The following is a 72,089-nucleotide window of genomic DNA, read 5'->3' as shown; positions in this document are numbered from 1 at the left end:
GAAATTGAACAAATATCTTCGTTCAAATACCTTGGAGTATGGATCACAAAAGATACTGATCAGATAAAAGAAATAAGATGCCGCATTGAAATTGCACGGTCAACTTTTAATAGAATAAGAAAACTTTTTTTGTAATCGCGATATCAATATATCGCTCCGAATAAGAATGCCTCGATGTTATATTTTCTCTACCCTTTTGTATGGGGTTGAAGCTAGGACACTTAAAAAATCCAACATTAGAAACGGAAGCATTCGAAACGTATTTTGAAAATATGATGGATGGATCGCAGAACAAACGAACAAGTTCTCGAACAACTAGGAAAACAATGCGAAGTTTTAAATTTCATAAAAATCAGGAAATTGGAATACTTGGGGCACATCATGAGAGGTGACAAATACGAACTACTAAGGAATATAATGCAGGGTAAAATCAAAGGCAGAAGAAGCGTAGGAAGACGTAAAATCTCGTGGCTACGCAATCTCCGTGAATGGTTTGGATGCGGTTCAATTGAACTATTCAGGCGCGTAACCAACAAAATTATATTTGCCAGAATGATTTTCAATCTCCGATAGGAGCAAAACTTGAAGAAGAAGAAGAAGAAGGCCCATTCAACTTAAGTCAACTAGAATTCTCTCCCAGACTTTTCCATTTTTATTTTACATTTTATTACACTGACTTTCGATGGGTAAATATTTTAAACCAAAATTGAAAAACAAAATTTTCTGTATTTTTAGGCGTACCAAGGCTATAGAGAAGGTCTTGAAGACAACGGATTAGTCGTTCTACAGACCTTTATGGGCTTCGCCACTGCCTTGGGCTGTGTAGGATTCGGTTTTGTTATAATAAAACCAAGTACGCAATGTCTTATATCAAGACAGTATTTATGTCAAGCAGCTATGGTAGGAATGGGTAAGTAAATACTACATACAAAGTATACTATGTATCTCTAAGTAATCGATACCATTGTTTTATACTAAACAATAGTTTTTCCTACAATTTCCTTTGTTTTGTAGAAAACACATCCGCTAGCATAGATTAAAATTTGTTTTCATAAATTATAGACAATGTAAACAAATATGCCTCGTGGTTGTTTATTTTATATATCAATCAGAATTTTCTTTATTTATATTCCTTAACGGAGACTAATTCCTTTGTTACATTTCTTTATAAGTCTTCTGTGTATCAATTTTAATTCCCTTTACATATATATATCTTGACTAGTCGTCCTTATGTCTTTCCCCTTTTTTAAGAATTAGGTACTTGACGGGCAAAAGAAATGATTTTTTGGAATAAAAAACAACGTTCACAAACCGGAAATTATTTCAGCCAAGTTTTAACTGTTTATATGATGCGTTCAGAACCATAGTGGATCATGTTCATAATACATAAGTCAGAGATATTTAGAGTTAAAGTTAACAAGCTCTCCACTATTACATAATACACCAAAGAACCGAATCTAAGTGAAAACCTCGTATGTAATGTTTAGTTTAAATAATTAAACTATACTAAATACTATTAAACTATATTAAATAAATAACCTTTTTGGAAATAATTGAAAGTTTTCACCAAATCTTTTAGATTTGGTGGAAAAAATGGATTAAAAAGCGAAGTATAACAAAACTGGAATTTTAGTTACAAAAAATAATAACAAATAAAAAACTTATTACAACAATGTTCAATAATACTCTCACACCTTAAATGGCATTAGTTTTAATCATCATAGACCAGTTCGTCTATGTCGTCTTCTTCACCCTGTTGCTGGATTCGTCAACGGGTTCCTGTGTTGATGCAGAGATTTTTAAAATGATAGTGTGTGACTGGTAGCTGATATGGAAGGAGAGCAGCATGTCATTTTTTTTGCTTCTGTCACGATTCTAGGTGTCTAGTACAGATGACTTTGATTACCAATGAATTTTGAGACATTTTTTTTTCGCCATAAAAAACGGAAAATCTTCATTCAGCGTAGGTTTCCACTTCATAACCCAAGGATCTTCTCTCTTGTACCTCATTCATCTCATTTCTAACCACTTCACATGTGCTCCATAACTATCTTTTTTTCTATTTACAAGCACAACTTCTATGTTCTTTGTCGACACAATGTCGGTCCTTTTCATGTTGGTTACTTCTAAAGGCACTGTCAAATTTGAAGATATTATTACATTAATCCGGTCATTTGGTCCATAGATGTGAGAAGATTTTCTGGCAGCCTTTTCAATATCCCCAAAATATCGGTCGTTTGGCAAAAAGGAGTGGCCAGATACAAGAAACTTGTGATCTATCGTTCTTATGTTTATGTAAGGATCTTGAACAAGATTTAGTAACGTGGCAGCCACTTTAAAATTTCTGTTTTGTCCTGCACATGAATCTGAATAGAGAATTACATGGTTATGATTTTTGGCATGTTTTCTCAGATGCATGGTCAATATTAAAGATATTTCCTGAGATCCTCTACCACCATCTGTTTCGTCCCACATATACATAAAGCCGTTGTTTTTGTTGAAGGAATGAATTTCTAGGTTATAGACATACATATTTCTTCTGTAATATGCAATGAATGTAGACAATTTCGGGTATGGCAGTGGTTTTGGATGTTAAAAGTAACAACATAGTGTTCATCTGATGCGTCATCACTGTACGATTTTAGTACATCTCGAGCTTGTTTTACTTTTGCTAGGTGAACATTTTGCTCAACAATAAGTGAATTGGATGTCTTAAGTTCAGTTGCTGCAGCTTTTTTTTATAACAGTTGATCAAATTTGGCTACTTACGATTCTGCAGACGAGTGTTGTTCTGGAGGTATATACTTATCAGATGATGATGCAGATAAATTACTAATGTCGTCATTTGAAGTCATTTTTTATTATAAACGATCACGATAAATACAATGAGCATAATCTGACTAGTCAACTGGACTTGATCCACTCTGTCCCGAAATAATATGACACATTGTTCAGAGACATAGTAAACTAACACAATCTGTTTATTATTGCAGTAACTTTGGACTTGGTTTGTTATAGCACCGAAAAGATTTTTATTTGTAGAACATAGATACACAGCTAACTTAATTTTCGTAAAAAGTGGACTTAATCCACTGTGGTTCTGAAGGCCTCATATCCTTTTTTTTTAATCTGCCCGCCATCATCATCATCATCAGTGGTGCTACAGCTCTAGTTGAGCCTTGACCTTTCCCAGTCTATTTCGCCAGTCGTTTCTGTTCATCGCCAACCGTTGCCAATTTGCCGCGCCGATTTTCCTTGCGTCCTCGTCCACACCGTCCCTCCATCTCAGTCGTGGTCTGCCTCTACTCCTATTTCCCACTGGGACCGATAATAGAGTTCGTCTGGGTGGGTAATTTTCATTTGCTCTTGACACATGTCCAGCCCATCTAAGCCTACCTATTTTTATGAAGGATATTACATCTCTGCCATTTACTATTTTTTTATACTTCTCGTACAATTCGAAATTATATCGCCTTCTTCAAATACCATTCTTACAGAATACGCCCATTATTTTTCTTAGTATCCTCCTTTCGAAGACGAGCAGAAGATTTGCGTCTGTTTTGGAGATGGTCCATGTTTCTGACCCATATGTCAGCACTGGTAGAATGAGTGTTCTATATATTATTAGTTTGGTTTTCTGGCTTAAATCTTTGTTTTTTAGCTGCTTGCTTAGTCCAAAATAACATTTGTTTGCTAGCAGTACCCTCCGTTTTACCTCTTCAGATGTGTCATTATCGTTTGTTATGAGAGAACCCAAATATGTAAACTTATTTACTACCTCAAAATTATATTGGTCTATACTGAAGTTTTCTTCGGCGTTTCTAGCTCTATCTCTGTTATTTGGAATAGATGCTAACATTTTGGTTTTTTCCTCGTTTATTTTAAGGCCCATATTTTGTGCGGCTGTCAAGAAGGTGGAAGTCATCTCTTTAAGTCCTCGTGTAGTACGTGCAATCAAATCAAGACTGCCCGCCATCAGGATTTCTATCTATCGTTTATCGGTCGATTTACTATATACGTGAATCCATCGCCAGTTCTTGTTCAACTTCCGAATTTGTCAATTAGTGATTTAAAACGGGGTGTCAAAGTCTAACTTAACTTCCACAACTTCTGTTTAATTAGATCACGATTAGATATGAGGTATTAGGTATTAGCTATAATAGCAGTAATAAGAAAGAAAAGGGGATAGAGCAGATAAAGAGAAACAGGGTATAATTTTTTTTTTCTTACCTCAGACGAGGTATGACTTATCTATGGCAATTAAAGTGAGAACTCTGTAACAAACCCCGCTTCTTCTTCTTCTTTTTTCTTTCTTCGCTCTACAACTCTTGGCCGCGTTTATTATTTTCCTCCACTCTTGTCGGTCTTGTGTAGCAATCTCTCATTGTTGCACCCCAATCTAAAATTAATCGTTACTGCATATTTTCATAGTAACGATGGTAACTGTGAAGCAAAAGTTCGAAGACGTATTGGTATGGCAAAAAATGCGATGAGTCGCCTAAAGTTTGAAAAGACAGATCTATCTCTCAAATATCAAGATGAACCTGGTGAATGCCCTTGTATGCTCAATATTTCTATACGCGGCAGCGATTTGAACTCTTCGCAGACGTGAGCGCCAAAAAATTGATGCCTTTGAGATGTGGGGCCTGAGAAGAATGTTGCGCACACCTTGGATAGCTCATAGGACAAACGTTTCCATGCTAAACAAACTAGAGATGAAAATAAGGATGTAAACAATATGTCTAAAACATATTCTGCAATTTTTCATTCACATAGAGGTAACGACAGTTTCTAGAGATTAATTGTTTTCCGGAAGTGGAAACTCATTCTGCGAAGCTCTTAGAGCAGTTCAATATAAAAATCAATGGAGAAAAATTGTTAGAAATATTGGAAGAAATCACGATCCTCAGTAATGGGAAAACGACCAGAAAGAGAGAGCATATTTTCATCTTTTTCTTGGGCGACCAACTGTCCGTCTGCCATCGGACCTTTCCCAGAAGGTTGTATCTTATCTGATTTGCCTTAATGTATCGTACTATATTTTCGTCACCATAGAGTGATTTGAGTTTCTGGTTAAGTCTTTGCCTCCATTTTCCTATCATCTCGTCTCTAGAAGGTCCAAATATCCTCTGGAGGATCTTCCGTTCTAAGACTAATAATTTTATTGTTTCACTAAACCTGCAGTTGCCAAGTAGTCCAGTATTGTAGAAGAAAGCCGTCAACTTTATTATGTGAAGTTTGATCACGTTTTATGGCTATGAAGATTGACGTGATCCAATTTTGGTCTATAGAAATGGATATACCAAGTCTTGTATGATCATAATTAGTTTCCATCGCCTAAAATGTGATCCCTTGTTCTCTTGGATATTCCAGATATTGTCCGTTTGACGTTTTATTCTCCTGCATGGATTCCCCTTAGGTCTCTTGTAACATTATTGCCATTTAACTGCCAAAAACTAGCACGATGGAGGTACTAAGATATACAATACAGCATGTTTAATTCGTTCTTGGAATACTTGTCAACCTTAACATGTACTCCTTTATCGGCGGCTAGCTTGGAGTACAGCGCTACTATAGTCCTATATTTTGTTTACCAAGACACTTTAATGTCACCTTGAGATCCCTTTTTGTATCCTTGACAACATCCTGTAATGTTATCAGGGCCAACAGGTTTCTGCTCTTTGCCAACTGTATAGCATGTAGTATTTCTATCTTTAGCATTTCTGGTCCTTCGTATTTACCTAATGTCTGTTGTTCTTATGGTTTGATGTCATTAAACAGGTCATTTATGTACGTATTCCAAGTTGTCCAAATTTCTTATTCACTTATCTTTATTTCTATGTTGAGTCTACAATTATATGAGGAGGTTTTTTATGATAGAAAAGCTATTTCTCTGCTTTTTTTAAACAAATTCGATGTGTCGTGTTTTCATTCTAACTCTCCCATTTTAATGCATTTATCCTCCACCCACTTTTCGTTGTCTTTTGAGGTCTTCATCTTTTGTTTTAATTATTTCTGTTTTTTCTTTCCGCCCTGTTGTCGTCTTTGCTGCATAAACTCAAGAATTTCATTGGTCTTCCATTGTTGTTTTTTTTTGTTTAATTCTTTTTAGTATGTTTTGTATTATTAGTAGATATATTATCTTTAAACATTTTTTATATTTTTATACTATTATTTTTATGTACTGTTTGCTGTATATTTACATCTGCTTTTTTGATATCCTCTGTTTTATGTATTTTTTGTATTTTGGGACATTTTAGAAATTTTTTTGACCTTACTTTGATGTCAGCTATTAGAGGATCGTGGTCTAAACCAATAGAATTTTTAGATCAGAGAAAAAAAACAAAGAAAATCTTCAAGAACATAAGAGAAGACATATAATCTTCAGAAGAAAGATAAGAACGGCCAAAGAGAAACAAAAAACAGAACAATGTGAAGAAATAGAGGAGTATCAGAGTCGACATGATTACTTCAGTGTCCATCGAAATGTGAAGGAAATAGTTGGAAAGTTCCGAAAACGCAACAGCGAAAAAATAACAGATGATGAAGGTAATCTTGCCATAACCAAAGGAGATAAAAAGAAAGTATGGAAAGAATACTTGTCGAAACTTTTCCACGACCTTAGAACAATACAAGAACCCACCATTGAAGAAAATTCAAGTCCTGAAACCCTACCAGAAGCAAGAACGGCAGCCGTCAAACAAATGAAGGATGGAAAGACACCGGGACTTGATGAAATTTTTGCAAAACTGCTAAAGCTATTAGATGCAGAACAAATAAAAATAATAACTGAAATATTTAATGATATATATAAGACATGCAGTAGTGCAGAACTTTTTAGAGTGGCAGTCAACAGAGTCCGCATAGCCATGATGATTTCCAACCTTCAATACAAGATGGAACTTAAAGAAGAATAAGGTAAGAAAAATACCAGTAGAGTAGCTTAAATTGAACATACAAGAAGGCTTTCAATAAAGTCAGGCATTAACAAATGATGGAAATGCTGAAAAGGACAGGGATTGACGGAAGAGACCATAAAATAATAGCTAGCCTGTGTTGGAATCAATCAGCGGTGCTCCAAATAGATGGAGAATATACAGATCAGGTCAAAATCTTAAGAGGAGTGAGATAGGGGTACATAATTTCACTACCGATATTCAATCTGTACTAGGAGCACATTTTAAAAGAGGCTCTAAAAGATAGTGATGACGGAATCTCAATAAATGGAGTCAAGCTCAATAACCTGCGGTATTCAGATGATACAATAGTATTCCAATGTGAACCAAATGAGAATTGAACGTGTCTCACAGTACAACTACTTAAGAACTATAATCAATGACCCGTGGGACAATATCCAAGAGATTAAAATATCGCATCGAACAGGCAAAAAGTGCAATCTTGACTATGAGCTCTGTGTTCAAGAGTCATGACCTCACTCTAGAAACAAAAATAAGGCTTCTTAAATGTTACGTGTAATTTGCTTCTGTACGGAGTAAAAACATGGACATTAAAGGCGGAAACCCTATCAAAACTTCAGGCTTTTGAGGTATGGTTATACAGAAGGATCCTGAAGATACCATGCATAGACAAAGTCACCAATGAAGAAGTTCTACGGATGATAAACACAACCGCCGATTTGGTCAACATTGTGAAAGTCCGTAGGCTGCAGTACTTGGGACATATATTAAATAATCAAGACAGATATGAGCTACTCCAATGCATTTTACACGGAAAAATTGAAGGAAAAAGGGCCCCAGGACAAAGAAGAATATCCTGGCTTGATAACCTAAGAGCATGATATAGATAGACCTCAATACAGCTATTCCTTATAGCAACCAACAAAGTCATCATAGCCAGAATCATCGCCAACGTTTGGAATGGACAGGCAGCCTAATAAGAAATCTAAACCAATATGTACACTTACTAGGATATGTTGTTATTCTGTTGACATTTTTTTGAATCTCTTGTTTACTAGAACATAATCTATCGGATTTCTAATTATGTGATATAAAGCCTTCTCTTATGTATTGGATCAATACTATTCTTTAACGTACAGGTTTAAAATTTCGATAGGATATGTAAAGATTTATGGTTACTTGAAGGACAGCTTGGATTGGAATAAAATATCTGCGCCTAAAAGAATTGGGACACAATAATGAATTGCATTACCACTTTCATGTAGAGAGCAGTGTTGCCCAAAATCGGTCTTGGTCTTGCAGTCTTGGTCTTGTTCTTGCGTTTTTGCAAGACCAAGACCAAGACCAAGACCGCCTAATTTTAGCAAGACCAAGACTGACCGTGCAAGATTTAAGCAAGAACAAGACTAAGCTTGCAAGACTCTTGCGTCTTGCAGTTAGGACTGAGTGTGGTTTTAGCAAGTATAATAGTTCGGGTATATGCTTAAAGACTCTATGAGACGCAAAAAAATATGTAATAAAAATTTGAAAAACTGGACTTATGCGCATTACAAACAATAACATAAACATACATACCAAATCAAAATATTCATTAAAAAAACACATTTGACACGTGCTCAGAGGTCATAATTACACTGTAAAAATAAAATATTTTGTACATTCTTTTCCAGAAGGCGACTTCTTCTCTCTGAAACTAATTGTCCATATTTTGAGAATAGCCGCCCTTTAATCATAAGATAATATTCTGGCATTGCGATGCCGACAGTAATATCGTACCGATATTTTTTTAAATATGTCACCCTAGCTAATAAAAAATATAATTGTTACCGACACCCACTTAATAATTCAATTTTTTTCCCATTATAATTTAGTCAGTAGGAACCTAAATAAACAAATCTTATCGGCCTTAGACTATAAATTGTTTCTGCTGAGTGTGCGATGAGATTTAAACCATTTAACCATTCGGTTAAACAAAATTTGCTGAAAGGGCGTGGCTAATATTCAAAAGTACCGAGACAAATTAATAACAGATAAGATAATGTTAGTAATGAAGTATTTAGAATAACGAAGTAACGATATATAATTCTCGGTTTGTTATTAGATACTTAGGGTATTGGATAGTAACGAACACAAAGTAACGATAATAGTAGTATGTTACTTTTTCGACATCACTTAACTTTATTCCCAATTGAGCTTTCCATTGAGTCTGTGGGTACACATATGCGAGCCAAACGGTATACGTACCGTACGCGTACAGATCCTTGAAAAATATTCAACATCGTACTGATCGCATACTTATCTCGATCCATGGAAAGCGACAAACCAACAAAGAACACACATGTGCGAAATGATTCATTTTATTTATAATTTGGGTACTGATTTATGTTTCTGTTTTTGCTTGTTTAACAAAAATAAAAATATGTACAAAAATCAGTTTACTGTTTTCTCACGTATCTCTATGAAGGAACACGTCATTCACACAATGTCGATTTGATGAGACAATAAAAATGTTCGCTGCGTCTAGTAAGCGCCGTCCAAACTGAAAGACGAGCTTCCTTTGAAGTCGTGGAATAAACCGCAACAATTTGGTTCGAGACGAGTCACGACGAAACAGTACGCAAGCGGTTTTTTCTGCCGTACACATTAACGAATATAGCGTTCGCATACCGTATGCATACCGTTTGGCTCGTATATGTGCACCGACCTTAATGTAATAATTGTTTTTCATCTAATCCTTGTTGTTCCTGGAGTGACAAGTTTACAATTTGACATGAGGGACAAAAATTCAAATAGTTCTAGTTCGAGTAGTGAGCGTTAGAGTTATATATCTAAAAGACCTAAAAGTAAATTTGATGAGTTTTTCGAAATAATTCATGCATCCCAAATTGCTTTGTGTAAATTTTGCCTACATAAGAAGATTGAAATGAGAATGGTCAACAGAAACACGTCAGATTTAAGGAAGCATCTAATATCTTTTCACAAAAAGGAATTACAAATATTTCTTCCCGAAAAACCAAAATTCGGTGGAGATATCACAAGCTTTTTAATAACCTCTAGAAAAGGTGGACATATAAAAAAATATAGTCATTACCTTATTACCAATTACATATATTATGTACCTACTACTTTATTTTGGTAAATTAATGTATTTATTAAGTAGGATCTCCTTAATTTAAAATAACTTCGTTTGATTACCATTGCTTTTTTAACTATTCTTTATTTTTTCAAGTTAGTTTTTTATATAAAAGTAGAGACAAGATTGGTAAAAACATTTATTTTGCTTTAATAAGTGGATTATAGTTTGTTATCTTATCACCTAAAAAATCTGTGCCCTTGATACATGTATGTGGATTTTTTGCCCATCATGTCCATCAATTCCTTTCTAGCCAGATAATGTTCTTTAAAATACAGGCATGCTTATGTCGGTAATTTGTTTTTTTTTTTTTTTTAACCATGTTTTAGCACATGTAAGCTTAGTAAATGCAAACATTTATTAAGAAACAGATTGACTTCCGTTGGGCCTGGTAGATAGCTGAGTTAGTTAGAGCATAGGCACGGATCGCTTAGATCGTTGCTTCAAACCCCACCCGGTGTCAGTTGTTTAGACATTTATTAATTTGGTTAGTCTTTATTATGGCTATGGTAATTCAAGCTTAAAATGTACTTACTCTGTTACGTTGTTCTAAGATCTAAAGTAACGTTTAATAAATAGCAATAGGCTAATTAATGGGTAACTGCAAGACTTGCAAGACTCTTGCTGCAAGACCAAGACCAAGACCAAGACCGGGAGCGCAATACCAAGACCAAGACCCAGACCAGGTGTATTGGCGCAAGACCAAGACCAAGACTGTCTAAGTCTCGTCTTGTTCTTGCATTTGGGCAACACTAGTAGAGAGTATCCATCCGCTACCCTCTACCTTAAGTGTACAAAGTTTTATTAAGCATAAAATAAAAACAATATAGAAAAAATCAAGAATTAATCAAAATCCCAATTATTTTCCTTATTCAAAACCATATGAGAGTCCGCAGAAGAAGAATATATTGTTAATTTATTTGTTTTAGGTATCTCACTCCTGGCCCTTAGCGCAGTTCAGGGTTACCACGGTTACGTTCTTTTCGTTTGGCTCTACGGAATCTGCTTGGGAGGATACAACTATGCCTTAAAGATGTTTACCCTGGAAAGAATCAAGGGGAGACATTTTACCAAAGCCTGGAGTTTTATTCAGGGCGCTAAATCGATACCTGTTCTAGTAGGCATCCCTATTACGGGATACATCAACCTGACATATCCCCGTGCGGGGTATTACTTTAGTTTTGTTACGACTATTATTGGTAAGTAAGATTTATTTTTGCCAAATGGAAAGTCAGAGTTCATGCTAAAACTTAGTATACTATAGCCTGTTCACAATTTGTTGATAGCTCACTACAAGTTTAACCCTAATTAGAAAACTGAAATACAGAGAGGATAGGTAATACGATATAATAGTAAAAACCAACCTAAAACTGACGGTTTAAGATGTTTTCGACTAACCCACCTTATATCTGAAGGAATACAATACCTTATAATCCTATTACGGGGGTATTTTGAATGGTTAGAGATGAACGACCAGTGTCGTAGAGTATATGATTGAAACATTAATTTGAACTAAATAAATATATTTTTTAAATTGTACTTGTGTAAATTGTATTTTTTAATAAAACTTATTTATTTTATTCAAAAATAAAAAGTTCCTTGCCATTTGAAAAAAAAAAAATTTATTTAAAAGATACATTTATTTAATTAAGGAAAAGGGCGCCAAATGCCGCTTGGCAAAATTTCCAATGTGTTTTAAATGTATCCATTATTTTCGAATCGGGAGAAAACTAATAAATATTTTTGAAAAATTTAAACGCAGAATGAAAGATTACATTATTACTCAGGGCAGAAAGTCCCTGAAAACTTCTACAATGTTTATTTTAATATGTTATGTAACATGGGTGAAAATAAAAGAGAATATATAGTATAATTTTTAATTGAAAATATTGCATGCAAAAGTAACTTTTTCTAATTATTCTAATAAATTCTAACTATTCTAATAAATATTTCATTCTGCCTTTAAATTTTTCAAAAATGCTTTTTAGTTTTCTCAGGATTTGAAAAAAAAATTGATACATTTAAAACGCATTGAACATTTTGACAGGAGACATTTTGCGCCTTTCCCCTTTAATACCTTACGATTATAACTACTATTACTTACCCTATATAATTACGATTAGAAAACTATTCAAATTCAAAATAAATAGAATCAACTTCGGAATCCGAGTCGTCTTGAGGGTTAATAATTAGCGGTTGTATCTCTACGGTCGCATCAATTATGTTATCAAGATCCCACATTTTTTGTTCCTCTTCTATTACATGTCTTACTGCATCTTTCCAGTTTTGTTTTGTAATATGTTGTAAAGACTCGTATAACAATTCACGTACAGCTTGTATTTTATATGACGTAATTTTTCTATCCACATAACTTTTCATTTGTGCCCAAATGAGTTCAATTGGATTTATTTCGCAGTGGTAGGGTGGAAGTCTAAAGACTGTGATGTTTCGCCTTTCCGCCATTTTGTCAACTACGTATTTCTTGAACTTAGATTTGTGTTGCTGGGCAATTTTTAAAAGTTCTGCTTTTACCATTCCATCTTCGTAAGGCAGATACTTATTCCACAGCCAGTCAAGAATATCCTGTTTCTGCCACGCAGTCGTTGGAAGTCTTTCTACTAGTCGTGAATGATAAGGTTCATTATCTAATACTATAATTGAATTTGGTGTTATGTGTTTAATCACATGCTCAAAATACTCTTCGAAAACATCAGCTGTCACCTCCTCGTGATAGTCTTTTGTGTTTTTAAACTGAAATTCCAACAAACCATGCTTAAAAAATCCCTTTTCACTGCCAATGTGAGAAAATTAATCTACTGCCTTTACCAGAAGGTGGGCAGATACCAGTAGACCAACCTTCCATAAAGGCTTGCCTGGAGCTTAATATATTTTTATCTGACCAAATTTTTTTTAGAGTATGACCTGAGTTTACCCACGTTTCAGCCTGGTAGAAGATTGGCCTTCCTTCAGCCCGATATTTTCGTATGGATCTTAGATAATTTCTTCTCCAACATATTATCTTCTCCCGGTCAATCAAAAGTGATTTTTGGTTTGATTTCTCCCACCGGAAATTTAATTCTTTTAAAACTTGCCACAATTTAGTTCGTCCGATATGAGGCAAATCCGGGTCGTCTCTAACTTCTTGTAAAATTTTGTTTAGGTTTGGTATTTCTTTTTTGAAAAAAAAAATCCATGAATTTTCCTTCGAATACCATTTTTGGCAAATTCATCAATTTCAATAGGCTTTTTCACTCTCTTTGAGTGTTCGTTTGTGTTTGGGTTAGATATACCGTGTTTTTTTCTTTCTGATAGGAACCTATATATAGTTGACTCTCCTACGCTAGTCATGTTGGCACAACTTTCGACTATGTTGCGAACAGTGTTTGTGGTATTCTGAGAAACCAGAGCATCGTGAACATTCAGGACAATAGTCTTCTCTCTTGGTAAATAGACAGACTTACTGACTGTACGCAACAGTACCGTTGTAAAACTTGATGATGAAGCCATCACAAACAATCCAACAAAACGAGCACGAGCGAAAGGTATGTATATGTTCGTAGGTATATGGAATAAAAAATTACTCACGCACTGCATATAATTCGCAAAAGAAATATTCAAGTCGCTAATTACTGCCGTAGACGCGGAAACACCGATGAGCCGTAAATTACATGCGATCAAGAACGTACTAAACAAAAAAAATTGTTTTCGTTCGTAATAACTTCACCCTTTCAAGTTAAGTTTCGGATATAATTATATTATTAAAAATCTGGGGAATTCCATCCTAATTATCTTGCAACGAATAGTACCTTCGGATATGAATTCCAGGTTTTCTAGTAAAGTAATTAAACACGAAGATTAATATTGAAATATCCAAAGAGATAAGGTATTCTTATTTACAAAATTGTTAATGGTTAAATTCTTATTTTTATTAATATAATATAATAATCAACATTAGTCGTGAAAGTTTTAATTGTTTTTTGCTAAATATATAAGTATTAAAATATTATCAATATTATATATAACAGTATTAAAACATTATATTGTTATTTAATGAATAAACACCTCACGTTAGGAACGCCTATGATTTACGACCGTTTTATGAGTTTGAGGCACATTTCGTGCTCTTAACAATATTTGATATATTTGTTTATATTTGTTAAGAGATACTTTTTTATCTTGTGTAAGCTTTCTCACGGCCGCACTTGGTAGTTAGAGCCTCTTTTGTGAGAACAAAATACACCAAATCCATTCTGGACAAAGAGTGAAGTTGACGTTTGGATAGGAAAGGCTCTAAGTTAACGCTTAAATATCCTTTGTATCCAAAAAATACTACTAATAATTTTAACTACGAAAAAATATATATTTAAAATATTTAATACATTTTGTACACTTTTTACTATTAAATAAACTTTGCGCTCTAATCATATATTCTAAATGTTTCAGGCGCCAGTTTAATGTTCCTGGTCGGCACCCGAAAAGAACACCAACCCATAGTAAACAGCAATTCGAACAATTGCAACCTAAACGCTTGCACCATCGCCAACCTCAATGAATGCATATGTACCTTAGGCCCCTACAACCCTATTTACACTCCAGACGTAAACCCGTACAACTTCTACCGTCACGGAAGTAACCACTACGAGCGAATATTTCCTAGTTGCTCCGACCATTGCGACAAATCGCCGTTTCATAGGCACTCGTTCCGGTACCGAAGAGAGCCGCACATCCAGTACCTGCCGAAGAGCTTGAGTTACGCGGCCAACATCAACCATTCCCCTTATTACAACCCCAATATGTGTAATAAGCAAGAGTGCATTCGGTATGCTTCGCTTCCTAGAGTGAAAAAGGGTACGCTCAGACCCAGTAAAAGCGTGCCAGAGGGCCTGGCTAGGTGGGAATATTGTAGAGCTTATAGGAGGCCAATTATTAGAAATATTCAAGTGATAGAACAAATTACCACTTCGGTGTAAATAGTATTTAAGACGATAATTCCTTTTCGACCATATTTGAATTATATTTTGACTTATTCTTTGCTTTATGTATTCTTTGCAGCCGCTGTCAACAAAAACGTTCTCTCGGTATTGGCATTTATTACTAACTCAAGTCATAGGTTTAATCGAAAAAAAAAAATAAAAACCAAGGAAACTCGATCAAAATGATTGACTTACTTACTTACTTACTAGCCAACGCCCACCCTTGGCGTGTTAGCCATTTGGTGGCGCGCTGACCAGTATAGACCAGCCGTTTCTCAGAGGCGATCTTCATCCTCTTCGGGTGGGTCTGTTTTCAGGGCTGGGCACTCTGGAAGGTGAGCAGCATCCATCTGGGGCTGATCACATAGTGGAAAGTTGTCATTTTCGCGGACGCCGATGCGATGTAGATGGGAGGCCAGGTAGTCATGCCCCGTAGTTGTTCTGAATACGGCTACACTAATGGGTCTCGGCAAGTTGCGAGGGATTGGTGACTCTATTAGGTGAGTCCAAGATTTTCCAACACCGGCTTGTATCTGCTGCTCTTTTATCTTCGCTTTGATTCCTCTTCTAATGGTGGACTTTGCTGATGTGTACGATTGGAAGCTAGGGGGCTGTGGAAGAGTAGTGCCTTCTTTTACAAGTTCATCCGCCGCTTCCTTTCCTTCAACACCGACATGACTAGGGATCCATTGTAGAGTAATCAGCCACCCTTTTTCCATCAAGATCGATAGTTGGACGCGGCAAGATATTGTTTTGGCACAGTCGGTGTATCGATTTGTCGACAGGGCGAGGATTGCGGCTTGGCAGTCGATGAAGAAGGCAACTTTTTGGGGGTGTTGGAAATTCTCAAGATTTTTTGCAGCTTCGTGTATAGCAGCAATTTGAGATATGAGAGGGGCACCCACAGCTATAGAGCCTGTGAAGAACGTTGAGACATATCCTGCTCCTGTTCTTCCCGAGTCCGGCATCGAGGATCCATCGCAGTAGATGTGGAGCCACTCATGTGCTGGGTACTTGGTGTGTATCGTCTCTAGGGCGGCTTTCCTTAGGGCAATGTATAACGATAAGTGCTTCGGGTCGTTATGGTTTTTAAGCAGTAATTCTGTGTTTGGTAGACAGCGGGCCAGTGTGGTTTGCGCTGGGAAAGGGACGGCTTCCGACAGGACAATGTGGTATTTTTCCATGATTTGGTTTGCTACTGTAAGCGGAGTGGTTTGTGTTTTAAGACGTGAGGCTGCTTGTCTATATTCGTCCCATTTTTGTGGAAGTATTCGTCTTTGCCTTTCCCAGAAGGTTAACGCGTGTTGCTCTCTGCGGCATTGTATTGGTTCAATACCGGTCTGGGCTTCCATTGATGTAATCGGTGTTGATTTTGGAGCACCGGTGATGACGCGAAGGGCAGTGTTCTGGGCGACTATTGTAGCTTCACTCCCATATTCTAATATCGGCCGGACATAGGTTTTGTATGTTGCTACCAGGACATCTTGCGTGGCGCCCCACTTTGTTGCTGTGAGACGTTTGAGCAGTCGTCATCTCTTTGTGGCTTTCTCTGCAATGTCGTCGATTTGAGGTTTCCACGTCATTTTCTTATCTATGTACACCCCCAAGTATTTTATTACGTCCTGTCTTTCCAGATCAACTCCTTTATACGTCAGCTTGACAGCAGTCTGTTTTGTTGAAAGGCTAAGTACTTGATGTACTGGTTGTATTGGTTTTGGTTGTACTGACTGTTAGGCAGAATATTGTTTTTCAGACATAATTAATGTGACCATCTTCGTGTATTCTATTAAGTCAACTCTTAAAATTTCTATGACAGAATTGTTAATATTGTTGTAGATGAATTCTCCTTACATGTACACGTAAAAAATAAAGATCCAACATTAGCTGTAGTACCATACGATGGCGTTGCACCTGTAGTTCCTATACATGCGAGTCTTTATTTATTTTCAACTCTGGTATTACCTGTTGCTCTGTTGTTTTGTACCTTAAACCTCAAACGCTCAAAGACATCTTGTTGCTTTAGTAACGATATTTGCGCTGTCAGCATTTGTAACATTTGTCACTGTCTGATTATAATTTAAAAAGTCAATAATCCTTTATAGTCACTAATAGTTAGGCAATCCATATTACCTGCATAGGAGTTTCAACTTCAAAACGATGGTAGAATATGGCTTGCGTAAACCGAAAGATTCATCGCAGTCCTAGAAGGAAAGTTCAGACTTCACTTCTGCTTCACTTCGATGCTGACAGTCAAACTAGGATAACGCGTTAATTTTGTAACTAAAGGTTTTTCAAGAATTTATTTCAGTTTAAAAAGATATGTTCAGTTTGGAGAATATTTATTTTATTCATATTTATTAGAAGGGAAGTATGTATTTTGATTTGGTTTTTTTCTTGGTGAAATCCATAAGTCACCCGGTAAGACCAAATTTTAATATTTAATAAGCAACCAGTTTGCAATTTCCTTTATAAAATCTATACAATAGCCAAACAATAAAATGTTTTATTAATATCGTTTTTTCCTCTTATTTTCATAAATTAATTAAAGCAACCATTACAGCAATATAATAAACTTTGTGAAATAACCTTAATACTTTCCTGGCGCCCACAATTTTCTTTTTAGTTCGTTCTTTATTTCAGTACTCTTTTCTTGTTCACTTATTCTTAATTCTATCAGTTTGTCATATTCATTTCCAGGTAACTGTCTTTTAGAGGCATGCAAATTGATCGATTCTTTCCTGAGTTTAATTGGTCCTCCTCTGCCATAGCCTGCTAGCCAAGCTGCTCACAATGTTGGGTTGTGAGCACATCTCTTTTATTTTCGTTACATTGGCTACTGCATCCGCCAACCTCCTATCCTTGTTAAATTTGTGCTTACCACACAAGCCACCTTTACAATTTTTGTTATATTGGCGTCCAACGTAGGGAGCCCCTTACACATTCCATGCTTCCTATCGAGGACAACTCAGAGATATTTGATATCTTTTAAGAATTGTGAGAATGATTGTATTGTTTAGTTCTTGGTTACAAGTTAAATTGTTAATTCACTCGTATTTATGAATCAAATAAGTTTCATTTTATAAGAATTTTACAAAAAGTGTAAGAGAATTTTACAATCTCTTACTATGTATTAAAACAAAAACAGGAATGTTTATCCAAGTCATTATAAACTTAACTTAATCATGCGTTACACAGTTACTCAGACTTACGAATAGTTCTGTTATATTTTTTAAACTTTGCAGCGGTTCAAATCTTTATAGATACATTATCAAGTTGGTCTTCTTCTTCAAGTGCCATCTCCGCGGCGAAGGTCGGCAATCATCATAGCTATTCGAACTTTTGAGACGGCTGCTTTGAAAATTTCATTTGATGTACATCCGTACCACTCTCTCAGGTTGCGCAGCCATGACATTCTACGCCTCCCTATGCTTCTCTTTCCTTGGATCTTTCCCTGCATGATCAGTTGGAGCAAGGTGTATTTCTCTCCACGTGTAATATGTCCAAGATATACCAATTTTTTTGTTTTTATTGAATTTAAAATTTCCATTTCTTTGTTCATCCTTCTCAGAACCTCTTTGTTTGTGACGTGTTCTGTCCATGATATTTTCAGAATTCTTCTGTACACCCACAGCTCAAATGATTCCGGTTTTTTCATTGATGTAGCATTCAAGGTCCAAGATTCCATTCCATAAAATAAGGTCGAAAAAACATAGCACCTCGCCAACCTAACTCTTAGTTCCATTTTTAAATCCCTGGTACATAGAACTCTTCTCATTTTGTTGAAATTTGCTCTAGCCTTTTCTATTCTTATTTTTATCTCCTGATTGTAATCATTTGTGGAGTTAATCATTGTTCCCAGGTATGCATATTTGTTCACTTGTTCGACGTTGGTTTCGTTTATTAGAAGATTCTCGTTATTTCTTGGAGTTTTCGATATTCTCATAAATTTCGTCTTCTTGACATTCATTGTTAGACCATACTCTTTTCCATACTGTGATATTCTGGTCACCAGTCTCTGAAGATCTTCAATGTTTTCGGCTAAAATCACAGTGTCGTCCGCATATCTAATGTTGTTAATGGGAACTCCATTTACCTTTATTCCAGCTGTTTCACCCTCAAGAGCTTTTTTCAGGACCTCTTCGGAGTGGGCGTTGAAAAGAATTGGCGACAATACGCATCCCTGTCTTACTCCACATCTAATTTTAATTTCTTCTGACAGCTGTTCGTTAACACGTACTTTTGCTCGCTGTTGGTAGAGTTGGTAGACCTCCTAAATGACAATTGATAACTATTAGACATGATTTTGTACATATTATTTGGTCTTAAACTAGATTTTCCTCGATTTCTCGGAATTTTCTCAAAAGAAATTAAGTACATTTGTCATTACTAAATAATTTCAGAGTTCTTCATTACAACCTTTTGTTAGATAGATGTATAACTATTTAATGTCGAAAGAACAAGAACTCCATGGGACGATTTTATACAAAAGATTTTAAACCAATTTATAAATTTTTTGACCTGAGCTGTTTTAAATCATAAATGTTGACGCAAAGAATAAGTTTAAGTTGATTCCTCAATATTAGGTGCTATTAGTTCTAGTCATTAGTGTAAAAATTTTAAAATGTCAAATTTTTAAATAAGAGTTTGTAAAAAATGCGAAAATATGTAGATAGATATATCTAGATTATCTGTTTAAAGATATCCAAATATGTGTGCCAAATTTTAGATATTACCGAAAAATCAGAAAACTGTGTTAGGCACCAATAACTTATTAGATTTTTTGTATTCTTTTCAATTTATTCTATTTAATTATTGTATTTTTTTAGTACAACCGAGAAGATATGGAAAGGGTAGTCCCATTGTAAAATAGCTTCGTTATATTATCAAATTCTTGAACTTCAAAGAGTCAATTGTAAATGCAGAAATGTTACAAATTTTTTACATCTACTGCTTTTACGATGTTGTGTTGATACTATAGGGTAAAAGCACCAGTTATCAGCTTCTTAAGGAGAGCACGTCAATATATCTATGAAATATTTTGACACTGGGCTATTGTGACTATTTTTGACATCATGGAATTTTATTATTATTTCTGGATGTTGCACAATTTTATTATGTTATTCTTTCACGTCTCAAAGTATTTCACATGTGTTCTTTTGTAAATGTGCAAATGAACCAGGTATTGGCCACACTATTCCAGTTATTGACACGATATGTATTAGTGATTGGCCATCATTTTTTAAAGTAATATTTTACCACTCGTAATTTAAGATAGGTAGGTACCTATTTGGGTAATCAAGAATTTTGTAATGCATGTGGACACAAAAAAAACAGCATCTCAAAGTAATTTGCGAACATATACTTGATCTGTGTCCCCATAGAATCTAGTTATGCAAGTTACGTGATATGTTCTATTTTCTAATTTTCGTTTGGGTACAATTTTTTTCTCAGGGCTTGGTGATTTAGTGTGGGCAAGAAATATTTTTGGAGCTAATCTTAAATCTGCTTCTGGTGTAGGGAATACTTGAAAATATTAATATTATTTTGGTTATTTACAGAGCTTGATAACTTTGTGTGAAAATGAAATTCTGGTGTAGGAACTTTAACAAATTCAGGTAGTGGAGGGTCAAAATCCTCAATATTGTTCCTTCTACTTTCGTGGTGTAGAGGTGTTAACACTTTTAATGCTTTTTTTGACTTTTCTTGATATTTTGCAATAAGAAACTGAACTTTTATACCTTCTTTTAGTTTTGTTGAGATCATTTGTATGGGTTGTCTACTTTCCTCTTCAGACTTATTTAAAGTTTTAGCTATTTTTTTTTATTTTTTTATTATCCGAGCTTTTATTTTAATTTTAGTTTTTGTTCATAATTTGTTTTTTCTTTCTTTTGAGTTTTCTCTGTTCTTTTCTATGCACCTCGTCTATTTTTTGTCATTTTTTTTTTCTATATTTCTTTTATCTGATCAAGTTAAAACAAATTAAAGCTTTTGAGTTTGCTTCTTGCCTTTTCGTGCTTGAGTATCTGGCTTTACTAAGTAAGTCACAATAGATTTATTTTTAGTATTTACAGGTATATTTTCAGGAATTTTTAGGGTTGTTTCGGGTTTTTTAAAATAGATCTTCGTTAACCGTTTTCGTCACACTTGATTCAACTTGATTTGTATGGTCTTCTATTAATAGCATGTTGAAAATTTCATCATTCCCGGGTGCTATCAAGGTTGCGTTCACGATTTCATCTATGTTTACAATTTTAGTATTATCTATTATTCTTACTTATTATTTTATACTTATTACTCTATACTTATTTCCAAAACTTTGGCTTCTTCGTCTAAAACATTTTCTTGTTCATGGTTTGGAGAAATTTCTACTTACGACTATTCTGCAAATACTGAAAAGATTTGTTTCAATATTTGGTAATTATCAGATTGACTTTAACAATTTTTTTTTTGATATAGCTGTTTAATTTTGTCATTGCCAACTATTTCACAAAATTATTTATAAGAAATTGTTGTATTTGGATCAATAAGTGTTGGCAAATGTTTGTGCTCATCCAGATTACCTTTAATTTCAAATTCTTTCCCAACATATTTTGAATAGTAAAGTGCAGACAAATTCCAAGGGAATATACCACATGCCCTAAACCCACTTCGGATAACATTTGGATTTAACATATCTATAGCAAATTTTAAAACTGCAGCAAACTGTACCTTTAACACTTTTTGGGGGTTGTCTCTCCTAAACTGAAGGAAAGTGTTGTTTCAAAAAGTTTTTAGAGGATAAAACGCAGCCAAATCCACTGGTTGCATTAATTTCCTGGCATTAGGATATAAAGCTACTAAAATAATTTTCAAATATCTACAAAGTTGACTTGTCTGTACGGTTAAATGGGTTTTATGCCAACAAAAAGTATAACCGGGCGTGTAATATTATTTTGATCTAAATAAGGGTTCAATATATTTCCAATGTAGTCATAAAAGTTTTTGTATATATATAACGAGTTTATTACAGCTGCCGCCATTTCTCGCAACCTAGCTTACAACGCTTGCGATCGTTCCTGTCATAGATAGGGGTCACTTGTAGACCCCTATCTTCCATTGCACCTTTTACTTCTTGTCTCCACGATCTTATTGGTCTTCCCTTTTTCCTGCGGTTGGTGGGGATCCACTGTAATATTCTCTTTGGCCATCGTTGATCATTCATCCTTTCTACATGGCCATACCATTTCAGCCTTTTGCATTCTATAGTTTCCAGGACGTCAATGTCTATGCCCATACGCTCTCTGATTTCAGTATTCCTTACTTTATCTCTTCTAGTGAGTTGGCAACATCTTCTCCAATAATTCATTTCCATTGCTTTTATTTTGGATGCGTCATTTTTATTTATTACCTAAAGCTCTGAACCATATGTAGCAATGCTTTCTATGATACTTTTGTATATCCTAATTTTTGTGTTTCGGGTGATGTGGTTATTCTAAAGTATACTATTCAGTTGACGTAATGCTGAATTTCCTTGACCAATTCTAGTAGCTATTTCTTTTGTATTCCGACCATTGTTTGTAATGTTTACACCGAGATATTTATAGCTATCAGTATTTTGAATTTGTTTGCTTCCTAGTTCTAAGTGCTTTCCTTCACCTCCCACTACTACGTACTCTGTTTTTGATGGATTAATTGATAAGCCCCACTTAGTATATTCTTCATCTATTTTTCGTAACATGTAGTGGATATCATCTTGATCTTCTTCAAGTATTACTTGGTCATCAGCAAAATGCAAGTTGTACAGTGTATGGTCTCCAATTTTAACACCCATAGGTTCACATTTTCTTTTCCAAATATCCAAAACCCTCTCCAAATAAATCTTAAAGAGTGTAGGTGCAATGCAGCAGCCTTGGCGAAGTCCTTTGGTCACTTTTATCTTTTTTGTCACTTTTTGTCCAATCTTTATTACACTCGTCATATCATCGTACAACTTACCGCATTAGTGTAAATCGGTGGAATATTCTTGTCTTCTAGCACCTGCCATACCAAAAGTTTTTGTTCTGAAGTCAAATATTTCCTACTGCAGTAAATGTGGACATAACTACTAAGTTAACCTTTGGGTTATGTTCAATTTCATAGACATTCCTGGAACCCTTCATAGCCAGAACCTTTTTATCTTTGGGACATAAATAAAAGCATGTTTCGTCACCATTGAAAATCCTTGTTGGGTCTTGAAGAACATCTTCAATTTCTTTTTTATCTAGATAAGATTTCTTCCTCTGAAGTCCTTAGGAAAATGTTGGGATTGCGCTTTAAAAATGCAGATAGCCATGTTCTACCTAGTCTATTTCCAACAAATGGATTCACTCTTTAAAAATGTTTTAACGGAATCCTTAATGTTGTTAACATGAACAGAAAATCCTCTATTTTGACAATGAAAAATCTAGAGTTTAAATTGTTCCTCTTCATTCATCGAAAAAAAAAAATGGATCTGGTCCATGCGTAATCTTCTTGTGAAATTTTTTACTTTTACAGTAACTTATGGTGGCTCTGGGAATATTAAAATTTCTTGAAGCTTCTTGCACACTTATACCATTTTGAATTAACTCCAACGCTTTTTGAACATCGTTTTAGGAATATTTTTTTATAAGTGTTTTCAGTTTTAAATTGTTTTGGTATAGTTGCTAAAAAAATAATAATTATTTATTGGCCACACATAAAACACAAGTCATTAACATGTCAATCGCTAAATTCTTACAAAAAACTAATGTCTCAGTTTTTGGCCTAGATGGCCAATAACTGATATATTGATAATTTCATGCATTAGTAATTGGCCATCTTAAAATTTACGTTTTTTAAATAAATAGCGTTAGATTCGTTATGCAATTTCGGAAAGGACATATGCTTTATTCTCACAATAACATAAAACATAAAGTAGAAAGAGAATTTTAGTATATAGTACTCACCGGCTAACACAAGTTTCTCTAAATAAATAACAAAAATTCGCTTGCAAACTAAAGGCACGGAATAGTATCTCAATGAACGTCAAATACTGACTAAAACATGATGTTTACCTTGAAACTAGATGTGGCATACTCTAGCAGACATGATGCCAAACTTAAAAAAAGTAGTAAGATTTAACAAAATACCAACATTTTTCTAATTTTAATCAAAACATATTAGAGGCCAATAACTTGCTCATGGCCGACAACTGATACATTTACCCTATTTGATTTTTCTATTTCTACAATTCTTTTCGTTAAATCCTAAAATTTCCCAAATCAAAAGAGTTTTCTGGCTACGCTCTGTATATTAACATTTTTATCTGCTCACCTGTTGCCTGATATCTAGTTGAAAAATGGTTCCGGTTTTTGCTTATCGACATTGGTATATGTCTGTCTCGCTATCTCGCCCGCATCCTACTTATGTGAGATTATGTACGCGTAGGCCGGTATTGCAGATTTAATGCTTACCCACATTTGGCGCCCAACGTGGGGCGCCAATGTGTAACAAACTAACGTCTATAACGTTACAATCTCTTGTATTGACATCTCGATTATTATCATTGTACTTGATATTAAAATTTTCTGTGGCCACTACTTCTTTGGCTATGGTTTCTTTCACAACACCAAAATAAATAATATCAATAAATAAAAAACTAAATAGATAAATAATTAATAATTACCATACTCTATTCCAATGTCCTTCTCAATATTATAAAATTTACGTACCTATGTTGACCTAAACAGTTTTCTGATCTTGGTATTGTTATTTACTTTATATATTTTATTTCTCGAAGCAATATTACCACGGTTGTGACTTTATTTTATAGATAAGATAGATTTATAGCTTTTTAATGTCGTGTTTATATTTACATTTTTTATTTATAATACAGTTATTTATAACTTACTAGCATTTACAAGATGTTATTCCGTTGGAATATACAGACAGTGGACATTATTCTTGTGTCAAGAAAATTGAAAGTATATTACAAATATTATATTTTAGTATGTTAGGATTGTTTCTTTTTAGTTTTTTTAATTACAAGATATCTTGTTATTGCCACCATCTTTACTCTGACTATAAGTATAGTTATTATAATTGCTGCATGAGCCACAAAAAATACCTTGGACACAACAATAATCTCGGTTTTGTTTCTTAAGTTGAATTTTTGTTTCTCTTTTACTTTTATTTTGTGGTTTCTTTTTGTATTTTTTTAATACATCCGTTTCTTTGTATTCAGCCCTAATGATTTTATAATGCTGCATGTATATCTTTCCTAAGATAGCTGAGAGATTTAGAAGGAGAAAGAGGAGAGTATATTTAAACAATGCTAGCTTTTGTTGAGTTCGAGTTCAATACAGGCCTACATTTTTTTATAAAAAAGTGTTTTAAGTTTAGTAGGTGTCCTATAGTAAATGGGATGTGCTGATCACGAACCTGTACTTAGTTTTTTTCCAGCACGTCAGGTTTTTAATAAAAGTTTGTTTGAAATTTTTCATGGAAACTGCCAAAAATACTGAGAAAATATTTCTTGAAACTTTATTTATTACAAAATTACATTGCAAAATTGAGCTGTTTCTGTAAAAGCAAGAACTCAGTATAATTTACCTTAGATATTATTTGGATTTTTTTAATAAAACCGTTCTCTTTTTTCGCGAAAACTGCGTTTTGTGGTCTTCTTTTTATAGATTTTTGTGATCAAGTCTCTCTTCAAGGTCCAGCAGTAATAAGCCATCATTGTTATATCCCATCTTCCTTGGTAACGTCTCCATCTTGATGGAACCTCTCTTCCTGCTCCTCGCTGACAGCTCCAAGATTTTCGGGAAAATAGTCAATGTGGCATTTAAAAAATGAAGTTTGACGCTCATATTGCATCCTTTATAGTTTGGAGACTTGCTGTTTCCAAGGAAACCGTCTATGGCTTCTACGAAAGAACTCCATGCTTCAGATTCATCCTGGGTCGTTGTATTCTGAAACAATCTGTTAAAGGTTCGAATTTGAGAGCCTACAAAAAATTCCTTGTTTAAGTTTAGCTTCAGAAAGTGCAGGAAATTTGTCGCACAGGTATTTAAAGCAGTAACCTTGTTTATCTAAAGCGTTGACAAACTGCTTCAACAATCCTAACTTTATGTTTAGAGGAGGCAAAAGAACTACTTTTGGATCAACTACATTTACACCAAAAATCATGTCGGCCTGTGATTTACTGATTTTTTAATTGACCATTCTCATTTCTCAATTCTCAATCTGAATTAAAGCTACTTTTCATTACAAGCACGTCAATGTCAAAATCCCGGATTTGTGGAACTTATTGGAACTTTTTAAAGCAGCTGAGAATAACCATTAAATCACTAAAACGATAACAGTAAAACATTATAGTCCACATAGTATGAAGGGATCAATTTAATTTTAAATTCAATATTTCTATGAGACCAAACAGAACTTTATAGTAAATATCTCTATATGTATTTCCTAATAATAAAAATTTCTATTAATTAATATTTTGTTTTTAATAAATAGTAATTCAACTTAATAATTAATATCAACTTTTTCCCATGATATGCTCCAATGGTCCAATTTGATAGCAAGGCTTAATTTTTCTTTTTTTTTTCTTTGGATAATTATCACATAATTGCAGTGAATTTTTTACTATTTGATCATTGTTAGTTATCAAGACAACCCCAAGTCTTATAGGTAGATCAAGTTTTTTTTATTAAAAATAATTTTAAATTTATAACATTAGTCTAAAAGCTTTAACGATGTTTTTACATTTTTATTTTCAAATTGATATATAAGAATAAATACGAAATTGTACATAAAAATAGTCAAGAGGGAACAAAATACACTTAATAGATCATAGACACACATTTGATGTGACATTTACAGGATTATTTGAAATCTATGAATTATTGTTTTTTACCGATTAAGCGATTTTAACTGTGAGTGTATCTATGTGTATGCAGAAGCCTTAACCCGGCATCTGACAGGTGAAATTTTGTAACTGTTCGACACGTGCGGTGTAACAAACCTCAAGTTAAAAATATACTCATGTCTTGGCATACTTTGCGTAATTTTTGACTCCCGGTAAATGTGTAGGTAATTAAGTTTTCTACTCTTGTTCAAACATTTCTGTTATTGGGTTTTTTACCCAATTTAATTCCATTCTTTCCAAAATAATAACAACCTTGTCTGATACTTTCTACAACAGCTTGCTAATTTCCATTCTCTTCTTCAGGTTCTTATTCCATATCGAGATAATCGCTGTTGATACTCACATTATCAATATTTAAATATAAGTTTTAATGCTTGAATAAATGAACTTTGATCAGATAAAAGGCATATATCGAGCACAGTTTAATTTAATCTTGCCCAAGTACTTTCGATCCCTAGATCATCTTCAGGGGCATCTGAAATAAGCCAAGAAACGTTCTTTTATAACCAAAGAAATTGATTTTTATCGAAGTTAATCAATTTCTTTGGTTATAAAAAAACGTTTCTTGGCTTATTTCAGATGCTCCTGAAGATGATCTAGGGATCGAAAGTACTTGGGCAAGATTAAATTAAACTGTGCTCGATATATGCCTTTTATCTGATCAAAGTTTATCAATATTTGTTCTGTGTCTGAATCATCTTGATCAATAAATTCGTCTTCATTTTCACATTCTTTCCACATACGTATTATATGAATCTGCTCCTTTTCATAGTCGCCCATTACTTCCATATCTTCTTCTTCTTCTTCAGCCTTCATTCATCCATTGTTGGACATAGGCCTCCTCCAATTGTTTCCACGCTTCCCTATCTTTTGCAATTCTCATCCATCTCAACCATATCTACGAGAGTGAAATTATGAATCTTCTTCTTTTTATAGAGTTCCCTTTCAAATTAGTGGATGTTGTCGACAATTCTGGTATACTCCTCTCGGTCTTGTGTGGCTCTAAAGAGTGCATGGGCATCGAGGTTTGTCCAATCCCTTATGTTTTTAAGCCATGAGTATTTCTTTCTTCCGATGCCATGTTTTCCTTCTATCTTCTCTTCCATAATAAGCTTTAAGAACTGGTACTTGGAATTTCGAAATATATGACCCAGATAAGCAGTTTTTCTTCTTTTTATTATTGGCAGCAATTCTCGTTCTATGCCCATTCGATTTAATACTTCGACATTTGTTGTGTGATCTGTCCAGGGAATTTGAAGTAGTCTTCTAAATACCCACATTTCAAAGGTCTGCAATCGGTTGGTCACATTGGCCTTTATGGTCCAAGTTTCTACACCATATAGCAGTATGGAGTAAATGTAACATTTTACAAAGCGATATCGAATCGTTAAGTTAAGGCTGCTGTTGCTTAGCAAGGTTCTCATAATAGTAAATGCTGTTCTGTCTTGCTCAATCCTGCTACGTATCTCTATGTCTGGATCTAGATCTTCAGTTATCTAACTACCGAGATATCTGAACTTGGGGAATGTTCTTATTGTTTACTCTTATTCATAATTGCATATTTCGTGTTCGGCTAACCACCATTATCTTCGTCTTGTCTATATTAATCTTCAAGCCCAGTCCTTCTCCTTCAGTGTTTATTCTATTTATTAGTCGTTGTAGCACTTCTTGGCTATCAGCTATTATGACTGTATCATCAGCATAGCGAAGATTACTAATAGTCTGTCCATTGATTTTGATTCCATCTTCAGTGTCACTTAAAACTCTATCGAAAATTGTTTCAGAGTAAAGATTAAAAAGGAGGGGTGACAGAACACAACCCTGTCGTACATCTTTTTCGATTGAGAAATATGATCGATTCCAGTCCTACTCTCACAGATGCCACTTGATTCATATAAAGGTTCTTTATGATTTTAAGGTAATTCTCATCTATCGAACGTTCCTGGAGCAATCTTACTAATTTTGAATGATTAACGTAATCGAACGCTTTCTGGTAATCTATAAAGCATAGGAAGACATATTTTTACTGATCTCTGCATTTCTGAAGTAGGACAGTTAAGCTATAAAGTGCTTGTCTTGTGCAAAATCCTTGTCTGAAACCGAACTGTGTGGGGCTAATGTCTCCTTTACATCTGTTGTGTATTCTTGTGTAAATTATCTTTAAGAAAAGTTTTAGGACCTGGCTCAATAAGCTGATCATTCGGAATTGGTCGCAACTATTAGCGTTTGGCTTTTTTGGGATTGGTATAAAGGTTGATTGAAGCCAATCCTGTGGTATTTGACCGGACTCATAAATGTCATTAAAAAGATCTACTAAGGCGTCTATATTGTCTTCACTCAACATTGTTAGAACCTCTATGTATATGTCGTCTGGGCCTGATACTTTTCCCCATTTGCTCTGTTTGATTGCCCTTACAACTTCTGACTTCAATATTTTGGGGGAGGATTCACTTTTATATTCACTTTCAGAGTTTCTTCTAGTGTTTTTTGTGAGTATAGTGCTGTGTGTAGTTTCTCCAATGTTGAAGTAGATCCTTAGGATCAGTAATTAATTTATTGTCCTTCACAATACTGTTAAAACTGCAAGGTTTTGTATGACCTGTCACTTCTTTAACGAGTTTATGTATGTTAAAGTGGTCATGTTTTTCTTCCAATTCCTCCATTTCTGCACACCTGTCTAGCAGTCGCTGTTCTTTAGATTTGCGACACTCTTTTCGTATTTGTCGGTTAATCTGCTAATGTTTGGTTCGACCTTTGTTTTTAAATGATCTGCGGTCGTCCATCATTGATAATATTTCGTCAGTCATCCAATTCTTCTTTTGGGAAGCAATCAGAGACTTGGTGGTGGTTACGATAGCTTTTTTAATACAATTCCATTTATCTTCTACACTCGCCGGTTGTTTAGATCTTGCCGTGATATCCGCTATTGCTTCATTTATGTTTTCTGTGACTTTTAGTTTAACGTTAGGTTGTTTTAAGCTGTTTATATCAATTTTCTTTATGGATTTTCTTTTAATTTTCTTAAGCTTAATTTCAAATTTTCCTACTATGGGATTGTGATCAGATTCGATATCTGTTTCAGGGTACGTTTTTACTCCTTGCAATCCATTTCCGTATCTCTGATTAATCAATAAAAATCAATTTGATTTCTTACGATGTTGTCATGCGTATGTTGTGGAGACTGCCAGGTGTAGAGTCTCGGAGGTGGCAGTTTGTACCAGGTATTCGCAATGACTAATTTTTCTTCTTGACAGAACTGGATTAGCATATCACCTCTCTCGTTTCGATCTCCTAAGCCAAAGTCACCCACGACATCTTCAACACGTCCTCGCCTTACCTTCGCATTGAAATCTCCCATAATTATAAGTGTCTGGTTCTTCTTGATCAGTTTCATTAACTCCTTAATCTCTCTGTACAATTGTTTTACTTCATTTTCAGGCTTGTTCAAGGTTGGTGCATAGATTTGTATAATGTTAAGGTCAACAGGATTGGCTTGGACTTGTAGTAGTGCTGCCCTATCTGAGTATGCCATGAAGTTCCTTACTGATTTATTTGAGGCTGTGTTAACTAGAAATCCAATTCCGATACGTGGGGTGTGACAAACCCCAAACAACTTAAAACAACAATTGAAACTTGAAAGCGACACCACTTACGGTATATCTAGTTACCGACCGACCTGACTGCATCAGATTGTAGACAAATATGTATTCGAAAGCTAGCAGCGCTGTTAGCGATTGGAGGAAATTTTAAACTTATAACTCTTACTCTCTGAAGTTCTGAACTCTGGGGTTTATCACACAGCACGTGTCGGATGCTGGGTTAACAGCGATTAAAAAGTGCAACATTACATCTATAGCCAAAATAAAACATGTTTCACTTTACCGTAATATACACTGTGTATAGTTTTTGACTATAACTTCAGTTCAAACTGTTTTTTTCAGTTTTCCATCATAGTTAGGACGAATAAAAGGAAAACCACGCAGTGGTCATAGTCAGAGGAATCTATGAGAAATGCCCTAACAACAATTAGAATTGACGAAGGCTCTATTAGAAGCATTATTCAAAAGAATAAAAAAGGTGACGATCGTAATGAACTCAGCAGAAAAAAATTGGGTAGATTTGAATCAGTCTTCACTGCTGAACAAGGAATGGAACCGAAAGAATATTTTTTAATAATGGAAAAACGACTTTTTGGGTTAAGTATAACTAATTTTCGATCATTTGCTTTACCAGTTTACGCCAAAAAATAACCTTCTTCATAATTTATCACACAAAACTGCAATGGCTGGACAAGATTTGGTAGCAGGATTTATAAAGCGCAATAAAGATATGTCTTAGGCAACCTGAAAATACTTCCGCCGCAAGAGCATCAGCATTATTCGTGTAAGTGAGACTAGGTTTTTTAATTTCCCAAATGTTCCCAATAAACCAACTAAAATTTTGCTATTGAAAGGAAAAAAAAAGAAGTGGGAACATTGTCGTTAGGAGGAACAAGCACTACCATATTTCTCGAGATGAGTTGTAATGCAATTGGTCGGTTTATTCTACCTTTAATAATATTTCTTCAAGTTCGAACAAACCCTTTATTTGAAGTATGCCTACCCCCAGAAACAAAGGCGGTGTATCACCCTTACACAGGGTGGTCCTTAAGTAATTGTACAACAAGAAACATTAGATTCTGCACTTTAAAATATTACGATTTAAGCCAAATTGCCTTAATAAAATGTCGATATTAAGAAAGATACAGGGTGTTAAAGTGCAAAATTAAAATTTTATTTTTCGCTATAACTTTCATGTTTGTAAACATTTATGCATAAAAATTTACAACTGGGTACTTTTAAATATGAGAAATTATAATTTGATGCACACTTTGATGTAACTAATAGAGGGCGCCACTTATGCCACATATGTGATATAAATTTGCACTTAACTTTTTTGCTCTTTAAGTTATCTGTATTTGGGATAAAAAATATTAAAGATACATTTTAACAAAAAAGGTATACTAGTTAATAACTCTAAAACTCAACAGTTTTCGAGATAATCGCATTTTAAAAATCAGCTGCATAATTCTGATCTAAGGCAATTACTCCAGGCAACGAAGAAAAAATAGACAAAAACCTTAATACTTCTGAATTTTAATATAAAATACCCTTAACTAAAGTTAATAATTAACAAAATATTAAATAAAATATATATATATATCAGCAGGATAATTAATAATAGGATTTGACAAAATAACACAATAATAGAATTTTACATCAAACATTTTACGTATTATGTTAAATTAAAGTCATAATCAAAAAAATTTGTTTACAAACCAAATTAAGAAATCGTTAAACTAAAGAACATATCTTTTTGTCAAAGTAAGTGTTCGATATGTCCACCATTTTCTTTAATTCATTTGTCAATATATTCCATAAAAGATCGTCTCATATTAAATAGCATCATTGGTTCTAAAGAAGCTGCTGCAGTATTTATTTCTTCCCATAGTTGGTTGCGAATGTTTATGGGATTCCTATAGACACGTTGTTTTAATGCGCCCCATACACCAAAATCAAGCGGATTAAATTCGGGGCTACGTGGTGGCTATAATGTATAATGGATGAATATATTATTTTGGATACATGTCCAAATCTTATGCTATATTATGGAACCATATCTTATTTGTCGCAGAAGTTAAATAATGTATTAAACTGTGATGTATCTCGTTCATTGGTTATATATACACACGGAATAACCTATCGATGACATTACTCATTTATATGATTACGTTACAGCTTACGAGTAACTATGATTACATCTCGAACAAATGGACCATTATGATTTACTAACGAACTTATATTATGCTGAACTAAATTGCCTGTGTATTTACTATATTTATAACAATATCGGTTATTAGGACAACGATGATGTTTTTGTAAAAATGCTGAGTCTTTCAAGTTAGATTTGTAGCAAAAGTATTATGAAACAGGACACATATGTGTTATTCAATACCTGTGCTCTAGTTTCTATTTGTCCTAATAAAAATGGGTAAACAATTTATGTAATGAACAATAAGTATTCTATTCGGATGTTTTTATAAATTAAATAATTATGTCAATATCTCAGCACATTGCCAAGGAATATGACTACCACGACCAATCCAACGATCAGAAAAGTTTTATTTAAGTATATTCTAACTACCTTCTCTCTAGAATGTGGTGGTGCACCGTCTTGCATAAACCACATATTTTGGGTTTTTAGCATTTTACAATAGAGAAAAAGTAATACAACGCCATTATAGGAACTTAAGATAGCAAAGGGAAATTGTAAACATGATGACGGCCAACGTCTGAATACGGACACGGCATCTAAAGAAGAAGATGAAATATCTTTTCTCCAATAAGACATTTAACATCCATAACAAAGCATTTTGTGATGTTACATTATCATCTTTAAGTTGTTCTAATAAGAATACTATGAATTATGCGTATCTACAGGTATTCAGTGCTTTACCGCACAAATATCAAACTAAGAATTATTGTGCAGCTGACTTATAAAATGCATTTATCTCGAAAACGGTTGAATTTTAAGGTTACTAACAAGTATACCTTTCCTTTGTAAAAATAATGTATCCTTAATATTTTTTAACACAAATAGAGCTAACTTAAAAAGCAAAAAAGTTAAGCGCAAATTTATGCCACACATGTGGCATATGTGGCGCCCTCTATTAGTTACATTAAAGTAAGTAAATGTAAGTAAATAAGTCTTTTCCACACTCCAGTGTAAATTATAATTTATCCTACTCAAAAGCATCCAACTGTAAATTTTTGTCCAAAAATATTTACAATCGTAAAAAATATAGCGAAAAATAAAATTTTAAATTTCCACTTTAACACTCTGTATCTTTCTTAATATTAACATTTTATTAAAGCAAGTTGGCTTAAATCGTAATATTTTAAAGTGCGGAATCTACGGTTTCTGTTTGTACAATTACTTAAGGACCACCATGTATATAACATAACATATAATCGGTATATAACAAAAAAAAACTTGTCTGTTGAATAGCGATCAAAAACTTTTGGCTTACACGACCTTAAAAACGCACTTCATTACTTTTTTCAGCGTCATAAACTGTCGTGAAATTTTTATCATGATACAAAATTAGCGGTTCTGTAAAAAAATAACTAATTTAAGCATTATTGATGTACGTTTTTGTGATACAATCGATTTATGAATAATCCTGTAAATCCAAATTTAAAATTTTAAATTGTGTAAAGTAATTTATCGTAGTTTCTATCGAATCTAAATTTTAGATCAATGTGTTCTGCTTATTTTTTGTATTATTCATGATAGAAAAAATGTTAATATGGATTTTGTTAAGGATACTTGTGTAGTAATTTAAAAACGGCTTATTTATTATTCAACATACTAATACTAGTTTTCTTACCTCTCAAATATTATTGTTTCATACCAAACGCTGGCGAATCAAAGCATTATGTTAAAGAATTAACCAACATGATAGTGATAAGTGCAGACAAACCTGAGAATTATCTAAATATAATATTTCTGCGTATTTCCAAGTTTTCGATGTATAGCGTTTTTCTCTTATAGCGAATAAAGGCTAATATAGGAGAAAAAAATATATAAAAACTACTATTAAGTATAGTCTGTGCTTACAAATATTAATAAAATTAGCCATCCGAAATTACGCGCGGTAAGTGGTTAAATGTAGCCATGATCACGTGCACATCATGAATACTAGTAAATTTTGAATTCGATCATTTATCGGCGCGTACGAAAATATTACTCTTTACATTGCATCAATATTATATATTATATTATATTTTTACTGTAGTACAGAAAGTTGAATTTTTTTTTTTATTTATTTTAATATACATATTACCAGGCATCTTGAATTTAATCATGGTCGTATTTTCCTGAAGGGATGGTAATTTGATACATGCGGTTAATTGTTATAATTAATTAGGTTAAACTAACTAACTATAAAACTAATGTTAATTCCTTAAAACTATAGGCCCTACTCCTCTAATGTTGAGTTATTTTATTAAAAGTGTTACGTTTTTCACGTCCAACTTTTATACATATACATTCGGCCTCTACGAATGTTCACTAGACTAACTACAACTACAACTACTATTTACTCTGATTTCGGCCCGCACCCAAAACGTGAGCTCCTACTACTCATCCTCAGGTGCGAACCGCAATCACAGTTTCATGCACTATTTATACTTATTCTAAATACTATTCTAAAACATGCAATTCCATGCAGAGCATGCAAGTACATGCTTATCATGCAGCAGAGTCAAGGCGTCCATCATAGAAAGACGCTGTGGACTCAAGTTCACCTCTCTGCAGTTCTGGTGAGCCACAGACCCTTATTCCAAAACTACCAGAGAAGATCCCTTTTGTCCACTGACTCTGTATTTAATGTATCTAACGTAATTGTAGATCATCCAAATGAACATTATTATTATTTTCACATATAATAACATAATAATTAGACTAGTTTGAATTTCTTGCAGGTAGCTTATCTAGCTATGCGTCTTCTGTTATATATTTCCAGTTGTTGTTTGGAAATTTTATCTGCTAATTTGTTCAGGAGGTTATATTTATTTTCATTCTGTAGCATTTCTACGATCGTTAGGTTTCTGAGTTGTTCTCTGATTATTCTGAAGTTAGCGTAGGTGTCGCAATAAAATAAGACATGTTCTGGTGTACCCGGTAGTCCACATTCTCATAGATTGGTCTCTGCGAGATTGAATCTATTTAAATAGTCAGGATATGGGCCGTGTCCCGTTAGAAAGTGTACTAACCCAGGTATAGGGTTGAAGTACACTGGGATTTCACCTAGTCTCGGTAGAAACTGGTGCAGCCTTCTTGCTTTTTGTGACATGTCCCATTTATTCTGCCACTGTTGCATTATATTATCGTGAATATCACGCTTAGTTCTTGAGTCCACTCCAAGTATTTCTTGGACCTTGTTGTATTTCTGCTTCTTTAGCCAATAACAGCTAGCACGTCTTTTGACTTCTAAATGAAGTGGTAGAACTCCTGTTAGGACTGTCAGGGCGGAGGTTGATGTCGTACTAAAGGCTCCCGTCATTCTGACTAAGAAGCCTCTTTGTGCTCGATTAACCTTTTCCCTGTTTTTCACGTTTGCAAGTCTATGTGCCCATATACTTGCACCATATCCTACTATTGCTGAAAGGATTGCATTCAGATACACTCTTACTTGGTGAAATGATAACCTGTATTCCCGTTGGGTCAGACTTGCTATGCCATGCACAAGTCTCGCAGCCTTGTCACAGACGCTTGTGATATGTTTACTAAATAGTCTGGATTCGTCAATGACGATACCCAGATACTTAGTGTCATTTCTTCTTCTAATAGGCCTTCCATCGATCCTTATCAAAGGATCTCTTTCCAGCCTACCTTTGACCAAACTGTAAACCGTTTTCGGCTGTGAAATCGAGAGTTTAACCCTCGATGTCTACCGCGTTACGATTGTTAGTATACTGTTGGCTCGTTCTTCGAGCTCTCTTCTAGTGTTAGCGTCTATGACTAGCAGCAAGTCATCTGCATACGCAATGCAGCCAAGCACCTCCGGTGCAACAGTCATATCCTCGAGCAACTTGTCCAGCATGAGATCCCAGAATATAGGACCACATACTGAACCATGAGGGCATCCTTTAGAGATATGCCGTGTCTTTTTGGCATGTGAGCAGCTCAAGCTGGCATACCTGTCCTGGCAGTAATTCCTGAAGCTTCCGTACAAATCTCCAGGGCACCGCACCTCTCGAAGTCTTTCGAAAAATGCAGGCCACCAAAGATTATCGAAAGCCCCAGAAATGTCTATGAAAATCATCACAGCGTATTTTCGATCACTTCCATAGATTATTTCGTAAACTCTGTTAACAGCGTCTTCAGTTGATTTTCCATTCCTGTACCCATATTGATCAGGGTGCATTCCAATGACGTTTCTGACTTCTTTCAGTCTCTTACAAAGCAATTTCTCATACAGTTTTTCCATCGTGTTTAACAAACAAATGGGTCTGTATAACTTCGGTAACTTTGGATCTTTGTCTTCTCCTTTATTCAGTATTACAATATCAGCTTGTTTGAAAACATTAGAGAACTTTCGTTGTTTAATGCATTCATTATACATTTTAGTCAGATAGGGAACTATCTGTTCTCTTAGTGCCTGAAGTACCTCAACATGTATATTGTCTGGCCCGGGGGCCTTTCGTTTTTTCATCTCCATCAGTAGTTCGTGTATTTCAGTTGGTTCGAAGTCATCCACTCGCGTGCCAGGCGTCTGTACATCTTAAAGCGTATCTGCCGATTCCTCCCAACTTTCCGTCAACGAGCCGTCCAGTTTCACTAATGTTGATAACATAGTGGGATTTCTGATCTTATTTGACACGATTTTGTACGGGACTCCCCACACATCAAGCAGGAGATGCTTCGAAACGAACACTTCCCAGCTTTTTGCTTTAGTATCTATTATTTCTTTTTCATATGTTTCTTTGAGGTTTCTATATTCATTCAGTAGTCTTTGTCTTTCAAGAAAGATTCGGCATCGTTGGTATCGCTTTCTTGCGTTACGCACTCTGCCTCTCATTCTTGTCAGACTTTCTTTCCAAGCTGAATTGTTTGCGCCTTGTGTTACTTTAATTTTCGGAATTGAAAGATCCATAGGTAAGTGGTTAAATGTAGCCATGATCACGTGCACATCATGAATACTAGTAAATTTTGAATTCGATCATTTATCGGCGCGTAAGAAAATATTACCCTTTACAATGCATCAATATTATATATTATATTATATTTTTACTGTAGTACAGAAAGTTGAATATGAAATCATCATCAATCTGGCTTTACAACCCTGCATGAGTCCTAGCATCCTCAAGAATTTCTCTTTAGTCGTCCCTATCCATCGCCCTCATCCGCCAAGCATGTATTCCCATATTTCTCATGTCTTTATCGATGTTATCAAGGAACCTTGTTCTGGGTCTTCTTCTTCTTCTCTGACCAATAGGTCTATCAAGAAGCATTGTTCTAGTTGGGTCCTTTTGTTCCATCCGCATTACATGTCCTATCCGCCTCAGACGTCCTATCTTAATATGCTTAACGATATCTGGTTCCTGGTATATTCTTTAAAGTTCGAAGTCGTATCGTCTTTTCCACACTCCATTGTCATTCACTGCTCCATAGATTCGCCTTAGTACTTTTCTTTCGAGACATCCTAACATGTTTTCATTACTTTTTGTTAGAGTCAAGGTCTCTGAACAATATGTTAGAACTAAGCGTATTATTGTTTTGTAGAGTTTTATTTTTGCATTTCTCGATATAATTGTGGATTTAAGGAGAAGATTACGCCCAAAATAGCATCTGTTGGCCGTGCGAATTCTGTGGTTTACCTCTGCGGTAATATTATTTTCAGTGTTAAGGAGGGCTCCCAGTTATACAAATCTGTTCACTGCTTCGATGACGTCGTTTTCTATAACAAGTGGTCGTAGAATTTGTGGTTGCGTGCTTATTTTCATATACTTCGTTTTGTTGGTGTTTATTATAAAATCCATTTTTGAAGATGATTGTTTTAATGCTACATACGCCTCTCGTATAGCGTTTTCCGTTCTACCAACAATATTGATATTATCAGCCGTATCATTAGTTGAATATGCAATACGAAATCTAAAAAATCGAAAAGCATGCGGACCACAAGGTATACCGAACGAATTACTAAAACACAGCCCACAAGTATTACAGGAATTACTACCGTATGGTTTTACCTTATGCTATAAAGGAAATGACATATTGAAAGATTTGTTTAAAATACAGGGGGCTAAGTGTCATAAATTCACTTTCAAGACTCTATGGAAAAATATTGAAACATAAAATTTAAAAAGAGATGACAGATGTAGAAGAACAAAATGGTTTTCATGTACTCAGATCCTGTATAGACAGCATCTGTCTATCTATACAGCCCTTGCTATCAATTTTAGACATAGGCCCCCTTTTCCTCCTTTTTCCACTCTCTATTGTAGGCAGTTTGTATCCACTGCGTGTTTCTTCAAGTCATCTGACCATCTCATTTGTAGCCTTCCACTTTTTCGTTTGTAACTATATGGTTTTCAGTGTGTAATCATCTTATTCCATCTGTCGTCTTTCTGTCTTATGGTAAGTCCAGAGAACTTCCACTTAAGTTTTGTTATCTGCGTTAATACATCAGTCAGTTTTGTTGCGGATCGAAGAACTTCTTTTCTTGTCTGATTGCCTGATGTCCAGCATTTGCCTTTCCATGGCTCTTTGGGTCTTTGCCATTGTTTCCATGTTTTTTCTTTGTAAACGTCCAAGTTTGAGAACCGTAGGTAAGAACAGGAATTATACATTGGTTGAAGACTCTTGTTTTTAAATATTGGGGGTATTTTTTATTTTTTAGTATATGGGAAAGTTTTCCGAAGGGTACCCAAGCCAACCGTATCCTTCTCTTTATTTCTCCGGTCTGATTTTCTTTATTTAATTTATCTAGTTGTCCCAAATATACATATTCTTTTACTTGTTCTATAGTTGTTTGCGCAATTGTAATGATTAATTCTTCTAGTTGGTTGGTCATAATTTTCATTTTATTATAATTCATTCAGACAGCATATTTTCTCTAAAACTGGTAACTGAGGAAAGATTGCCCCCTAACCTTTCAACTCATATAATCTTTATAGATCTGACAAAGTGCTACGATAGTGTACCACTTTCAATGCTCTGGGTCATCAGTCATCATCATCATTTTGGCTTTACAACCCTGTGTGGGTCCTAGCCTCCCCAAGAATTTTTCTCCAGTCGTCCCTATCCATCGCCTTCCTCCGCCAAGCACGTATTTCCATATTTCTCATGTCAATGCTCTGGGTAGCAATGGAAAAATAAGAAATAAACAAAAAAATATATAAAAACAGTACAACAGCTTTACAAAAATATGACAATAAACATTGAAACTGGAAACAAATTCACTAGAAAAATTCCTAAGGGCCTAAAGCAAGCATAGCACCTACATTCTTTAAAATATATCTGAATAAGACGCTCTCAATGTGAAGAAGAAAATGCTGCAATATGGCATCCCAATCGAAGACGAAAGATTGTAGAGACCAAGCCATTCTAGCTAAAGACGAGAGTGATAATTATGGACTATATGCTTAAAAAACTGGAATTGGAGTACACCAAGTAGGGCCTTACAATTAATATACAAAAAACTGAGTACTTAGTTAAAGGTAAAAACCATAAAGCCTACAAATTGAAATGGGAACTATAAAATCAACTGAAACCGTTAAAACTTGGGAGTACAAATAACATCAAAAGCAGGTAGTAACGAAGAAATATATTTTAGGATTAGCTAAACAAGATCAGCCACTAGATAGCTATATGGACTAACTATTGTGGAATAATAAAATTAGAAAATAAAATAAAAGAAGAGTTTATATAACAATAATAAAATGGTGTTTGATGTTTAAATTCACTTGGAGTATTTAACAATAATTCAATCCTTAAAAAAGTTATGTTTAATAATACTTGGTACGAACCTTGTAACTAGCGCCCTCTATGAGAGTCAGATATAAAAATAAAGTCATTGGATGTATCAGCTTCTAAAACATATTTGTATAAAATTGCATTACAATATTGCCAGTAGTTTCGGCGGCAAAATCGTAAAAAATGTGTAACATTTTTCTTCAACGCCCTTTATCTTGAAAACGGATGACGTTTTATTTTTTGGTTAGTAAAAAAAATTTTATTAAGCAAACCTCAATTAGTTTTTAGTTTTTTACCCATCCTGGAGACGGTGTTACCTTTTTCTTGAAACACCGTGTATAAAGCCTTTGGTCTGCATCTATCCATGTAGTATGGACATTATTATCTTACTACCTTCTTTTTTTGTTATTTTTTATTTATTCTTTGTTTCCCGTTATCTCTAATATTCTTAAAATATTTCTTTTCTTTTGGGGAAGACATTTTTTTTATTTTGGGTGAAATGGTGAATGGGACACGGGTCCGGACCATTTCACTCTCTACACCCTAATTTTATTCCATTAACTCTCGACTTAACTTTCAAACAATCGATTTATTTATTTTTATTTAATATCATAGTATAGTACTTTAAGAGTATTCACACCAAATGTGAACTGAATTCGAGCAATATTGCCGGAGTTATAGAAATTTGAAAACCGCGCGGTCGGTACGTATCCACTCAGTTTAAAAACTGCAAACGCGTCTTTCTCGAAACTTTTGCGATGAGAACGCGATACGAGAACGAAGACCGATTTTGCTAAAACTTTGCACAGTTCAACTTTATAGTATTATTTAGGGATTTTTGTTCTTGTTTTACAAATCGACTCGAATTGAACGAATCTACTCGTTCTTGTTTTATACAAAGAAAACGTTTTAAAAAACGACGAAAAACGGGAAATGCTAAAAAATATGAGACGAAAATTCATTCAAACTTATGTCAAAACTCTAAAGACGTTGAACTGTGCAAAGTTTAAGCAAAATCAATCGATTTATTCTCGAGAAATCGTGCTTACCGCACACAAAAACAGTTTCGAGAAAAACGCGTTTGAAGTTTTTAAACTGAGAGCGCACGTACTGACCGCGTGGTATTCAAATCTCTATAACTTCGGTAATATTGCTCGAATTTACTTTAAATTTGGTGTAAAGTCTCTTGAATGACTATACTTTTATAAGAGCTATATAACCCCTTAAATACTTTATAACCTTTAAAGATTTTTTGTAGAAATTTTCTCTACCAAACGTCAATCTTTTTTTATATCTTTTGGTTCGTGGTATACACCGCGAAGTTGGTCGAATTTTCAAATTTATTTTTTCAATCATAACTTCTAAGTATTATCCAATAATATTTTTCTGTAGAAAAGAAAATAGTACAACAAAGGGTCGCACAGGAAGACCATATTGATCTCTCTCTTCAGTCTTCACCCGCTGACGAGAACGTGGTGATCATCTTGATGTCGTGTGTTGTCCGTCTCTATAGACCTCTGTCTCTGGTCATTTCTTTTAACTCATACATAGGTCTTTTGCATATACCTCTAATTTAGTTGAATAATCTTGTTGTGTATGTTTCTCCTGATTTTATTCCTTCTACCTTTTTTTAAATAATAAGTGTTAATTTTTATTGTTAAATATGTTATTGTAGATTTGGCCAGTCGTCAGACCATTGCTTGGACCTGGTATTTTGTTATACGTAAGTTAATTAATCGCCAGTCTTATTTTATTGTCGAGTATGGTAAGATCCTTTTTGATTTCTTCAGGATTCACGTTTTGATAGTGGCTCTTAATTTCTTTACATATGTTGTGATAGTATTGTTGTTTATCAGCCTTGCATCTTCTTATTATTTCTTTATTATGGTGTCTTAAACTTGCTTTTTACCTTTCACTATGTACATCACTTGGACAAAAATATTTTCTATTCTCAATAATATTAAGGGTTTCATCTGTTATCCAGTATTTCCTGTTCCACAAAAATATTTAGCTTTTGACAGTTAATTGGTGTTCTTACACAATGTTTAAGAGCCTCCTAATATTTCTTGTGGTGTACCCTAACCAATAAAGGGCATTGTTTTTTTCACATTTTGGAGGTCCTTTTTTTTGGTTCTATCCTCTTTGTCTCTCTCCCTTTATTGAGCGTTTTAGGTTTGAACTTTACTTTTCTTACAGGGAGACTATGATCTGGTCCCCATATCGCGTCTGGGTTTGTTTTTTGTGGGTCCAAGGAATTTTTTTAATTCTCCAATACAGCTACATTTTAAATGTCTCTATTTTTTTCAGATTTTTTATCTTCATAGTACACGTCTCGACTCCATTAAGAAAACAGATCCAATAAAACATTTTTCAAGTTTCAATCTTAGTTTGATATGAATATTGGTACCGCAGAATAGACCACGCAATTGAAATACATTTTACTTCACAACATACGTTTGATTAAAAGATAACCGATTTCGTATGAAAACAAGTTCATAGTTCAAATAGTCAAAATTTATGTTCGTGATACCAAAGTTCAATAGTTTCATAGTAAAGACGCAGCATAAGGCAAGGTTGGAAAAATAATTGTTAGAAGGTAGTTGGAATTTAAATAAGCCAAAAATTAAATTACGTTTTAATGAAAATTTGTTAAGATGTTTTATTGATAATTGTTACAGGGTGAACAAATATCCTAGATGTTTATAATTTATGGAATATTTACTTTTTATTATATCAAACTAAATAAATACCATGATCTTGTTTTTATTTTTTGTCAGTACCTTATATCATAAGGAGCATAAAAAACGGGTATCAGAAAACAGAACAAATAACTTTATTGGAGACCCAAGCTCTTTTTCAAATAATTATCAATCCTTACCCGTCCTATCAAGTTCCCAGGAGTAAACCTAACACAAACAAAAATCATTGGAAAAGGCAACAGAAAATTACCCCAAATTAGTTTTCCTGAGTATAATAAAAAGGGCCTGCGTAGCGCAAGCGGTAGGATTCTTGCCTCGCACGCCGGTGGTCCGGAGTTCGAATCCTACCGCCGGCAAGAACAACTAGACATTTTTAAAAATGTCTATAGGCCCCAGGTCGACTCAGCCTGAATAAAATGAGTACCTTGGGTAAAACCAGGGGTAATAATAGGCGGTTGAAGCGTAGCACTGGCCATGTTACCTTCCTTGTATACCGTAGGCCCTAGATATATAGGCAGGCTACCCTGCTATACTCCCAAAGCCGCGAAGCGGTATAAAACGGGAGACTATTATTATTATAAATATGGAGCTTCACATCCAAAAAAATGTTACTGATCATGGTCCTCGAAAGCCAAAACCCGACAGAGGAGGGCATACAATATTAGACTGTGTCCTTTTTTGGTCGTTATCACACGAAATTTTTCCACATCCACATTTTAAAATACAACTTAATACCGCTAAAGATTTAGCGGTAAGAATAAAATAAATACACGTAAACGGTTGCCTTTGGATTTAATTTGAGTCTCTTACCATTCCCTAACACGCGTTTCTGGGTCAACCCGTCATCAGATAGACTTGTAAGAAGACTCAAACCAAATCAAAATGCACTGACTATTATGGCAATTATAGGAAAAATAATTACCAGAGTATGCTAATAGCGACCTCTAGTGAGGGAAGATGAAGTGAAATGTTAATAGTAATTAAAGTAAACTGTAGACCCAAGCTTAATCAAGCTATTCAGAGCGATGCTGGGAATATTTATATTTCACTATGCATTAACAATTTACCCATATAAGCTACCATCAGTTTTGTACTCATTTTGTCGAGTAAGGACGATAACAAAATAAATATACGCAGACGGTTGCGTTTGGATTTAGATTGAGTCTCTTACCATTCTCTAACATAATACAATTAGAATAGGTTATCGTTTTATGGTTATGGAAGATGAGGGTCTGAGATCCAGGCTGTTCCGGGCTCGCATATCTATTTTAATTAGCTGGGGCTCCAAATCTGAGCCCTTCCTGACGTTCCGAACATCTAATCCTGTAGTAACCTTTTAGCCTCACAGAAAGCCACAAGTCTCTTTTGGGGTATTTCCCTCATTTGGCTTGGGTACATAAGCACCGAGCACCTCCAGAGTATCTTTTACGGTCTAAAAGAAGAAGTTGGGTTGTGGAAGTGGCGCAGGAGTATTGGAACCTTCGCAGAAGAAGCTCTTTGAGACTACCCCGACCGGTACTGAAAGAGATTCCAATCACAGGTTTGGGTTCCACCGGCAGAGTGGATAAGCCCTGTCTTGCCAGGGTGTCAGTCCGTTCGTTCCCTTTCATACAAAGTTAACTTTATTGGTCAGCGAAGCATCAGCTAGTGCTCTCTTGCACTTAAAAACCAGCTTAAAACTGGGCGCTTCTAATCCTCTTAGCGCTGCTTGAATATCAGAGCAGATAGAGATGGTCCTGCCTGAACAAGCCACACACACAAGCCTATTATCTCCTGAGCACACACCAGAATTGCAAATATCTTGGTCTGAAAGACTGATGCATGGGAACTGAGAACCTGGCTACATTTAAATCGGATTCCGCTCCCATATACTCCCATTCTGGTCCCATCCGTGAACCAGGTGAGTCCGCTTCGACGGATCAGTGCACGCTCTTGTTCCATCCACTCATCCCAGTCAGGAAATTGAACTAAGAAGGTGGATGGAAAGTTAAATTGGAGAGCCATGCATAGAAAACATACAATGGCCCAATTAGAAGATGTATATGAAAAGTTAAAATTCTCTATATAGCAGAAAAACTATATAGTAAATTAATTTAAGTTAATATTATTGTCATAAGTCAATTGAGATGATCTAGATAATAAACATGTGAACAGGATAAAGACACATGGTACTACTCTGGAAGTAGGGAAAACGACAAATAGCAGACAATATATTATAAATATCATTTAGATTACGCCTTTATTGTATAAAAAAAAAATACCACAATGTTTAGTCAGTTAAAATAGCCACTTAAGAGCCTAAAAAGCGATATGTTTTACCAGCTCTGTATAGATAGATAAATAAATTTAAAGAGGTGGCCCTTTTGGTCTATTCCACTGCGACTTTTTCAGATCTATTGTGGTCTTCTAGTCCTAGCTAACATTCTCTAGCGAGATCCTTTTTAAAAAGTATAATACTTCAAGACTGTACCTTCCGTGTAGCTATTTGCCGGTGGATTTTCTTCTCCTAATGCAAAAACCGCACATTTGACAGACTATTACACTGATATAGAATGTGCTCTGCTAGGCTGTTTCTTCTTCGAGGTGTCACAATCTGCACAGGTCATCATCTGATAATCCCATAAACTTAAAGTACCTATTCAGCTTACAGTGGCCCTGTTAGAAGACCTACTATAGCTTTGACTGTTTTCCTGTATTTGCTTATTAGGTCTGCCGTAAATTTTGGCAAATAAGCTATAATGAACTGTTTTTCCTGTCTTTGTTCTGGTGAATTTGTCCACCATTCCAGAGATTTGTGAGGTACCCACTTTCTTGTAGCCGTTCTTGCTACTGTCTTTGCAATGTCGCAGAAGGGTTTCGGTCCAATGAATTGTATTTGGCCATTTCATCTGCTTTTTCATTGCCCTTATGACCCTCGTGCCCTGTTACCCAGGCTACCGTTACCTTGCTACGGTCTCCTAGTTTATTTAGGGCACCCACTCAATCCCATACCAGCTAAGAATTGACCTCTACAGAATTTAGTGCCCTAAGCGCATTTTTTTAGACATCACCTGGCAAACCTGCCCCTGACAACGATTGCTATATCGTCAGCATATCCTAGACTATAACAGCCTTCTGTGGGCAGATTTCTAAGGACATCATCTACCAAGGTTGCCCAAAATAGAGGGTACAGAACTCCTACTTGTGGATAGCATCCACCTACTTTTGCTTTGATGGTTGCTTTATTCAGAGTGAAAATTTCTGTCCTATTCTCCAGGGATGCTTTTATCCATCTGCATATTATCGCAGATTACTAAATGCTCCTTCTCTGCTCCACCAGCTCTGTATAAAATATGATACAATAATGCAGTGGAAAATAATCATAAAAATCTGCAAGAAATCTACAATCAGTGAACAAGATCGATGAATGGAGAATAAAATTGAATGAGATCAAATCTACAAACCTTTTTAAAAAACCAAAATAAAGGTATTTTTTATACTTTTAAAAGTATACTTTCATTTTTCGCTTAATTTTTAATCTACAAGGTGAGTTTTAAGTATGGAATGCCTCAATACATTCTCAGTATATCCCACATTCACCAATAATTGTTATTAAAATTATAAAGGTACAGCAGAAATATATCAATTAACAGATCTGTTAATAGAGATGGAGCCCGTTTTTGTTATTTAAATTTTTTTTGTCGGAATTCCAACCATATTTCGTAGGTGAGGAGATAGAGATGCAAAAAGAGTCTACAAATGCCAATTTAAAAATAACTATGGACCCATTTTTACAAGCCAAATCTAAATTGCCAAACAGAAATTGCGATTCAAATTTTTAATATTCCTAAAAACTATTGTAAGTAAATGTTTTTGAAATTAACATGAAATTAAGTAGACGTAACATGTTTACCATTGTTTTATAATGATGATATTTTTGGCAATTGCAGATGAAATAATAATTTTTTTAACGATTTGGTATCTATAGAGGTTCGGTTTTAGTCCTGTGAAAAAAGTCGCAGTGTGCACTGGCTATTTATTAAGGTAAACTAAATAATTTATTTTTTCAAATAAAAAAGTGTATATTTATCTTACTTTTTTATTCATATGCTGGTTTCATTATAATCCAGAGAAGTAAGGTTCTTCTCTAACTTTGACCCGGCCATGTATCTGACATTTTTTTAAATTTTATGAATCTCGATAACCCAACTTTCTACGTATCCTACTGGACTTTTCTACTTATCCTACTACTTCGGTGGACTTTTTAAACTAATGCCAAAATTAAATTAAATGCCAAAAATGCACCTTTTTAAAAACCTGCTTGTACAGTAAATACGTTTAATAGCTTTAAAACGGCGATTCTTGAATGTGGATTTACTAATTTGTGGCAGAGTGATGAACCATGATAACAGATGAACTATCTATTAATTTAAAAGTTATTCAATTTGTTCCCAATGTCCCAAAAGAATTTTTTGTAATAAAATAAGTCAGAAATAATTAACCTACAATAATTTTATGGATATCGTTAACAAGGGAGAGAGTTATTCTATCAAAAAAATAAAAAAAAAATTAGAAAAAACTATTTCCAAAATTATTATTATCCAGATTTAGTCATACGCCTCTTACTTCTTCTATGGGGAAAATTCACTCATCCCAAATACGTAGGGTATCAAAAGGATTGAGCTCTGGTGGGGTTTTTTCCGTGTTATCGAGCCCTACGTTTTTGTTGGTATAACCTGATCCTAAATGACGAGTAATGAACCTTCAGTTTCATCTTTCCCGATGTCAAGCAATAGTTCGACGCTGTATTGTCGACATAGTCTTGACTGACTTCGCTGGGATGTCGTCAGTGCAATGGTTTACCCATCCAGGTGCGCATTTTTCTTCCTTAGTAAGATGGTTTATGCGCATTTCTGGTCCCCTCAGTTTGAGTGGTGTTGTGTTATCTACTGCGCAAATTGCTTGATGTAAAGTAGATTTTTCAGCCTGTAGGTATCTGAAAAAGTGTTCTTAAATTAGCAACCTCTTTATACAGTTGCACGGATATGTCCATAAGTTTTCTCCTTTCATTCTCCTTCATTCCGAGATAATATTGTTCTCTCTACTGCATTCTGTGGATGGTGTTTTTGTGCCCTTATGAGAAGTATTCTTACTTTCCGCTAAATACTTTCTATATTTATTTTTGACCAATTTGTAATACCAAATGAGTAGCTAAGTTCGAAACAGGCGTACCTATTTAATCTCTTAAACAAATTTTTACAATTATGATATGACCGATTCAGCTGCCTTACTCTTCGCATAAACTTACAAGTTCAGTTTTCATTTGTTTATGGTCAATTTTCTGCGCTTGCTTTACTCCTAAATATTTGTCTCTTCTGCCATCACCCATGTCTCGCATCCATAACATACTATTGGTCTAATAATGACCCTGATTTTTGATCTCCAGTGTATGTTTTTGGAGCGAAACACATGATCGAGTGAAAAATAAGCTTTGTTTCCCTTCTCTTTGTTTCCCTAGTTATCCTAAGTTATCCTACCAAATACTAATTTTGTTGATAATAATCATTGTACCATTTTTTTTTTAAATATCTACTAATAGCTAACGGCTGTTGTTTTATTTATTTTTAAATTTTTAGAGGATTTTCCCCCTTAAAATAGATGTTAAATATTAAGTAGAAGCATAAAACAACGTAATAAAATTATAGATAAACTTATAAATAACATAAGTCTTGTGTAAAACAGGAATGCTGATAACAAAACTAAAATTTTTGAAAAGTTTCCTGAATTTTGACCAGTAGTGTATGGGCTTTCGGGCTTCCACGATATAATCGGGTAGAACTTTAGTATTCACAATTTGTAACAGCGCACCTAGTTTCTTACAAGAGTTAATTTTTGGTAGCAGTGGTCTGCTAAGTGGGTTTTTCCTACTAAATTCTTGCACGGTACTTGCCATTTCTGTTACCAGGCTATCGCGTAACTTGTTGTTGTCCTACTTTGTACTAACAGGTTTAGTTTCTTGCTTGAGAGGCTCAGGAGTCTGCTCATTAGGAATTTCATTGGGGATTTGCTTTGGGTTATGAATCTTCCGTTCGACTTTGCGTCTAGTCTCTGTTAATATACTTGAATCTCTTGGCACTCCCTGCAAAATTCGGCATACAGATGTCGATAACCGATCGTTTGTCGACCAAAGTTCATCTAATTTCAACTTTAGAAGATATTCATATAATAAATATCATCTTTAGAGCGTATATTATCTTAAATTTTATATATTTTGTTTATACTTTTAGATCAAAATGCCACCTTTACAAAAGAACACAACTCTTCAACAAAGACTGCATACAACCAACAACTTAGATGGACAAAATTCAAAAGACCAAATAAAAAAAAATGGTTATTTCGAGCAAGATTTGGTATGGCCAAATGTGATTGTATATATAACCCTCCATTATTTTTTCATTTTGGCACTCTGGAGACTTTTTACTGGTCAAATGATGTTTGCAACTTTCCTATTTAGTAAGTTTGAACTAATTCATAGATTTTTTATGTTTAGGTGTAACGATAAAAATTCTTTAATTTTATAAATTCCATCTGATTCAGAAAGCAGTAAATTTTATGCGACCCTGTCTACCTTAATACTCTATACAGTTCCTAGTATTTAAAATAATGCGTTTAAAAATTTTAAGAGAAAAAACAAATTTGGAGTTTCTCTTGAAAGAGAATAGTAGATGACCTAGGTTGATTCTGTGCTAGATATGGAAATCAATGAGTGCGAGAGAGAACGTGTGGCGTCATGGTCATGGGAAATCAATGAGTGCGAGAGAGAACGTGTGACGTAGTTGACGTTACAGTTTACGATCATGCTGAACGTGATGGTGACGCTAGTCTACAAGAGAGGGCGTTACAGTTTTCAATTTTTAGTTTAAAAATATTAATAAATAAATTTTTAATCCTAAACCATGTACGACAGGTTGACGTACGACAGCTCGTTTTAGAGAGGACTCGGCATGAAACACAATGGTTTATCAAAAAGAAAGATGACCATTATGCTTCTTCTTCTTTCACGCGCTAAGTGCTAAACGCCTTAACACATAGTGTTGCGCAACATGTCACGTGATAGGCTTTAACGAATAAAATGCAACTACGTAGAAACATTCAAGATGGAGGTTGTTCTGCTTCTTCTGTCACACAGCAATCTATTTACTTTTAGAATTTAATTATAATATACAGATACAAGTTTAGATATTAGAGTTTTTGTTGTAAGATATTTTCGTTTGGAGAGAGCACCCCAAATAAATTCCAATCAAATGGTCCTATTGCAACAAGTTTTCTTGTAAATTCATTAAATTTATAATAAGTATTTTGACGGGAAAAGTAAATATGACCATCAATCCACCGAAGTGCAAGAGAAATATCTTTAGGTATTCCAGGAAATATGTCTTTTATCTGTCCTCTATGTAACTCGCTAGTAAAATCACTAGAAAATTCTATATATGACATATTATTATAAAATGTATAAGACCGCCTTGTATTTGATTGAAAAAAAGCATTGATGTGAGCCTTATTGGGTATATTAAGTGAAAAATTATCGATAGATTGAATACTATAAGGAATGATGCTGAGAAATATTTGTTTGGAGACAGAACTGTAACCAAATCACCGTTGTCAAACAGCCAATGTTTATTTTAATGGATATATCGGAAAAAAAGAAAATCTTTTTGTACAATTACTTAAGGACCACCCTGTATATAGAAATTTTTTTATTTCCTGGGTTTGTCGGTCTGATCTTAATAAAACTATTTAACTTTTGCTTAAACGTTTCGGCAAATTTGCCATTTTCAATAAGCACTTTATTTTATTTTATAAACATTACATTTTACAATTGAATTTCATGTTTGCACTTTTTTAAAAAGTTTAACATGGATCAAAAAATTGGTATCAGGCATTGACAGTTGACATCTGGCAGGTATTTTAAAATAGGAGTGGTTCAGGGTCATATTTTAAATATCTGCCATAGTGCATTTAAAAAACAACTCTTCTTCTTCTTCTTCCTACTTTATAAATAGGCTTAATGCCTGTTTTACTTCGATTTTTAGCCTCAATTGACGTTGTCTGGTAATCTTTTCCTCGGTCGTTCCAATGATTTTCTTCCATTTGGCGATTTGTCTCTTGCTATTAGTACTTTTCTATTTTCTGTCATTCTTTCGATGTGTTGATTCCACTCCACTTTTCTTCTTTTGGTCCACGCGTTTATTTCCTCTATACCACATCTCGCTCGTATTTCCTTACTTCTAACTTTGTCTCTGAGTCTTTGAGTTTGGTTTGTTATTTTTCGTAAGACTTTCATTTCTGTTGTTTCCAGTAGTCTTTGTGTTTTCGCCGAATCTGCTCTTGTTTCCGCTGTGTACGTCATTGTCGGTCTTATTGTTGATTTATATATCCTGGTTTTCGTTTCCGCTGTGAGGTATTTGTTTCTCCAGATTGTGTTGTTGAGACATCCTGTTGCTCTGTTTGCCATGTTCACTTGTTTTTGTACTTCTTCTTTTACTTCTCCGTAGCTTGACAGTTTTATTCCCAAGTATTCAGTTTCCATCACTTGTTCTATTATTTTGTTATTTACGACTAGTTTACATCGTCTCGATTCCGCTGATATCACTATCGATTTAGTTTTCTCTGTTGAGATCTCCATGTTGTATATGAGCGCCGTATCTTCGAATTCTTTAATTAATCTTTGTAGGTCATCTTCATTTTCGGCTGTTATTATGGCGTCGTCGGCGTACCATATTATCCTTATTTCCTTTTCTCCCATTCTATATCCTCTTATTTTTTTAACTTTCAGCGAATCTCCTTGTCTAATGCCAGTTTCATATTTGATAGGTTGCGATAGTTTTCCTTTACATCTTACCATAGCTACCATAGCTTATCTTTATATATATTCTCAATGGTTTTTACTAAATTCAGTGATATTCCCTTTTCATATAATAAATGTATCGCGTCCCGAATTCTCACTCTATCAAACGCTTTCATCAAATCTATCAGACACATATATGCTGGTTTGTTGTATTCCGGTGACTTTTCTTTTATTTGTCTTATTACAAAAACTGCATCCGTGCATGATCTTCCTGTCCGAAATCCTTGCTGTTCCTCTTGCAGAGACATTCGTTCGTTTATTTTTGTCGCTATTATTCTTGTTGTCAATTTGAGTGTTGTATTTAATAGATTTATTGCTCGATAATTATTGGGGTCTTTCTTATCTTCTTTTTTGAATAACATCACCTTGATCGCTCTCCTCCATTCATCTGGTATTCTGTTCGTGGTGATTATTTTATTAATAAGAAGTTGCAGTTGTTGTACAAGGTGATTACCTCCATATTTCAAGAGTTCATTTGGTATTTGATCTTCTTCTGGTGACTTTCTGTGTTTTAATTTGTTTATTGCTTCTTTCACATCGTTTTGGGAGATTTCGGTCTTTTCCTCAGTTATTATATTTGGCGTTTCTGGTAAAGTTTTTTCGTTTTGTTTTTTAAACATTTCTGCCAGGAAGGCCACCCATGTATCCTCTTGTATGTGTTCTATTTCAACTAGTTCTTTCATTTCGCTTCTTTGTTGTCTTATGAAGCGCCATACTTGTTTCTGTTGTCCATAGAAATCCATCTCTAGTCCTTTTGTGAATCTTTCTCAGTAATCTGTTTTTGTTTTTCTTACCAATTCATGAGTTTCAGTTCTTATTTTTTTATATTTCTCATATGATTCATTCATTTTTTCTGACTTATATTTTAGGAAAGCTTTCTTTTTTTGGTGACATTTTTGTTTAGCCTCTAGTGTAAACCATGGTGTTTTCGTTGACCACTTTTTGTTTATTATTTTCGTTCCAAGGGCTTCTCGGGCAGCATCCAGAATATTTTTTTTTTGTTTTCTCCAGCTAGTCTCTTCATTGCTTACATTTTCAATATTCTCCATTTGTATTTTCTGTTCTAGCCTTTCTTGATATAATGATTTTGATGATATTTATATAATGAGACAGAACTGTAACCAAATCACCGTTGTCAAATAGCCAATGTTTATTTTAATGGATATATCGGAAAAAAAGAAAATCTTTATGTAAATCATACAAAAAAAATCAGAGGCTTTCTACTGTTTTTACCGTTCATATTCTGGGTTAACAGAAGTCTTACAACTTACAAGTTTATGTAAACGATAAATAAAAAAATATTTCGCATGGTAGAAAAATACTAGACAATATTTTAATGGCTTTTTGTTATCATGGTAATTCTTATTTCCAGATTTAATTTACCTTATAATTTGTATCGTTGGTGTCACTGGTGGAAATCATCGACTCTGGTCTCACAGAACTTACAAAGCAAAACTGCCGTTACGGATATATTTAATGTTACTGCAATCAGCTGCCATCCAGAATAATATTTACATTTGGGCTAGGGACCATAGATTACACCACAAATACACAGACACTGAAGCTGATCCTCACAACTCAAACAGGGGATTCTTCTTCTCTCACGTTGGATGGTTATTAATGAGAAAGCATCCTGAAGTTAAAAATAAAGGACAGACCATTGACATGAGCGATGTTTTAGCTGACCCTGTGGTTCAATTTCAGATGAAGTAAGCAAAATATGTTTAGGTGTTTCTTTAGCTTATAATTATATGAATCGGTTACAGCCAGGGTGGTATATGTCAAAAAAATTCAAATTTTGAGAATATAAATTGGAAATCGAATTCAGAATTCTGCCTAAATCTGTGTTTTATAAACGTTGCAAAACAAAAAAGTAAATCGTTTAGGAAATCGTGTATATGTATGAAAAGCATTAGCTAATTTATTGTGTTTTGTTATTATTATGAGTAATTACGAGTATTAGGATAATGAGTATTATGATAATTATGAGTATTATGATTAATAAAAGGTACTTTTTTGAGCTTTATTGAGCTGTTTGTATTCGAGACAAATTTTGTCCAGTTTGTATGAGGAGGTGTCAATCAAAATCAATCATGTCCACCTTAAGAAGTTTTAGGGAAATCGCAAACAACGTATTAGTAAATAACCTTACATGAAAAATCGGATAAATTAGCATATATCATTTTATTTATTGAAATTAACTGACTCTTAGTAAATATTTCAAATCTGAAAGTATAAATAAACCTGTAAATACATTTTAAAAAAAGGACATGTTCTTACTTGATTGGACTTCATTGACGTTGATAGAAGGGGTTGATAAAAAAACTCTTAGACTACTTAAAATATCTATTGTATTGTTACAAAAAATATCTTGAAAAATGGCTAACATTTACCAACGACACTTTCCACAAAATATAAATGTTTAAATGTGTAGTCCAATGTCAGGTTCTAGACAATCACAGGATTCGTCCACTTCGTCAGCATCAATTTCGTCGTCCTGGACTTCCACTATTATGGTCTTATACCAAGATAAAAAGTCATGTTTGTGCCAGTCATCACCATACATTTTCACAAGTAACGTCTCCACGTCCTTCTTCTTAGCTGCTTTCACTATATTGCTCAGTGGAAGTGACTCTACAGGAGTTGAGAACGACCTTGCAGAATGCCAGCCTTTTTTATTGAGGCTTGTTGTAGGTTTCAAAATCACTTTCAAACCTAAACTTCTGTGCCGATTTCACTTTGATAACAGTAAGTTCTTGTCCATTGCGGTTGACAGCTTTCTCTTTCCTCACAAAAATCCTCTTCTTTTCAGATATCATTTCAATGTTTTTAAATCATGTAGCCAAATTTTTAGCATCAATCAATCCCCAATCCTCTCCAAGTTTCCGTACTTCTCCAACAGAACCATATACATTGTAGTAATCTTCCTTTGTTGCAATGGTAGGCTGCTTCCTGAGTAACTTTTCAACCCTTCCGAACACCCGATCAGCAAGGAGGAAGCTATGCCCGCGAACAGGGTATGTTAGAACAATCTCCTCTAAAGGATTTTGCACTGATCCTAAGTAATACACTAATGTGTGAACAACGGCATTGTTTTTGTTTTGATCGGCACACCCATCACAGAACAGATTCAGTCTTGTTACATTTGAAAAATTAGCGGAGTTCAAGAAATTTATAAGTGCAGATGAAACTTCGGTCGCACCCCTTCCTGCAAGTTCTTCAGTCCATACGTAAAATATGGGGTTTTGTGCGTTTGATGCTACAATGCAAAAAGAGTAAAAACTTAATTGTCTTTTGTAGAACGCGTCTTGAATAGGAGTTTTGGGAAGTGCTTGAATTTGCTGGAGATCAAAACAGAAAGTAACCTCATTTTCTTTGTTTTCCTTTAAGAGCCCATAAAAAGCATTAGCTCTTATCTTTGGTGCAGACTTATAAGTCTGCACCAAAATAAATCCTTTTCGATTTTTTTCGATTATAGTGGCTTTCTTTTCCTCTTAAATTTCTCAAAAAAAGGCGGACTGATTCCTTGTTCGCAGCAGATTTGTGACTCTTCCTATCGCCACCCCTCTGATCCTTAACAGCCTTTCCCTCTTTCACCTTTTTAGAAATATTAGTCAATCTTGTTCCCTTCACCATGGTGATATGCATGAAAAACTTCCTACACACAGGTATAACTTTACCGGTTGATGAAAGTATAGAATATTGTACACTAAAACTTTTAGCCTTTGATTTTTCAGAGGTAGGCCTAGGCTTTCGCCGCTTTATGTTACGTTGATTTATCCAACTGGCAATGGTGTTATCTTGCGTGTTTTTGTCAGGTATTTTGTAGAGGATATTTCGAACAAAAATAGCATCTATAGGCCTAACTAATGCACATTTCATACCTTTGTTCATGTGTTTACATGGAACAAACACACGACATCCCACTGGAGTACTGTATCGCTTAAGCTTGGCTCTAGTTTTTTTATCCACAGTCTTTTTATTTTTACGAGATCCTTCATTGGCATCGCCCACTCTCACTAAGTTTTGTTCATCCATGAAAAATTTCAATTTTATTTAATAAAAACTACTATAATAATATTAAAATTAAACCACAGTGCAATACAAACTCAATACTCGCTATCGACATAACCTAGAGGGAAAACACAGACAATGTGTTGACATGGTCAAATCACGTGACCAAATCGGAGCACTCCTATTAGCTGAATGGACATGTGGTGGTATGATTGAAACCAACTGTGGACATGATTTCATTTGATTTGGGAACCTAATATTGTGTATTCATTTTAAACAGGACATGATTTTTTTTAACCGAAACCGAAAACACCATAGAATAGGATTCACTCTTTATATTATGAAACAGCTGCTAACTCATTTTTTGATTTTTATGGACATGATTGATTTTGATTGACTCCTCCTCGTATATGGTTTGAATTACAACAAGTGCTTGGTGGGGGGTTTGAAGTGAACTCCAAAACTTCCGATTCTTCACAAGTAAGTACATCAATCAAATCACCACAATGAACCTCATGTGTTGTCTCTCCAAAAGGATCATAGTCGAAAGGAGACGTTTTGATAGTAACTAGATCTAATTCACCAGATTGGCAATTTTCTGTACCGCAAAAAGTATGTTTCTTGCTTCTTGGATCATAAGCTTTAGATATGGAAACATCAGATAAAATTGATATCTTTGACGTTGAAGGGATGTTGGAATCTATACTTCTTGTCTAAATCGCTGTGAAGCAGAACTCATAGTTCCTGTAAAAAACAAAATACATATGAAATGAAATTCTTTATTGCCAAATACAGCAGTGATAAATAGGTGTTATATAATATTCAGTAGATTCTTGGCTGTGGTAGGGTATTAATTTATCGTTAAAAGACTAGTAAATTCTGTTTATACTTGAATAAATCAAGGATGTAGAAGAACAGTATATTAAAGTGTGTAAATATTTACACATTTTAATATTTATACCTTGCATTTATAGAAGGTTCAGATTAAAGCAGAAATCTGAATTTGTTTCGAAACTATCTTACCGATTTATCAGATGTCGCTATTGCGTCCATAACGAAGCCATTTTATTGTTGCTTCCTAAAATACAGAGAAGATTATTTTTCACGTTAAGAACGGCTATGAATAACTGTTCTGATGAGACTTATTAAGTCGAAATACGTATCAACAGATACATAGACGCTTTGAACGTGAAATCAAATCTTTGCTGTCTTTTTCATTTTATTCGGATCTACTCTGTATGAGTACAAGAAACAAATTCGTTATGAATTTCTGCTTAGTTGATAGACATGTCGTGGAATGCAAATTTTAGATTCCCCATGTCTCAATTAACATCTTTATCAACGTCTGTTATACCTTGCATTTATAGAAGGTTCAGATTAAAGCAGAAATCTGAATTTGTTTCGAAACTATCTTACCGATTTTTCTATCAGATGTCGCTATTGCGTCCATAACGAAGCCATTTTATTGTTGCTTCCTAAAAGACAGAGAAGATTATTTTTCACGTTAAGAATGGCTATGAATAACTGTTCTGATGAGACTTATTAAGTCGAAATACGTATCAACAGATACATAGACGCTTTGAACGTGAAATCAAATGTTTGCTGTCTTTTTCATTTTAAAAAAAGGATAAATTTAAGGTTAGTTTTGCGATGTCGTTTTTAAGTAGGTACTTACTTTAATGTGGAAGATACGTAGTTTTGGTACAGTATAAAGAGGTTCCAGGTATACTAAGGTATACTTGCCAAAACCACAGTATAAAGAGTGGAACCTCTTTATACTGTGGTTTTGACAAGCTTTCAATTATTTTAACACAGTTTTTCACTACGAGAACACATTTCTTGCGTCGTGCACGTGGGTATGAAGAACTGTCAAATCCGTTATGTGTTATTTATAAACACATAACGGATCTTCCTATAACGACTGTAACATATAAAGGAAGCAAGTGCAAGTTCTAGGTCGAATTTCACAAAACGGATAGTACCAATCGATAGCAAAAATGGAATCGAACTGCTAAATAAAAAAAATTGCAAAAATTCACATAACGGATTTGGCGCCCCTCATGACGATATAGCAGCGTCTCGCGTGTTACATAAAATACAGTGGGCATTAATGGATTAATATATGCAAATATTTCTGTATATTTTTAATATCGCATTTCATAAAGTTAATTTTTTTGTAGGTATTATTTACGATTGGCCTTTCTGTTGGCATATATTTTACCAGCAATATGTACAATGTACTTTTTTGGCGATACGTTATCAAACTCCTTATTGGCTGCAGTTATAAGACATGTAATATCTTACAATGGCACTTGGTCGGTTAACAGTGCGGCACATCTCTGGGGATGGAGGCCCTACGATAGGTTAGTATAACTATAAAAATATGACTACAATAGTAATGGTATTCTATTGAATGCATTTTATATTATCCTTATTCTTTTTTAGCAATCACAGAAAGTCAATTTTTTTTATAATTGTCACGCCCTTTAAAAACGGTTATCATAAATAGGCTTACTAAATGTCTTCCCCCTCTAATCGGTGGATGTTGGTGAAAGGTGAGGACAACCTTTATATAAAGTGGACTTGGTACAGTCTGTTAAAACCGAAATTAACGTTTTCATATGACTAGCAGAAGCGGAAAATCCGTTAAAACAACCAATCTTAAGCACCCTGAATCCATTCTGTTCTGTTCCTTGCTTTGTTTTTTTAGTTGGTAATCTTAAGTGTTTTCAGATCTTGTTCCACTTGTTCCATGTATCTAAGTTTGGGTCTTCCCTTTGACCTTCTCCCTACTGGTGTTTGCCTTATTATATATTTTGGAGTTTCAGTCTCCAACATCCGTTCAACATGGCCCATCGAGCGCAGACGTCCGATCTTTTGCGCTATATGTCATTTTCTTTCACCCCCTTATATATGTGTCTAAGGATTTTTCGTTCAAACGTACCTAATAGGTTCTCATCGCTTTTCGACAGTGTCCATGTCTCTGATCCATATACAAGAACCGGTTTTATCAGGGTCTTGTATATTTTGCATTTGGTTTTTCTTGTGATGTTGTTAGATCTTAGATGTTTAATTAGTCCATTATAGGTTTTATTAGCGATATGTATTCGTCTCTTAACTTCTTCACTGACATTGTTATCTGTGATAACTAGTGAACCTAGATATGTAAAATTTTTTACGCTTTCGATGTTATAGTCTCCTATTGTCAGATTCTCTAGGTTTCTTTGACCTGTCCATTTGCTGGTCTTCATGTATTTGGTTTTTATTTCGTTAATGTTCAGGATACTGTTTTGTGCCGCTCTTTCTATCGGTGGCCATTAAATACTTCTATCATCTCTCTTTCGCTTCTAGCTATGATATCAACATCATCTGCAAATGCCCATATTTGTACACTTTTTATTATTACTGTTCCTCTGGTGTTGACTTTTGACTCATTAATTATTTTCTCTAATGTGATGTTGAATAGAATACAGGATAGGGCATCTCCCTGTCGTAGGCCCGTTCTCACATGGATTGTATCTGTTAGTGCCTTTTGAATTCGAATTTTGATTTGTACTTTTTAGTGTTTTTTTACCTATATCAATGGGTTGAGTTCGAATATTAAACTCTTTCAGTGCCTGGATCAGAAATTCTCGATGGATGCTATCATAGCCACTCTCAAAATCAATGAAAAGATGACGTGTGTCTATATTAAATTCACTAGTCTTTTCCAAGATTTGGCTCAAGACCAAGATCTGATCTACTGTGGACTTTTGCCTGCAGAAACAACATCGATATCCCCCAACTATGTGTTTCGTATGATGGTCTCAATCGGTCATACACAATATTTGATAGTATTTTATATGCCACAGTTAGTAGCGCTATTGCTCGGTAGTTTTTACATTGAAGCTGATCTCTCTTTTTATGTAGTGGGATAATTACTCCGGTATTCCAGTCTTGTATAAATGTTTATTATTCCATATGATCACTATAAGTTCGTGTATAGCATTTAATAGGGAGTCTCCGCCTTCCTTTGTTAATTCTGCGCCAATGTTGTCTAATCCAGGTGACTTGTTATTTTCAGCCTGGTAACTGCTTCTTGCATTTCAGCTACTGAAGGGGGGTTGTTTTTCTGGTATCCGTTTGATCCAGTATAATTCCATCGTATAGTATATCTTGGTTTTTTTTAAACTTTTATTTGAAGAATTCTGTCCATTTTTGTAGTATTTCACTCTATCGAGTTACTATATCTCCTTCTTTGTCTCTGCACATCATTGTTCTTGGTTTAAATTCTTTCTACTCTTGTTAAGTTTTTGGTAGAATTTTCTGTTTTTTGATGGTTTATTTAGTTCTTCCATTTCTTGGAGTTCTTTTTCTATGTGTTCTCTTTTTTTTTCTGCGATGTATTTTCTTCTCTTCCCTCCTTTGCATTCTGTATTCCTCCTCTGCCTCTCGTGTTCTGTGAAGTTGTTGTAGTCGTTGATATGCATTATTTTTTCCCTCTGTTATGTTGCAACACTCTTCATCGAACCACTGTCCTTCAGTTGATTTGAGTTTTTTTGTAGACTCAGGGTCTATTTGGTCGCGTCTTGTATGATGTTTTTACACGCCTTCCATTTTCTGTTTATATTTTCGTGCTTTTGTCTGTTTTCTAGCCTTCTTTTTTTATATTCTTTGTATTTTGCCTTTATGCTGTTGTCTGCTAAGTTTTTTAAAAAGTTTTATAAAAAATAAAAAAAAAACTCGAATAATAGGCCTACCCAAAATTTACAAACTCGATATTCCTTTACGTCCTATTGCCAGCGCATACAACTATCCTACACAACCATTTCTCTACAACCAAACTCTACAACCTCTAGCCGAAAATGCTTTATCCTTCATCAAAAATTCTTCATCGAACTTCTTAAACAATACCCTATCTTACCGTCAGATATTCTAGTGTTTTGATATCGTTTCACTTCTACAAACATTCCTATATAGACCACTTATTTCCCATTAAACATTGTATGTCCAACACTTATTTCATTTTCCAACATTAATTTTACAGACAAATCGTCGGTATACTGCGAAAACCAAGTAAATGACAAATTTTAAAATATTGAGTTAAGTATACCAAAATTCTCAGCTTTTTCCGCTCTACATACAGGTAAAACCAAATAAATGATACGACTTACCATTCAGCAGATAATTTGTGTAATAAACAAATAAGTTACACCTAATCAACTTTTCGTTTTCAAATAAAACAATATATCGCTACTTACTTCCATAAAATTAAAGTTCTGTTGCATGTAAAACAAAGTAAGCCCACATATATTATTATGCCGGACAACAATATATTTCTACTACTGCAAACCATATTCAGTAAAAAGGTGATAAGTGTCATTAATACATTTTACGTGTATGATTTATTAAAATTTCTCTTTCATATCGACTAGTATAAACCTTTAAGTACACTTACTTCATTCTACCTGAAAACGGGTTGAGTTAAAATTTAGAAATGGTTACTAAGCTAAACCCATAAATGATCTTTATAACACATACACAGATAGAATAACTGAAGACAACAGTTCAATTGTTGATGATTCTGAGAACAATATAGCCTCAATGATGGAATCCATTTTTGATATTGACTTTTCAGATGTAGACCCCACATATCAGCCAAGTGAAGAGGGATCGCTCTCTCTAGGAAGTCTATATGATTTACACACTTTGATAGCCTAAATAATGAGAAAAAAGATACTGAAATAGGTGCACCCACGAACAATTTAATGTCAACTTAAATAGCTAGTTGGATATTAAATCTACTTCTTGACAAAGTATGGAAAGACCTACGTCCACTAAAACGTTGGAGAAAAGCTAAACCCAAAGATTGGGTAATAAATGTCGCAAAAAGGAGGCGTGCTGAGGGTTTGCCTTATAAGATAAAAAAAAGACCATAGACCAGCAATGCCAAAACCAGTTAATTGTTCAGAGTGCTTTTACAAATGTGCCAGTTATTTCAGCGAAGATTACAGACAAAGACTATGTCGTGATTATTGAAAGTTAGAATATATAGGCCAGAAACATTTTGTTATTACACGTATTAAAACGGAGCCACCAAAGAGAGTCGTTGCAGTCTGTTGAAGTTTAAAAAACCACGTGCATTTTCCAAAAAGTGTTACTTTTCTTTGAATGGTCAAGACATACAGGTATGTGAGAAATTTCTTTGTAAGACACTTTGTATATCAGAGTCGTTAATACAAGATGTTGTAAGAAAAACTGATATTCTAGGCTGTTATGCAGATACGGATAAAAGAGGCAAGCATACACCGCCAAATAAAACAAGCAGTAAAACCCGAAAAATCGTGAAGGCTCATATTGAGTCTTTTCCAACCATGGGCCCACATTATATTCGCCAAAGTTCAAAGCGTAGATATTTGGACAAAAATTTAAGTATAAGAAAAATGTACCAACTTTTTATAAATGACTATGTGCAGAAGAAACTGGAAGGTGTTAGCGAAATTACATATCGAAGAATATTTTCTAACGACTATAATTTAAGCTTTTTTGTTGATAAAAAAGATCAATGTTTAGTTTGTAATAAATATGATAGGGCTAATCCAACTGACAAATCGGATTTAGAAGACAGTTACAGAGAACATCAGAAAAGAAAAGAAGTATGTAATCTTAAAAAACAAAATAATAAGAAAAGATCTAATGAACAACGGGATTTTGTTTCAGTTACTTTCGATCTACAGGCCGTACTACAGATTCCAAGTGGATTGACTGGAAAACTATATTATTCTCGAAAATTATGTGTCTACAATTTGTGTGTATATGAAGCCGCATTACCAAATGCAGCTTACTGTTTTGACTGGTCAGAAATTAACGGTAGACAAGGAAATTCTGAAATAGAAAGCATTATACTCTACTACTTATCAAAATGTGTTCCAGAATATGTAAGTGAAATAAGTTTATTTTCTGATACCTACAGAGGACAGAATCCGTTTAAATATTATTGAACACAAATTTTTAGATTCTGGACATTCCTATATGGAAGTTGACTCTATGCAGAGTAGTAACGAAACCGCTAAAAAACACAGATCTATCTATGGGATGCCAGATTACTTGTCTGTTTTTCAAAATGCAAGAGGAAATAGAAATATCAAGGTTGATAATAAAAAAGTATGTATAGAACCATACAAATGTAAAGAATTTAAATACTACGACTTTTATGATTTAAAAAATGTGTCACACACTTTAATTAAAAACCGGACAATAGACCAAAACGGCGAAAAAATGATGTGGTTGAAGATAAAAAGAATGAGATTTGTGAAAGGAGAGACAAACAGAATCTATTTTAATTATGACATGTCAACAAGCTTCAATTATTTCCTTACTGATACTGCACGGCAGTCAACAAGAAAAAAGCACGCCAAGTTATCAACTAATTCAAGCAATCTTGAAGAACTTAAGCGACTTTATGATGCACATTTGAAAATTAGCATAGCAAAAAAGAGAGATTTGGTACAGCTATAAGCTAGTAAGGGAGTGATACCGGAGGAATATCACGGGTGGTATCGTAATTTGAAAACGGGAAATGATGTAACAAACATCTTGCCAGAGCCTGCTTTCAGTGACGAATCGGACGAGGAAGCGTCATAATAATAATATTGTTATTATTATATTCGAAATAAATTTGATTTTTTCTATAAAACTGCCTTTCATTCATATAAACAATAACTATAACTACACACAGCTGTTAATAAAATTTTCAGGGAAAACCAGTTAAATGTCATAAATATCGACTAATACCTTAAAACATTACTATTACCTAGTAAAAGCCTCATATCTCGATCACAAAACTGGACAATATTATACTTGGTTTATTATATTTGTGTTAAATATGTTATTTGAAGAGTAATTGATTTATCTAGGTTTACAGGTAAAACCAGTTAAGTGATAGCATTTCCAACTTAAATTTAGGATTAGTCAGATAGGTGTCTCAACTTTTTCAAACTAATGATAGAATATCATTTCAGATATATGCATCTTTCACTAGAATACCTAATATTAAAAACAAGCTGACTGCTTAATTCACAATATAAAACTAAACTTTAAAAACGTTTTTTCTCGATTTCGGTATTCCGACATTTACCTGGTTTTCGCAGTATACCGACGAAATGAATGATGGCCCAATGGGCTCCCCACTATCTCCAGTAATTGCCAATATCTTTATAGAATACTTCGAGATCCGAGCACTATCCACGTTAATGCTTAAACATACATGTTGGCTACGATATGTTGACGATACATTCGTCATTTAGCCCCATGGCAGGGATGCTTTGATGTCTTGATCTGAATGGTATACATCTTAGTATCCAGTTCACGAAAGAGGAGAAAACAGATTCATCCTTACCTTTTCTGTGTACTTGATAAAATTTTATCAATTATGTATGTATGTATGAATCGTATTTCCAACAACAACCTTTATCTCTTATCTGCAAAAAAAGTCATACATTTCTTATCATTAGTAAGAAATACTGGGTGATTCCATATAAGTTTGGTTGTGTGTATATGTGTATATGATTCCTTACAGAAACCTCTCATTACTATCCCATAAAATCCGGTGTCCCTCAAGGAAGTGTCCTGGGTACCCTCCTGTAACATTTTATACACTGCTGATATCCCAACAACAAATTCAACCACAGTAGCCATGTATGCAGATGACACCGCTATTATATCTATCGATGATGAACGCCAAGTAGCATCATGAAACCTTCAAATACACCTGAACCTACTACAATACTGGATGAGTAGATGGAAAATCAAAGTTAACCATACTAAGTCTTATCAAGATTACATTCACGAACAGAAACATCATATGTCCGAGAATAAGACAGAACAACATATTACTACCAGTAAAAACCGAAGACAAATACCTGGGAATGACACTTTTTTTTTTATTAACACCTGTGCGGTGTTTGTATACTGCTATCTGGTCACAAATGACCAATTATTAGTTATTTTCTGACCTAACATAATAACAGCAAATGCTTAAATCTAAGGCTTACCCTATGGCTTACTCTTATTTTATCTATGAGCTTTGATTAAAAGCTAACTTGGAAAGCACACATCTTGTCAAAAAAAATCCAAATTAACATGAAAATACGTTAAATGAATTGGCTAATAGGCCGAAAATCGCAGTTTTGTACAGATAATAAACTTCTCTTGTATAAGTGCATAATACAGCCTATATGGACATATGGAGTGCAACTTTGGGGCTGTGCAAAGCCTTCTAATACCAAAATCCAGAATTCCAATAACAGAATTCATGACTTTGTTGGTTGCTATACGAAATAGCTGTGTTAAGGTCTTTCTATACCATGCTCGCAGTTAAGCAAGCATGAGGTTCTTCTTCATCCTGGACTGCGTTTGCCTGCTATTTTTCCTTGCATGATTTTGTAGCAACCCATATTTGGGACCTCTTATTACATGTCCGAAATACTCCAGCTTTCTCTGCTTGATGCTTTTTATGATCTCAGTAGTCTTGCTGAGACTATCTAGTATTGTGGAGTTTTAAATCTTCTCCACCCAAGAAACTTTTAAAATTCTTCTATAGCACCACATTTCGAAAGCCTCAAGGCGATTTAGATCGATTTTATTTACAGTCCAGGACTCGACACCATAAAGTAAGACCGAGAACACGTAGCAGCAAAGTAGGCGGATCCTTATTGCCAATTGTAGATTTCTGTTACATGACACCTTGAACATCCTTCTAAAAGCCGCTCTAGCCTGCTCTATCCTAGATCTAATTTCGCCGTGACTTTCTGCGTTACAATTTAATTGCTGTCCAAGGTAAACGATTTTATCAACTTGCTTAAGTTTGGTAATATTTACATATATAGACGGTTTTATATGCTGTTGTTTACTTATTACGAGTATTTTGGTTTTCCGTATGTTCAGATCCAGACCTGCCTCCCTACAACTCTCACCGACACTATCAAGTAGTGTTTTCAGATCTTCTTGACTAGAAGCTAGGAGTACTATATCGTCCGCATGTCGCAAATTATTGATGACGTCATGACTTCACCGTTCACAAGTATTCCTTCTTGTTTTTCAGAAAGTGCTTTTCTGAAAATTCTGTCGGAGTAAACGTTGAAAAGCAGGGGTGACAAGAGGCATCCCTGCCGTACTCCTCTTTTAATATTAAGAGCCTGTGATTCTACACCATCTACTAAAACTGATGTTTGATTCCAATATAAATTTGCAATTATTCGAACATCTCTGCCGTCCAAGCCAATGTCTTTTAGAGCATCGATCAATATAGAGTGCTTAACACGATCAAATGCCTTTCGGAAGTCAATGAAACAACAGTATATGTCTACGGATATATCTCGACATCTTTGAGCAAGTACGTTCTTTCCAAACAGTACATCTCTCGTTCCAAACCCGTTCATCATCATCATCATCCAGCCTCAAGAGTCCACTGCTGAACATAGGCCTCTTCCTCATGTTTCCAACCCCGTCTATCTTGCGCCGCTCTCATCCAGTTTTTATTGAGTCTTTTTAAATCGTCAGTCCATCTTGTAGGTGGTCGACCGACGCTTTTCTTGTCTTCCCTTGGCCTCCATTCCAATAACCTTTTTGTCCATCGCCCATCTGTCATTCTGGCTATGTGTCCTGCCCATCTCCATTTTAGTCTGGCTATCTTCTCGATGATGTCAGTCACTCCGGTTCTTCTCCTGATGTCTTCGTTGGTTATTCTGTCTCGCAGAGTTATTCCTAACATGGACCGCTCCATTCTTCTCTGCGTGACTCTCAGTTTGGTAGCTGCTGCTTTTGTTAAGGTAAGTGTTTCTGCTCCGTACGTCAAGACTGGGAGGACACACTGATCAAATACCTTTCTCTTTAGGCATGTGGGCAGCTCACTTTTAAAAGTTTCTCTCAGTTTTCCAAATGCTGCCCACCCAAGGCCGATTCTTCTCTTCAGTTCATGAGTCTGGTTATCCCTGCCAATCATAATTTCATGTCCCAGGTATTTATATCTATATACGAGTTCTATTTCTTTTCCACCAATACTGATGTTCTGGTTGGGTACCAAATTGGTCATGATTTTTGTTTTCGAGATATGTATATTTAAACCTACACTTTCTGTAGCCACAACGAGTTCCTGTACCATCTCTCTTGCCATACCTAGATCTTCAGCTATTATAAGTATATCATCGGCGAAACGTAAGTTGTTTAGATATTCTCCATCTATTTTTATTCCCTTTGTCATCCAATCCAAATTCTTAAAAGCATGTTCTAGCATCGTATTAAAAAGTTTAGGTGACATTGGCATTGGCATTGACATTGCGATTACTGTTAGTATGTAATCTGACAGTGGTTGTTGCCTGCAGATATATTTTGTATAATAATTTAGTATATCTATAATCTAGCCTGCATTCTTTAAGCGCCTGTAATATTTTGCTTAGCTCAACTGTGTCAAAGGCTTTGTGGAAATCGATAAATATTAGAACTAAAGATTTATTGTATTCCACTGCTTTCTCTATTAGGGTTTTTATACTTTGTAGATGGTCATTTGTTCCGTAACTTTTTCGGAATCCTGCCTGTTGCCTTGGTTGATAAGTCTCTAATTTTCTTTCCATTCTCTTAACTAGTATTCGCGTAAACAACTTATATATATGGCTGAAGAGGCTAATCGGTCTGTAATTATCTAAATTTGCTTTATCTCCTGCTTTATGTAATAGAATCATAGTAGCGTTGTTCCAGTCTGTTGGAATATTGGCGCTGTGAAGGCAGATATTGAAAAGTTGTTTAATTTTTTCAAGTAATACATCCCCTCCAATTTTTAGTGCTTCTGATACTATTCCATCTTCACCCGGGGTTCGATTATTTTTCATTTTCTTCAAGGCTTCTTTGATTTCTGATTTTGTTATATCGGGCATTAAATCTGATCCTTGGTTTAATACCCCAGTTTTTTAGTGTAATTGGAGGTTCCGTATTGTTATCTTTTTTTCTTGATCTATATAACTCTGTGTAGAACTCTTCGACTTTTCTTAATATTTCATCTGTGTTCGTTGTTTCTTCTCCAGTGCTGTTTCTCAGTTTGTTAATTTCTATTTACCCCTTTTGTACGCTCCTCTTCAAAACTTTCATGTTCTTATTTTGCTCTATTGCCTGTTTTGTTTTTTCTACATTGTAGTTTCTTATGTCTTTTCTTATTGCCTTTGTGATCGTCTTATTTATTTGATTTATCGCTTCTTTGCTTGTAGTGTTATCTCCTTTCATTTGTCGCCTTAGTTCTATAAGGGTTTTCGTGGGTTGACTCAGTTTTTCATCTTTTTTGCTTGTCGGACAATATTTAGTTTAAGCCTGTTGTATTGTGTTGACTATTTGTTTGTTCAATATATTGATGTCTGCCGTTGTGGTATCTTTCAATGAATTACCAATATATTTTTCGAACTCCTGAATGTTAGTTGGTTTTGTCCATTTCTTTGGTTGTTTCTTATTTATCATTTTGAGTCTTTCTTTTTCGGTTGATATCGTTATTTTAGCTCTTACTAACCTATGTGGTTATAACCTAACCCGTTACGGAAACCAAACTGTGTGTCATCCAGGTATTCTTCGCATTTATTGTAGATACGACCGTGTTTTACCTTCAGAAAAATTTTCATCAAGTGGTTTAACAAACTGGTGGTTCTATAATCAGCACAGGCTTTTGCTGTTGTCTTTTAAGGTAGAGCTATAAACAGTGAATTAGACCAACCATTAAGCAGTTGTCCGCTGGTATAAATGGTATTGAAAAACGAAGTTATGGCCTCTAAAACATTGCTATCATTTATTTGAATTTCGCAAATTTGTGTTATCTTATTATTACTATTTATTTTATTTTTTGTTATTATAGCTCTATTAATCCAGTAGAAAATCCATCTGTTTCGTTTATTACGTTAGGCGAAGGCTGGCATAACTATCACCATACCTTCCCATGGGACTACAAAGCTGCCGAACTTGGAAACTATAGGCTGAACGGAACTACTGGGTTTTTGGACCTAATGGCTTATCTTGGCCAAGCGTATGACCTTAAGACAGTTTCACCGGATATGGTTCGAAAACGAATTGCGAGAACAGGAGATGGATCACATGCATATGGTAAACTTCCTTTGGAGAATGGTAATACGCAAGATCACCACGAATTAAATGAGAATGTAGTTTGGGGCTGGGATGACAAAGATATGAAAGTTGAAGATATTAACGACGTTACTATAAAATACAAAAGTCGCTAGCAAAATTTATTAAAACACTCGCAAATTTTATTGTACATTAAAAACTTTGTATAGATACTTCAGATAAGAATAACGAATGTATATTCATAAGTAGAAAAATAAAAAAAGGACGTGCCTTTTTACTCGATAGTTTTACTCGATATGAATAAAAATATTAAAACTTATTGTGCCAATTTATTTACAATTTGTTTATTATCTTGCTGTAATATACTGCACAGACTATGTTATTATACAGCCAGCGTGGTCCCTGGGGACAGTTATGTGAATCTGGGTTTGAAAAAAATTGGAGAAATAAATTGTGGAGACTAAAAATTTTCAAATTATTTATTTTACAGAAAAATAAACTTATTTTTGGACTTTTAACATAATAGTCCCCAAAAGTTTATTCTAAAAAGCTAGTTTTAAGAACTTAAACAAAATATTCTCAAACATAAAGTTTATTGATATCAAATAAAATCGGCCATCAATAAAATTTTTTATTTTGTGTTGATACCCTTCTTCTTTTTGTGGTAGGCAATTCTAACTTTATTGACCGCAGCTCGAAATAGTCCTGAAGTAGAAGTAGAACCACAATGTTTGTTATTCGGTCCACCCAGGAGATCCTCAGTATGAGTCTATAACACCACATCTCAAACGCCTCAAGTTTTCAGATGGATGACACGGTTAGTGTCCATGATTCAACCCCATAGAGCAGCTCTGTAAATACGTAGCATCTCAATAAACGGATTTTCGTGTTTAAGGGTAGGTCGTGGCTCTTAAATATCTTACTCATTCCCACAAATTCTAACCTGGCTTTTTCAATTCATTATTTTATTTCAACTGAGTGGTCCCATTGGTCGTTTATGGTGGTTCCCAAATAGTAGTAATGGGGCAATTGGAGTATTTGTTACTGATCTACCAGTAATTGACTAGGTGGAATATGCTTCCTACTGATGACCATGTACTTTGTTTTCTTGATGTTAAAATCGAGCCCGTATTCTTGACTGATTCTCCATAATTGCGTTACTAGTGTCTATAAACCTTCTAAAGTGTCTGCAAAGGAATGGTGTTGTCTGCATATCTGATGGTATTCAGGCGCCTACCATTTATAAGAATACCCTCTTCGATATGCTCTAAGGCCTGGCTCATGACGTGTACCGAATAGACGTTAAATAATAGGGGAGAAAGTATGCAGCCCTGTCGTACTCCTCTCTTTATTGCAACTTCTGTTAGTTGGTCTTTTACCCGAATGGTAGCTGATTGGTTGTAGTATATATTCTTGATTACTAGAAGGTCTTTGTTATCCAGATCAGTTGCCTTTAGTATATCCATGTGCTTATCGTGCTTAATTCTGTCGAAAGCTTTCTGGTAGTCGATTCTTCTTCTTCTTCTGGTTCCTATCCGTTTCGGATGTTGGAAATCATATTGGCAATCATGACCTTGCTCGCTGCGGCTCGAAACAGCTCCGTTGAGGTTTTCTTAAACCATGTTCTTAAATTCCGCAGCCATGATATTCTCCTTCTAATGGGTCCTCGCTTACCTTTGACTTTACCTTGCAATATAGACTGCAGCAGGGAGTAACGGTGCTGATTTCTCATAACGTGTCCCAGATATTGCAATTTTATGCGTTTGATCGTAAACACAATCTCTGGTTCCTTCTTCATTTTTTCTAGAACTTCGTTGTTCGTGATCCTTGCTGTCCATGATATTCTCAGCATTCTTCTATAAAGCCACATCTCAAATGCTTCAAGTTTTTTAATAGTGGTGTCTGTAAGCGTCCATGCCTCCGCCCCGTACAACAACACAGAGAAAACATAGCATCTCAAATGTCTCATTTTTGTACCCAGGGATATGTTGTGACTTTTAAAGATGGCGCTCATTTTGTTAAAGACCGTTCTTGCCTTTCCTATGCGGCACTTTATTTCCTGTACATTGCTCCACTGTTCGTTTATAATAGTTCCCAGGTAGCAATACTGTTTTACTCGCTCTATCTGCGTCCCATTAATGTATAGATGAGCCCCATTTATATTCTCCTTGCTGACAATCATTTGTTTGGTTTTGTGGGTATTAATGTTTAGTAATGGGGTCATGGGTTTATAAATGAGTTTAATTAATGGTAGTCGATAAAGCATACATAAATATCGCAGTTAAAATCTCTGAAACTTTAAAATAATACCTGAACCGTGAACAAGGCTTCTCTTGTACCTAACGCATCCCTGAATCCAAACTGCGTTCGTGAGATCTGTTACTCGCATTTCTGATAAATTCTTCTGTGTATTTTCCTTAAGGTCTTAAGAATGTGGCTCATTAGACTGATAATACGATGCTCTTCGCATTTTTTTTGCATTAGGTTTTTTAGGTATAGCAATAAATGTAGATTTTAACCAGCTCTCTGGGATTTTTTCCGAGTCATAGATTTTATTGAACGTTGTCGTAAGCCATTTTACTCCTTCGTCTCCCACGATTTTTAGAACTTCTGTATGAAAGTTGTCGGGCCCTGGTACTTTGCCTGCTTTGGTTGCTTTAATTGCGGCTTTGACTTCGTCTTGAGTGATTGGTGGTCCTGTGTCGTATTCCATAATTATCTGGTTGTTATCTCTGTCGTCATCGAATGTCTTCTTAACGTATCTCTTTCATATATTCTTTGTTTGTTCAATGTCTATTACCGGGTCGCCATGATCATCAGTCATATGTCCTGATTTCTTGGATTTGTACATTCCTGCTGCCTCTTTTACCTTCTTTTGGAGATTAAACAAACGTGTCTACTTTCCAATGATTCTATTTCTTTGCATTGATCTTCCAACCATT

General features: G+C 34.7%; 2 protein-coding genes across 2 annotated transcripts in view; both read left to right on the top strand.

Moving 5' to 3' along the window:
- Positions 1 to 15,020, top strand: part of LOC140444602 (monocarboxylate transporter 2-like) — a 798,852-nt gene extending 783,832 nt beyond the window's left edge. The window contains exons 8-10 of the mRNA XM_072536366.1: positions 736 to 910; positions 10,980 to 11,249; positions 14,494 to 15,020. Coding sequence (XP_072392467.1) covers positions 736 to 910; positions 10,980 to 11,249; positions 14,494 to 15,020 — 972 coding nt within the window. The remainder of the gene's footprint in view (positions 1 to 735; positions 911 to 10,979; positions 11,250 to 14,493) is intronic.
- A 32,007-nt stretch (positions 15,021 to 47,027) lies between these two features.
- On the top strand, positions 47,028 to 69,466 carry LOC140444573 (acyl-CoA Delta-9 desaturase-like). The gene is made up of 5 exons (XM_072536336.1): positions 47,028 to 47,177; positions 49,421 to 49,646; positions 53,414 to 53,750; positions 58,236 to 58,418; positions 68,924 to 69,466. The coding sequence occupies exons 2-5, from the start codon at positions 49,427 to 49,429 to the stop codon at positions 69,300 to 69,302; spliced, it is 1,119 nt and encodes a 372-aa protein (XP_072392437.1). The 5' UTR covers positions 47,028 to 47,177; positions 49,421 to 49,426; the 3' UTR covers positions 69,303 to 69,466.
- The last annotated feature ends 2,623 nt before the right edge of the window (positions 69,467 to 72,089 follow it).

The sequence above is a fragment of the Diabrotica undecimpunctata genome, chromosome 1 (assembly GCF_040954645.1).
Source record: "Diabrotica undecimpunctata isolate CICGRU chromosome 1, icDiaUnde3, whole genome shotgun sequence".
Lineage (NCBI taxonomy): Eukaryota > Metazoa > Arthropoda > Insecta > Coleoptera > Chrysomelidae > Diabrotica > Diabrotica undecimpunctata.
This window is presented reverse-complemented; position numbering and strand designations above follow the sequence as displayed.

Coding starts and splice junctions, on each gene's coding strand:
- LOC140444573 (XM_072536336.1), top strand. CDS start 49,427: ATGCCACCTTTACAAAAGAACACAACTCTTCAACAAAGACTGCATACA. Junction 49,647..53,413: donor GTTTGCAACTTTCCTATTTA/GTAAGTTTGAAC, acceptor TCTTATTTCCAG/ATTTAATTTACCTTATAATT. Junction 58,419..68,923: donor GGATGGAGGCCCTACGATAG/GTTAGTATAACT, acceptor TTGTTATTATAG/CTCTATTAATCCAGTAGAAA.